This window comes from Medicago sativa, chromosome 1, assembly GCF_051527215.1.
Source record: "Medicago sativa cultivar Bolivia chromosome 1, Bolivia_mono, whole genome shotgun sequence".
Classification (NCBI taxonomy): Eukaryota; Viridiplantae; Streptophyta; class Magnoliopsida; order Fabales; family Fabaceae; genus Medicago; species Medicago sativa.
The window spans coordinates 16,404,118-16,476,206 of record NC_140749.1 but is presented as its reverse complement, the minus strand read 5'-3'; the positions used below and the strand labels follow the sequence as shown (position 1 = coordinate 16,476,206).

General features: G+C 32.3%; 1 protein-coding gene and 3 long non-coding RNA genes across 4 annotated transcripts; 2 read left to right on the top strand and 2 right to left on the bottom strand.

Annotated features, from left to right (window-relative positions):
• Window positions 1-7,030: 7,030 nt before the first annotated feature.
• LOC146953115 (uncharacterized) lies at window positions 7,031-8,142 on the bottom strand. The gene is made up of 3 exons (XR_015027011.1): window positions 8,058-8,142; window positions 7,735-7,939; window positions 7,031-7,531 (listed from the first exon to the last, which is right to left on the bottom strand). It is a non-coding gene; the product is annotated as an uncharacterized LOC146953115 (long non-coding RNA).
• Window positions 8,143-50,374: 42,232 nt separating this feature from the next.
• Window positions 50,375-51,070, bottom strand: LOC146953114 (uncharacterized). Its single transcript, XR_015008038.1, has 2 exons — window positions 50,749-51,070; window positions 50,375-50,609 (listed from the first exon to the last, which is right to left on the bottom strand). It is a non-coding gene; the product is annotated as an uncharacterized LOC146953114 (long non-coding RNA).
• An 88-nt stretch (window positions 51,071-51,158) lies between these two features.
• LOC146953113 (uncharacterized) lies at window positions 51,159-52,345 on the top strand. The gene is made up of 2 exons (XR_015008039.1): window positions 51,159-51,390; window positions 52,059-52,345. It is a non-coding gene; the product is annotated as an uncharacterized LOC146953113 (long non-coding RNA).
• A 2,419-nt stretch (window positions 52,346-54,764) lies between these two features.
• On the top strand, window positions 54,765-64,554 carry PIN6 (Auxin efflux carrier family protein). The gene is made up of 7 exons (XM_085707910.1): window positions 54,765-55,287; window positions 55,979-56,535; window positions 59,685-59,892; window positions 60,831-60,916; window positions 61,587-61,744; window positions 61,945-62,021; window positions 64,112-64,554. The coding sequence occupies exons 1-7, from the start codon at window positions 54,857-54,859 to the stop codon at window positions 64,176-64,178; spliced, it is 1,584 nt and encodes a 527-aa protein (XP_085564036.1). The 5' UTR covers window positions 54,765-54,856; the 3' UTR covers window positions 64,179-64,554.
• The last annotated feature ends 7,535 nt before the right edge of the window (window positions 64,555-72,089 follow it).

The following is a 72,089-nucleotide window of genomic DNA, read 5'->3' as shown; positions in this document are numbered from 1 at the left end:
TGAGTGCACCTATTCCGAAATATATCTTTATATTTATTATATGAAGTTTGTTTGTGTGTATAGACAATAAAAAAAGAAAAAAGCAAACTCTACAAATATAAGCTATTTCAATAAGGTACTTCGAACAACTTATGAAAATAAATTAAAACACATCATAGGCTATTATTTCAATTCTTTCATTCAAATGTTTGTGTAAGTGTTTAATCTCATAAAATAAGTTTTATGGTATTCAAAACATGACTTCAACATGTTTGTAATCCCTATAAAATTCACAATTTTTCAAGTTGATTCTACATGAATTTTAGTTAATTTTGTTCCCTATGACTAACTGGGGCTAAAAATACATACTACATAGAAACTAAAACGAAATAAAGTTGATTATACATGAATTTTATTTAATTGTAGTAGTATTTTTTATTCTTCATAGAAACTAAAACGAAACAAAGTTAATGTGAATAAAACTAAAAAGTCATAGTTTTATGATGCTTAAAATACATTTAAACCAAATAAATAATTAAAACCAATTCTATGAATGTATAGAAAGGTACAATACAATAACAATTTTTTTAATCATGAAATCATATTGTAATTTTTTTTTTTTTACAGATAACGAAAACTGTTAAAGACAATTATTACAGTTGATAAATTCTCCTTCTCATTTTCCTTTTCAACAAAATAAACAAACAAGGTCAAGTTTGGGAGCATATGTGAAAATGGTGCGGCATTTTTGTTCCTCCAGGAAGTTCAAATAGGAATTTGAAAGTTGTCGATTATTCCATTTATTTCTCCATATTCTGCTCGCTTGCTATGATTGTCTTAGTAGTATCATGGATTGCATCCTGATCACTCAAATATGTTTCTATGGTTGCATATGATCACTTTGAACGTGCATCTCAAAGTTCCATATACAAACTTTCACGTCACAGCAATTGCTATGATGCCTCCATTGCAAATTTGACAGATTATTGGTTTTTCCAATCATAGTATTGCATTTGGACCCCTTAAAGAATTGATGGCGTTGTTTCCATTGTTATGCTTGAAGTACTTCCCATAATCAAGAAAACAAAACAAAACAAATAAATAAATAAGACTAGAGATTTCAAAGTAACAATAAATTTATATACTTACAAACACTTTTAATATTTGTTATTGATGAAGGCAACAATGTTGCTTCTGGTAGGAATAACTCTATTATCAACAATGATTACAATACTTCCACTTATGATAAAAATAACTACTCTATGATACCTCCATCTTTTAATGAAGATGCTACTCAGTTTTCATGGTGGAAGAGCAAGATGTATTGGCATATCATAAGAGTTGATCATGAGATGTGGGACATCATTGAAGATGGTGTTCTTTTGTTGTTGATGCAGAAGGAATGGTGGTAGACAGGGAGAGTCTGACTGAGGCTCAAAAGAAAATCTACAGAAAGCATCACAGAGTACGTGCCCTTGAGCATTCTCTTGGTTGTGTCGTTGAGCATTTGTTATCAACGATGATTATAGTGAAAATCAGGGGATTGGACTACTCTTGGATTGTAGGAGGAACAATTAAATTGTTGTGTCTGCTCTCTCTCTCTCTCTCTCTCTCTCTCTCTCTCTCTCTCTCTCTCTCTGTGTGTGTGTGTTTGTTTTACTCGGCTGCTATCAGACTCTTACCAGTTCTAAAACACTTAGAAGAATTTGAAAAAAACCAACACAAATTAACTCGCCCTTCTTGTGTTTTTCTCACCTTCACTGTTGTCACATTGCTATAAATTTAAAACAATTCTAAACAGACAATTAAGATCATACTATATACATACTTTGAAGTCTTTAAGGGTTGTAACGTGGCTTATGGTAAGGTGGGATATATTTGGAAAATTCGATTAATTAAAGAATTAGGAGTTAGATTTTCAACCTAAGGATTCCTACTAAACCCTTAAGTATTACCAACCTTCCTTCCTTGAATTAAACAAGATTAGTATTAAATATAACTATTTATCTTTTCATTTTCAAGATAGATACATTTTTAGATACCAAATTTTTTGATTTTTTTGGCTCTTGATTTTTTTTTTTCTATTTTTCTTGTAGACTCACAAAGTCCGTCTATTTTCAAAAGTTCATCTATTTTCAAATATTTCACCAAAACCAAGTTACATGTTCACATACATCCTTACATGTTATTTCTATGTTTATAATCACAGTAGTACAAGCATAACAACATCATTTCACTTGGTAAAACCCCTACTTCATTCTAGTCCATTTTTATGCTTTAAGTTTCATTCAATTTCGTCTCAAAATCATCATAATCAGTCCATTCTCAAGTAAGCATTGCATATCATCCATTGATTCATCAAAACAACAATTAAACATCGTCAAAGCATCACATAGAATCTAGCCACACCATCCCCCAAGCAACCAGAACACAAAGCAAGGAATCCCTTGCTCTGAGCAGGGCTCCTGGCGCTAGACATAGCCATTCCAAGTGCTAGCTCTCTGTAACTGGGCTCCTATGGCCCCAGTTGCAGCGCCAGCGCTGCGAAAATTGCTTAAATGGTGTTTTTGGCCTCGGATTATCTTCAAAATCACCCCAAAAGTGCTTATTTGAAACCCTCATACACCCAAGGTTCTTAAAATTATTTCCCAAGGCTCAAATACACCATTTTGGCCCCTTTTACAACAACACAAAACAACTTATATTCAATTAATCATGGTTTTCACTTGATTCAACAAAACCTCAACAATAACAACTTAACTAAACCAAACATGCCTTAAACATATTCCAGCAGCATAATTTCACTACTTTCACTTACCCAATAACCTAGCAAGAGGATTAAACATAGTTTCCACATCATTCACCAACAACTTAATGAATTCTATAAAATTAAGCTAAAAATTCAAGCATATCAACTTATTAACATCAACCCTAGGTTCTCACGCAACAACCACAAATTTCTAACATTTTTCTCATACCCAAAATAAGCATAATTAATGGAGCACGAAAATTGACTTAATTAGTCAATATTTCATGAAATCACAATAATCACAACGACCAATATCGTACCCATATGATCACTCATTCCTATAGAATAGTAAATCTCACACCCATACCTTGTAATTCCAAAATCTAAGCTTTCCTAGCTCCATTCTTCCCCTCTACATTGATTCTCTTAAGCTTTCCTCCTGTTCTCCCCTTGAGCTCTTATTTGTTCTCTTTCTTTCTCTATTCTCTCTCTAGCCTCCAATTTGTAAACTTGACATATGATTTCATAACCCTAGTTTGTGATTACTACTAGTCTTATATACTCTGACAAATTGGGCTTAGTTCACTTATTCTTATTGGGCTTAGTCTTATTCTTACTAACAAATAATACTACTCAATCTAATTCACTTAATTCTCCCTTATTACCATATGAATTCTGCTATTCTCCCATCATGTTTTGCTCACTCCCAACCAAACTTCCCAAAATACCCCTGCGTAAGTTAACTCACGCTGCTTGAGTTAACTCACGCTGGGTATAACACCAGCTTGAGTTAACTCACGCAGGAGTTAAACATGAAAAACACTTGCTTGAGTTAACTCACGTAGGTGTTAAACATGAAAAAACACCCGCTTGAGGTAACTCACGCTACGTGAGTTAGCTCATGCTGAGTATAACACATTCGTGAGTTAACTCACGCAGGGGTATTTTAGGAAATTTGGTTGGGAGCGAGCAAAACGTGATGGGAGAAGAGCATAATTCTCACCATATACCTCTATACTAGTAATTCCACCAAGTTACTACTAACCTCAATAAATACTTCTTCAATTCCAAATTACTAAAATACCCTTAATTCGTCTATCTATAATAAAATCCAATTACCCAACATTCAAACACATCAAACAATTAAATACATAATAAAACAATTAAATACATAATAAAACAATTAAATAAATGATAAAACAATTAAATAAATGATATCCTGAAAATCTGGTCGTTACATTCACAACATGAGATACCTCATTTTCAACGGTTGGATCACTCAAATGAAGTCGCTAGAGCAGCTACAAATTTGACACTTAAGAGACAGTTTTTTAGAGGGATACGTCAAAGGTTAGGGTTTTTTCCCCATATATGTTCATACTAAGTACTAGGATCGTGTTATGAAATAGTGGTAGAAATTCTAATCGTTTGAAAAGAGAAGTAAAAATAATTAAAACTAGAACGCCGACCCGTGCGCCGCACAGGTCGTATGAGCCGGAATAATTTGATACACAATAAAACGAAATTGTATATATTCATAAAAAATAATATCTCATATTTTTTTTACTATCCGAAATGAATTAACTTAAAAATGGATCATTTTTAGAATTGATTTTTTCAATGACTTTGGGCCACTTTTTAGGAAAATGCTATTTATCTAGAAAAATAGCATCAAGAATTTTTCAAGACACATGTGGCAAGTTTTAATTGCATGATTTATTTGTCCACTTCCTATTTTTTAGCCACACCTCCTTGAATTGTGGCAAATAGTGCATTGTGATTGGCTACTCTTTATTCTTGAAGAATTCTTGATGTTTTTTTTCTTGATAAATAGCATTGCTCCACTTTTTAACGGCCACGACCACCAAATGTTGTAACTTCCCATCTATCTCTTCCTTGTTATTAATTGTTAAAGATGTATTTAGTTTTTTCTTGTTTGCTTACAAAATTAATTGGGTATGGAGATGACCCTAATAAAACAGAATAAAAATAAAATGAAATAGATGACTAAAAACGTATGTGCACCAATAATGAGCATCAACATAAACAATTTTTTTAACTGAAAATTAGAGTACAAAATTGATCCAACTTTCCCCCCCCCCCCCCCCCCCCCCCCCCTGTATTCTTGGCTTTTTACATTGCTTTCATTAGTTCCAACTTTCATCTCTATTGAGCATGCTGACATATATTCTAGGAATAAATTTTGAGTGAGATTGAAATTCAGAGAAGAGAAGCTATAGAACGAAAGAATCCAAAAGAATAATTTTTTTCTTTGAAAGGGCAAAAGAATAACTCATCAACTTACACTTTCACACACGCTCTTCCATTGATCCACATAACCGTTTATTTAAAATTTGTTACCGACTTACCTACTGTTTAAGCTGATTGTGTAACATTTAAATTTTTCCCTTCATTTTTTGTATATTAAAACTCTGCAAAATTATGAACAAAAAAAAAAACTATGCAAAACAACTTTTCGCCGCCTTCCTTAATTTACTTCGGTGAAGAGCGTCGGGAACCTGTGAACCTGTAAGTAGTCTTCCTTATAAATATCACCACCATGAATTTCAATTTCATTTGAACTCAAATACAATACCAATAGATTTCTAGATTTAATTAATTACAGAAATTATGAAACCAGTAAATGTTATGTACCCAATTGAGATCTTCTTTTTGATCGAGAAATTTTGATGCTATCTACTTTGTGGCATTATTCTTGTGCTTTGAAAATGAACCAATTTGGATAAGGAAAATGACCCTTACATTAATATAACGTTGTGGCATGAAAGATTAAATATGAAGATTGATGTGTGATAAATCACGTACGGGAAAATTTGGGGTTTTCAAAGAAAAAGAGTGAAATGAGTTTTATTGAACTGTAGTTGTGATTTAAACTATTTTTGAAGTTTATTATTTTTACTAGTCAATTAATTAGAAAAAGTAGATGTAGATTTCTTTGGTTATGAAATAATCAATTTTAAAGGATAATTGTCTATTAGTCTATTTTTAATAGTTTTCTTATAGATATAAAGAATGGATATTTTTATGTAATATTTTGGATTAAAAATCCGGGGCGTTACAGTTAACAACTTAACATGGGAAATACGTTGTTCTGAGAAGATTCTAATGGAGTTTAATCCCTTAGTTTCAACAAATCATTAGTAGACACCACATAACTGATTCTTTTTTAAGTTAATTCCAACAGTGTCGGAGAGGGAATCAAGGATTCCCAAATTGCCGTTAATAATTATAATCACAAATCTAATCTTGCATTGGGTAGGGCAATTAAACCCTGCTACTCTATTCAATTCTCTTTTAATTTTACCCTTTGAAATAAGTTTCACTAATTGCTAAGTTGAACGACAATCCCTGTGAAAAACGATAAATTTACTACTTTATTACCTGTTACAATTTGTGCACTTGCCAATTCGTCCATCACTATGTTTCGGGAAAAACTAAAATTACACGACTCAATTAGAAAATATTACAAATGCCTCGAAAAGCATAGACAATTGTTCTAATACTCCTCTAGTATGGATTAAAACTAACTGCAAATGATTGAAAAACATACTATGAATAACGTAAGATGACTTGTCATCACTATGTATGCTTTATCTTTATAACATGCATTGTGTACTTGCTCCATGATATGACCTCTACTATTGTGTACTCAGGTTTTAATAGATTAAAGTACATAGAAATCGAGATAAAGATTGAACCATAGAAGAGAAACGGGTTGGATTGATGACCAGATGCTTTTGTATTAAGTGTCATAGGGGTTTCTCTAGTACCCATCCAACGTTGTCTTTCGAGTTAAGGATAATCCTAAGGATCTTCGTGAAGTTATCACTTCTTCATTTATTTTGGGTATATGTTTATTTTAAAGAGAAGTTGTAGTGTATATAAGCTATTTCAATAAGGTACTTCGAACAACTTATGAAAATAAACTAAAAATGGACACATCATAGGCTATTATTTCAATTCTTTCATTCAAATGTTTGTGTAAGTATTTAATCTCATAAAATAAGTTTTATGGTATTCAAAACATGACTTAGTTCCTGTAAAATTCACAATTTTTCAAGTTGATTCTACATGAATTTTAGTTAATTTTGATCCCTATGGCTAACTGGGACTAAAAATGCATACTACATAGAAACTAAAACAAAATAAAGTTGATTCTGCATGAATTTTATTTTTTATTTTTTTGGTTACAGAATTTTATATAATTGTAGTAGTATTTGTTATTCTCCATAAAAACTAAAACGAAATAAAGTTAATGTGACTAAAACTAAAAAGTCATAGTTTTATGATGCTTAAAATACATTTAAACCAAATAAATAATTAAAACCAATTCTATGAATGTATAGAAAGTTACAATATGATAACAATTTTTTTAATCATAAAATCATATTGTAATTTTCTATTTTTGTACAGATAACGAAAACGGCTATATATGGAAGGACAATTATTACAGTTGATAAATTCTCTCATTTTCCTTTTCAACAAACTAAACAAACAACGTAAGTTTCGGAGCATATGTGAACATGGTGCGGCGTTTTTGTTCGTCCAAGCAGTTCAAATAGGAATTTGAAAGTTGTCGATTATTCCGTTTATTTCTCCATATTCTGCTCATTTGCTATGATTGGCATAGTAGTATCATGGGCTTCCTATGATGCCTCCATTGCAAAATCGATCGATTATTGGTTTTTCCAATCATAGTACTGCACTTGGTCCCCTTCAAGAATTGATGGTGTTGTTTTCATTTTTATGCTTGAAGTACTTCCCATCATCAAGAAAACAAAGCTTGCACAAAACAAAACAAAACAAAACAAATAAATAAATAAGACTAGAGATTTCAAAGTAACAATAAATCTATATACGTACAAACACTTTAATATTTTCTTGTTCAATAATAGAGTCCCAAAAACAACCATTAACTAATATTTGCAATTTCAATTAAATAAATAATATAAACAATGCCAAAGGAGATTCATATGCACACTTACAAAAGCGCATATCAGCTTCTCTTTGTACTTGAAAACGGTAGGGGTTAATATAACCAGTGCAATTTTGAGTTGTTAATCAAAGAAATTACATTTGTTAAAATATTAAAAAATATATAAGTTGTGATCGACCACATAAAACACGTAGTAGACGAAGACGAGGAAGAAATAAAAGCCATATTCAACACGCTGCCCATCAAAGTGTTCCCTGCAGGTGAAGAGATTATAGATCTAGAATCAATATAGATTAAAAGAAATAAAATCGATAAACGCAGCAAACAAATGAATGAATGAAAGTGTGGAATTATAATTGAAAAGATATATACCTGCAACATCCATTTGGCTGCATTGAAATTTTGCGAAAAAATTGTTAAGGAGCTGCTCCTGCCAACATATTTTGAAAAATTGGTGATGCTGAGGAGGAGCAGTGTGTGTGTGTATATATAGCAAAAATTGAGGACTGAATGAACAAAATTAGGGTCAAATTTTTTTTAATTAATTTTGGTCAAAAGGTTGCCTTTTAATTAATTTTGGTCAACTTTTTTTTCCGTCAAAAGGTCTCCATTTTTAATTAATTTTGGTCAAAAGGTTGCCATATTTTTTTGGTCAAAAGACCGTCATTTTTAATTGGCGCTTATTTTATTTATTTAATTTTGAAATTTATTAATTTTACATTATTTAATATATCTGAAAAATTATATTTTTGGAATCTAGAAAATTAAGTGAGTGGCCATTTTTAATTGGTTTTTTTTATGGGAATTAATTGGTGTTTTATTTTATTTATTTATTTCATGACATTTTTTAATTTCTATACTACTATATATATAAAAAATGGAGGTTGAACAATTCATAAACAAGACGACTTATAAACACATTACATTAATCTTTTTGGGTTAAACTGTGATGTCTCTCTTACATTTGTGGTTACTTTGAATTAAATCTGGACGATCTCAAGACATCCTTCGTGACCTATCAATTATAGACAAAATAAATAAATTACCACCAGCAACAATGAATTGGTACTGATAGTAAGATATTTGAACCTCTTAAACAAAGTTGAGTTCTATTTTATGGAGATTAATTATTAATAAGCTCTACCAAGAAAACTTTATATCTATAACGTGGTAACAAAAAATAAAAATAAAAATACTACCAAAATTAACTATCTATTTGAATTCAATTAATTTACTCGTTACATATTTATTTCATGAAATTTTTTAGTTTTTATACTAATATATTTAAAAAATGGAGGTCGAACAATTTATAAATGACACAACTTATAAACACATTATTACATTAAGGTTTGAATCAAATGTGGACGATCCTCAAGGCTTCCTTCGTGGCCTATCAATGAATTGGTACTAATAGTAATATATTTGAACCCTTTAAATAAAGTTGAGTTCCATTTTATTGAGATTAATCATTAATAAGCTCTACCATGAAAACTTTATATCTATAACATGGTAACAAAAAATAAATAACTAAATATACCAAGATTAAGTATCTATTTGAAGGCATATACAACTTCGTTTGTTTTTCTTTTCATCTCTTTTCTTATTTTCTTTGTTTGTAGGGTGTATTCAGTGAACTTCTTTTATTTTTGTGTTTTTTCAAGGTATCGCAAAACAAAGGAGATTATCCTCGATGATAGTACTTTATTTCTCATGATTTTTTTTGTTATCATTATCCTTTTTTACAAGCCATCATGGTATATTTTTTTGTACGAACGGTATTATTTTGTTTCTCTTTTCTTCTCTTTTGTGCAAAACACCCTTTGCATATTCTCACAAAAGATTTTGTCTCTCAAACCTATTTAATAAAAATGTGTCTAAACTAAAATCCGTTCATACATATTTACTACATTTCGTGTTAAATACCTATTTTGTTATCTTAAAAGATTTGTGTCTAAACTAGTTTTGATTTAATTTTTTTTTTATAACTAACATTCAATGATGTTATATGAAGATGTTGTTATGTATTTAGTCAATTTTGTCCTAGATACCTATTATGTGCAACTTCTTTTAGAATATGCTGTGTCTGAAACATATTTAATTTGTACTTTTTCTTTTCGAGCAATGCTATATCTCTAGAAAAATAACATCAAGAATTCTTCAAGAATAAAGAATAGCCAATCACAATGCACTATTTGCCACAATTCAAGGAGGTGTGGCTGAAAAATAGGAAGTTGACAAATAAATCATCTAATTAAAATTTGCCAACTGTGTCTTGAAAAATTCTTGAAGCTATTTTTCTTGAGAAGTAGCATTTTCCTTTTCTTTTAGCTTACATGCAATGAAGTTATGAAGTTCGTTTTATGAAGTTGATAACGATTTTATCCCATTATTTATTGCATTAATCAGATTTAATAACATCTACAATTTTCTCTTCGACGCTACCATGTTATTAAATCCATGATACTTCCCCTTTGTGAAGCTGGAAAACTAGGAATAGCAAGAATACACAATCATAAAGGAGAATGTTAGTCCAACTCTTGTGACCTACCATGCATTTTTTGAAGGGACATATTATTATGGAACCTTAGAATTTCTGAGTAAGATGAAAGGTTCTGGTTTGGGTCCAAATAAGGATTCCTTTCTTATAATTCAAGTAAAATTCTTAAAGTTGAAGCAACCTGTATTGCACCAAAAGTTTGGGGAGAAATGAAGAAATATGATGTGAAGAGCTTGAGAAGAGCTACTTATGCATCCATTTCTTATAAAGAGTTGAAATAAAAATTTTTGATTTTTGAAGAATCTTTTTGACTCATAAAACAATCATACTCACCAAACACACAAACAATTATTCTCTTGTTTCAATTCCTTATAATGTTAAAAAAATTAGGGATATAAGTCAAAACTGTGATCTACCAAAAGCAGAAAAAAGGTTCCAATTTACTGAGCACATGAAACAACACAATTAGAGTAGAAAAAGATTCGTAATCCATAATATGGCTGGTTTATACACTTACATTAAAAAACCCATAAACAATAACAAACCCACAATTCACATCTCAATGAGTGCACCTATTTTGAAATATATCTTTATATATATAAAGTTTGTTTGTGTGCTCAAACAATAAAAAAAAATAAAAAAAGCAAACTCTACATATAAGCTATTTCAATAAGGTACTTCGAACAACTTATGAAAATAAACTAAAAATGGAAAGATCATAGGCTATTATTTCAATTCTTTCATTCAAATGTTTATGTAAGTGTTTAATCTCATAAAATTCAAAACATGACTTCAACATGTTTGTAGTCCCTATAAAATTCACAATTTTTCAAGTTGATTCTACATGAATTTTAGTTAATTTTGATCCCTATGACTAACTGGGACTAAAAATACATACCACATTGAAACTAAAACGAAATAAAGTTGATTCTACATGAATTTTATTTCATTGAAGTAGTATTTTTTATTCTCCATAGAAACTAAAACGAAATAAAGTTAATGTGACTAAAACTAAAAAGTCATAGTTTTATGATGCTTAAAATACATTTAAACCAAATAAATAATTAAAACCAATTCTATGAATGTATAGAAAGGTACAATTATTACAGTTGATAAATTCTCTCATTTTCCTTTTCAACAAACTAAACAAACAACGTCAAGTTTGGGAGCATATGCGAACATGGTGCGGCGTTTTTGTTCCTCCAGGCAGTTCAAATAGGAATTTGAAAGTTGTCGATTATTCCATTTATTTATCCATATTCTGCTCACTTGCTATGATTGGCATAGTAGAATCATGGATTGCATCATAGGAACAGTATTAAAGCTATGAATATTTCTCCAACAATTATTACCTAGACACTGAAAACTTTAACCAAACTTTTCCATGAACCTTCTTCTTCATTCTTTTCAGCACGAATCGCTACAACCTTATAAGTTCTTGTTGAAGCATCATAACCAAATGTGAACTTAAAATGGAAAGGACCACCAGGAGGGACGTTAACACATAAAAACCCTAACTTTTTAGATCTTGTTCTGGTGGCAGGGTTCCAGAAACGGAGCCAATAATTTAGAGAAATTGTTGGTGTAGTTATTAGAGAATGGAAAAGTAAGCAGAGTAATCCGTTACAAGAACCAACAACAATGCAACGTATCTTCAATCGATGGAAATTGTCGCTGTAAGCGTTGATGGATGGATTTTTAAGTAAACAATGGACAGGGAAGGATAGCATATTACAACCAGAACCCTTTTTGCATTGGTTCCAAAATAACGTGAGCTGTGGGTTTTGAGACGACTTCTTAAGGTGCTTTTCGATGAAGGTTGGATCTGATATGAGTGCGTTCCATAACTTACTCACGCATTTGAGTTGCACGATGTTTTTAACGCTAAGCAAAGATAGGATTACTGTGATGAGTTCATTGGGCAAGAACAATGTTGGATTTGGTGCATTCTGATCACTTTGAACAAACTTCCTATGATCACTTTGAACACACTTCCTATGATGCCTCCGTTGCAAACTCGATCTATTATTGGATTTAAGCTGCAATTGGTCGTCCCCTTCATCAATGACCTTTTAAGCTGTCAACCATGATCACTTTGAACATACATCCCCTTCAAGAATAGTACTGCACATGGTCCCCTTCAAGAATTTATGGTGTTGTTCCCATTGTTATGCTTGAAGTACTTCCCATCATCAAGAAAACAAAGCTTGCACAAACCAAAACAAACAAATAAATAAACAAGACTAGAGATTTCGAAGTAACAATAAATCTAATATTTTGTTGTTCATTGATATAGAGTTCCAAAAACAACAATTAACTAATATTTGCAATTTCAATTAAATAAATAATATAAACAATGCCAAAGAAGATTCAGATGCACACTTACAAAAGCGCATATCAGCTTCTCTTTGTACTTGAAAACGGTCGGGGTAGATATAACCAGTGCAATTTTGAGTTTTTAATCAAAGAAATTACATTTGTTTAAATATTAAAAAAGATATAAGTTGTGATAGACCACGTAAAACACATAGTAGACGAAGACATGGAAGAAATAAAAGCCATATCCAACACGCTGCCCATCAAAGTATTCCCTGCAGGTGAAGAGATTATAGATCAATAGAGATTAAAAGAAATAAAATTGATAAATGCAACAAACAAATGAATGAATGAAAGTGTGGAATTATAATTGAAAAGATATATACCTGCAACATCCATTTGGCTGCATTGAAATTTTGCAAAAAAATTGTTAAGGAGCTACTCCTGCCAACATATTTTGAAAAATTGGTGATGCTGAGGAGGAGCAGTTGTGTGTGTATATATAGCAAATTGAGGACTGAATGTACAAAATTAGGGTTGGTTAGGTCAACTTTTTTTTGGTCAAAAGGTTGTAATTTTTATTTAATTTTGGTCAAAAGGTTGCCATATTTTTTTGGTCAAAAGACAGTCATTTTTAATTGGGGGTTTTTTTATGGGAATTAATTGGTGTTTTATTTTATTTATTTATTTCATGAATTTTTTTAATTTCTATATTACTATATATAAAAAAATGGAGCTTGAACAATTTATAAACGAGACGACTTATTCCTTCAATAAAAAAAATAATAACCGAGACGACTTATAAACACATTACATTAATCCTTTTGGGTTAAATTGTGATGTCTCTCTTACATGTGTGGTTACATTGAATCAAATCTGGACGATCTCAAGACATCCCTCGTGACCTATCAATTATAGACAAAATAAATAAATTACCACCAGCAACAATGAATTGGTACTGATAGTAAGATATTTGAACCCCTTAAACAAAGTTGAGTTCTATTTTATGGAGATTAATTAACTATTAATAAGCTCTACCAAGAAAACTTTATATCTATAACGTTTTAACAAAAAATAAAAAATATAAATACTACCAAAATTAATTGTCTATTTGAATTCAATTAATTTACTCCGTACATATTTATTTCATGAAATTTTTTAGTTTCTATACTAATATATTTATAAAATGGAGGTCGAACAATTTATAAATGACGCGACATATAAACACATTACATTAAGGTTTTGGGTTAAATTGTGATGTCTCTCTTACATGTGTGGTTGCTTTCAATCAAATGTGGACGATCCTCATGACTTACTTCGTGACCTATCAATTATAGACAAAAATAAATAAATTACTACCAGCAACAATGAATTGGTACTGATAGTAAGATATTTGAACCCCTTAAATAAAGTTGAGTTCCATTTTATTGAGATTAATCATTAATAAGCTCTACCATGAAAACTTTATATCTATAACATGGTAACAAAAAATAAATAACTAAATATACCAAAATTAAGTGTCTATTTGAATTAAATTAATTTACTCGGTACATGGAGTCAAACTCTCTTCTCTTCCGAAATCGGCTACATTGAAAATAAGTTATACTAAATACACCAATTCTGTTTTGATTTTTGAGTCAAATCAATTTTTTTTTCCAAACGTCATCTTTCAGGCATTACATATTATTGTATCCACTTTCGTATTTAACTTCAACTATTTTATCAAATATCTTCTTTCTATCTTAGTGTTCTTCTTCATCCTCAATTCGCCATTTTCTCTTCTCCTAAGGCATCTATAATTTCATCTGTTTCTCTTTCATCTCTCTTCTTGTTTTTCATTTGTAGGGTATTCAATTAGCTTTTTTTATTTGTATTATTTTAGGGTATCGCAAAACAAAGGAGATTTTCCTCAAAGATAATTATATATTTCTCATGATATTTGTTATCATTAGCCATTTTTATTTTACAAGCAGTCATGGTATAATTTTATTGTCAACTTCTTAATTATTTTATCATCCTATAAAGAAGGTATTACTATGTTTCTCTTTTCTTCTCTTTTGTGCAAAATATCGTTGCCTGTTTTAATAAAAGATTTTGTCTCTCAAACGTATTTAATAAAAATATGTCTAAACTAAAATCTTTTCGTACATATTTACTCCATTGTGTGTTAAATACCTACTATGTGCTAGTTATATTAAAATATTTGTGTCGAAACTGCTTTGATTTGAATTTTGTTTTATAACTTACATTTAACAAAGTTATTAAATGTTATGTATTTAGACCATTTTGTGCTAAATACCTATTATGTGCAACTTCTTTTAGAATATGTTGTGTCTGAAACGTATTTAATTTGTGTTAGAACAAGAATGGTTCATGCAAGTTCTCTTAGGTTTTGATGATAACAAAATATTGACGAATAATTGGAATACTAACATATGTTCAAGTGTGCAGGAACTCCTTATCATGAAGAAGGAACATATGAAGAGCATCAGAAATGGATTGGAAAGCTTAGAAGACTATGGTGGAAGGATAATTAGAAGTCAACATCCTAGTAGATGGATGTCTCAAAGAAGCTGGGGAGTGATCTCCATAGACTTTGTGAAGGACATCAAACACATAAATTGATTAGGCTACGTAGTTCTGAGGGGCCCAGAATCCACATAAGCTTTTGTCTTATTCTGTGAGATATCTGTATCACTGCATCTGGTAGAGTAGCTATTTTGTCTTCTTTCGTCTATGTGTAAAGGACATCAGGAATGAGGAAAACATTAGATAATTCCCCTTTCAGTAAAGGAGATTCAACGTACTTTCCAACAGGATTATCCATATCAGGCAAAAGGCCAACTTTCGTGATTGAAGCTTCTCAACGGCTCTATTTGCGCTAGCACTCTTCTCCAACGTCTCTTAAATCATTGCCTATAAAAGGAGCTGAATACCTGAAGAAGAAGTAACAAGACTCTTCTATTCAATTGTGCCATTACTCTGTCAAATTTAATAGCGCAAAAACACTTAGGATTTATTTCAATTTAAATCTTAGAAATCCTAAGGAGTCAGTTCATTTGTTCAGTTTACACTTACTGGTTAGAAAAAGTGTAAGAACAAATTAATGTGTTTGTAGTTGGGGCAAACACTTATGAAAGTCTCTCGCCTGCATGCTTGAGCATATAAGTCTCTTGATGAAACCTTGAGCACTTAGGAGTCTCAGTCAGTCGGGATTGAGTTGAGGGAAGTCTTAACCAGTGTGCTTACGCAAGGGAAGTATTTAGGTAGAGTCCTAGAGTAGAAGTCTTTAGGTGGAGTGTCCTGGAGTGTTAGAAGTATCTTGCAGTTGTGCTTGAGAAAATAGAAGTCTCTTGCAGTTGTGCTTGAGCATAGGGAAGTTTCTTGGAAGTGTCCTTGAGAAATTTGTAATCAGTTGTGATTATAGTGAAATCTGTTGGAAGTGCAAGAGGACTGGACGAATCCTGGATTGTAGGAGGAACCAGTATAAAATTGTTGTGTGTCTACTTTCTCTATCTCTACCTCTTTATCTTTGTGCTTTGTATTTATCTATTGCACTCAGACTCGGCATCAGAATCTGTATATCATAGATTCTGATCAGGCTGTTCAACCAGAGAAAAATAAGCCCAAGAAAAAGCTTACACAATTCAATCCCCCCTCCCTTCTTGTGTGTTTTTTTCACCTTCTGTTTGTACTTTTGCTTTTAGCTTACATGCAATGAAGTTATGAAGTTTGTTTTATGAAGTTGAGAGTGATTTTAGCCCACTATTCCTTCAGTTATTACTTTTGCTTTTACTTTGAAAATGGTGCTTATTGTTTCATTGATGTGCGGTTGGTTTAGGTATAGGGTTCAGTTAATTCGTGTTAGTAGTCATATCCTTAGCCTTATTAAGAACTTGTATTCGATTGCTAAAAGTTCAAATACCTTTTTTTTTTTTTTTTGAAGTTTGGTTTTGAGCTTGTACGCGAGCTCGCTGAATTGTGCTTGAGTGTATGGATTTTTACTCTAGACTAGGATTTGTGGTTCTTATATCTTCCAAGGTTTCTATGTATCGTTGTAATACCTGATGGATGTTTTTTTAGGTAATGCCTTCTGTCCCCACACTTTGTATCTTTGATTTTTTTTTTCTTTCTAATTTACATAGGTGTTGCAGATTCATTTGCAACCCTTTCTCTAAAAGAAATACCAACATTGCCCTCGCCTCTTCCACAATCAGCCACATTACCCGATTAATTCAAACTAACTCTCGTTGAAACTAAGTTATACTAACTTCACCAAATATGTTTTGATTTTCGAGTCAAATCAATTTTTTTTAAACCTCATCCTTCAGGCATTACATATACTACATCCACTCTCTTATCTGACTTCAACTATTTCATCATATATCTTATTTCTTTCCAAATGTTCCGCTTCTTCAACTAATCATTATCTCTTGTCTGAAGGCATGTACAACTTCGTTTGTTTCTCTTTTCATCTCTTTTCTTATTTTTTTTTTTGTAGGGTATTCAGTGAACTTTTTTTATTTTTGTGTTTTTTCAGGGTATCACAAAACAAAGGAGATTATCCTCAATGATAGTACTTTATTTCTCATGATTTTTCTGTTATCATTAGCCTTTTTTTTTTACAAGCCATCATGGTATATTTTTTTGTATGAAAGGTATTACTTTGTTTCTCTTTTCTTCTCTTTTGTGCAAAACACCCTTTGCATGTTCTCATAAAAGATTTCGTCTCTCAAACCTATTTTATAAAAATGTGTCTAAACTAAAATCCGTTCGTACATCTTTACTACATTTCGTGTTAAATACCTATTTTGTTATCTTAAAAGATTTGTGTCTAAACTAGTTTTGATTTGAATTTTTTTATAACTAACAGTCAATTATGTTATATGAAGATGTTGTTATGTATTTAGTCAATTTTGTTCTAGATACCTATTTTGTGCAACTTCTTTTAGAATATGTTGTGTCTGAAACGTATTTAATTTGTACTTTTGCTTTTAGCTTACATGCAATGAAGTTATGAAGTTCGTTTTATGAAGTTGAGACCAATTTTATCCCATTATTTATTTCATAAATCAGATTTTTGGTACCTTTTCTATAACCACTGCATGGCTAGATCTATTGATTCTGTTATTACCATACTTTATTATTTCTCTTTCTCTTCTTGCAACAATAATCATTGTAAAGGTGTACCTCTTATTTGCACACAATTGTTCGGATGATTTGGGAGGCTAGATATGGAATTACTTTCTCAACTAAGATATTGGTGGAGGAGGAAATTTTAGATGTTATTAAATCCACCTCTTGGAGGTTGTTTCTTGCTACAAGTGGTTGTACTACGGGTGGTTTTCGAATCATCTTCTCTTCCATAATTCATAGTTTGGGTGATTTTAGTTTGGCGGGTATAGTACCCCTTGTACTTATACCTAACCTCTAGGTTTATTACTATATGTACCTCTCTCATTTTGATCTCATATAATTCGTTTTGCTCTTAAAACAAAAATTTTATTATTAAAAATTTGTTGAAAATTTTATAGCGTAATGAAACATGCATAGATAGTATGATACCTAAGAAGCTAGCTTATTTAAATTTGTCATTGATGAGATACATAACTTTGATAGATGGATGTTCTTTTATAGTTACACAGAGATTATATAAGGTAGAAGATAACCTTTGAGTTAGAGAATAGAAAACAAGAAGGCACGATGTGGTAAAGAACAAATTCAAGATAGTAAAATTATATAAGGTAGAAGATAGTTAATTTAATCATTCAATATTTAACACATGGGTGGAGATTGGCTTATAACTGTATGCCTACTGATGATCAGCTTCGTCGCTAATCGACATGGTTGTATTGTTGTCGCGGTTTGTGTATTGTGTCTAAGTGGTTTTGTAAACACATATTATCTGTTCTTTGATTGCCCGTTTGCTAAATATATTTGGTTATAGCTCCCAACCAAATTTCGGATCAACCTTGACTTTACGACCCCTATTGACCGGATGCTCTCTTGCTGTTTATAAGTCTCTGATTGAATCTATTCTTTTGGCAGGGATGCTTCATACCATGCATACTATTTGGATTGGTCGAAATGTTTTCAGATTCAACAATGCCATAATTTCGGTTCAATTGGAGTATAAAAGTTTTTGGAAGAGTAATGTTTTCTATGTAAAACTTATTTATTTTGATTTTTGAAAAATCTTTTTTCTAGCAAGACTCATAAAACAATCATACTCACCAAACACACAAACAATTATTCTCTTGTTTCAATTCCTTATAATGTTCAAAAAATTAAGGATATAAGTCAAAACTGTGATCTACCAAAAGCAAAAAAAGGTTCCAAATTAAAAAAAAAACAATTAGACGGTTACATTAAAAAACCCATAAACAATAACAAACCCACAATTCACATCTCAATGAGTGCATCTATTTGGAAATATATATTTATTGTATGAAGTTTGTTTGTGTGTTCAGACGATTAAAAAAAAAAAAAAAGCAAACTCTACATATATAAGCTATTTCTTTTTGGTAGTGTATATAAGCTATTTCAATAAGGTACTTCGAACAACTTATGAAAATAAACTAAAAATGGACACATCATAGGCTATTATTTCAATTCTTTCATTCAAATGTTTGTGTAAGTGTTTAATCTCATAAAATAAGTTTTATGGTATTCAAAACATGACTTCAACATGTTGGTAGTCCCTATAAAATTCACAATTTTTCAAGTTGATTCTACATGAATTTTAGTTAATTTTGATCCCTATGGCTAACTGGGACTAAAAATGCATACTACATAGAAACTAAAACTAAAACTAAAAATGCATACTACAGAATTTTATATAATTGTAGTAGTATTTGTTATTCTCCATAAAAACTAAAACGAAATAAAGTTAATGTGACTAAAACTAAAAAGTCATAGTTTTATGATGCTTAAAATACATTTAAACCAAATAAATAATTAAAACCAATTCTATGAATGTATAGAAAGTTACAATACGATAACAATTTTTTTAATCATAAAATCATATTGTAATTTTCTATTTTTGTACAGATAGTAAGATATTAGAACCCCTTAAATAAAGTTGAGTTCCATTTTATTGAGATTAATCATTAATAAGCTCTACCATTTTTTTTTGACAAAATAAAAGATATTCATTCATTCAAATTGAAAGAGTACATCGATATAATGCAAATTCGCTAAAAACAAAAAGGATGAATCTGTGAACAGGCTCACAACATACATGTTAATAGCATAAAAAGGCAAAATACAAATGCCTACACATATGACTATATTTAAATCTAAGGAATAACCATGTTTCCGGATCTGCAACGTGGATGACGCCAAAGTCATTGATTGGATCTGCACTGGATCGAAGCTGATCTGCAATCTGAAGCGATCAAATACCTGAGAGAAACAAGAAAAACAAACAGTGTCGCACAAAGACGACGAACAACCAACGTCGCACGAAGACGACGAAATCACAAAATAAAACGAAATAGATGTGAAAATCACTTATTTCAATAAAAGGGAAATAGAAAAATGAGTTAGAGGGGTGATTTTGGGTTAAAAATTGACCCTAAATCACCCCTCTTTGGTAGATGAAGGAGAAGAAACTAGGGTTTTTTGTGACGGCTCACAAGAGAGAAAGGAAAACGAGATTAATAAGCTCTACCGTGAAAACTTTATATCTATAATATGGTAACAAAAAATAAATAACTAAATATACCAAAATTAAGTGTCTATTTGAATCAAATTAATTTACTCGGTACATGGAGTAAATCTCTATTCTCTTCCACAATCAATCGGCCACATTACCCCATTAATTCAAGCTAACTCTCGTTGAAACTAAGTTATACTACCTACACCAATTCTGTTTTGATTTTTGTGTTAAATCAATTTTTTTTCCAAACCTCATCTTTCAGGCATTACATATTATTGCGTCCAGTTTCGTATTTAACTTCAACTATTTCATCAAATATCTTCTTTCTTTCTTAATGTTCTTCTTCTTCTTCAATTCGCCATTTTCTCTTCTCCTAAGGTATCTATAATTTCATATGCTTCTCTTTCATCTTTCTTCTTGTTTTTCATTTGTAGGGTATTCGATTAACTTTTTTTTATTTGTGTTATTTAATGGTATAGCAAAACAAAGAAGATTTTCCTCAAAGATAATTATATATTTATCATGATATTTGTTATCATTACCCATTTTTATTTTTCAAGCTGTCATGGTATAATTTTATTCTTAATTATTTTATCATCCTATAAGGAAGGTATTACTATGTTTCTCTTTTCTTCTATTTTGTGCAAAATACCCTTGCATGTTCTAATAAAAGATTTTGTCTCTCAAACGTATTTAATAAAAATATGTCTAAACTAAAATCTGTTCATACATATTTACTCCATTTTGTGTTAAATACCTATTATGTGCTAGTTATCTTAAAATATTTGTGTCGAAACTGCTTTGATTTGAACTTTGTTTTATAACTTACATTTAGTAAAGTTATATGAAAATGTTATGTATTTAGACCTTTTATGCTAAATTCCTATTATGTGCAACTTCTTTTAGAATATGTTCTGTCTGAAATGTATTTAATTTATGTTAGAACACGAATGGTTCATACAAGTTCTCTTGGGTTTTGATGATAACAAATTATTGAAGAACAATTGGAATACTAACATATGTTCAACTGTGCAGGAACTCCTTATCATGAAGAAGGAACATATGAAGAGCACCAGAAATGGATTGGGAAGCTTAGAAGACTATGGTGGAAGGATATTAGAAGTCAACATCCTAGTAGATGGATGTCTCAAAGAAGTTGGGGAATGATCTCCACAGACTTTGTGAAGGACATCAAACACATAAACTATTAGCTACGTGGTTCTGAGGGACCTAGAATCCACGTAAGCTTTTGTCTTATTCCGTCTACGTGTAAAGGACATCAGGAACAAGGAAAGCATTAGATAATTCCCCTTTTAGTAAAGGAGATTCAACATACTTTCCAACGGAATTATCCATATCAGGCAAAGGGTCAACGTTCGTGATTGAAGCTTCTCAAGGACTCTATTTGCGCTAGAACTCTACTCCAACGCCTCTCAAATCACAGCTTATAAAAGGAGTTGAAGACCTGAAGAAGAAGTAACAAGACTCTGCTATTCAACTGTGTCATTACTCTATCAAATTTAATAGCGCAAAAACATTTATGATTTATTTCAATTTGAATCTTAGAAATCTTAGGGAGTCAGTTCATTTGTTTAGTTTACACTTACTGGTTAGAAAAAGTGTAAGAACAAATTAATGTGTTTGCAGTTGGGGCAAACACTTTAGAAAGTCTCTCGCCTGAGTGCTTGAGCATATAAGTCTCTTGATGAAAACTTGAGCACTTAGGAGTCTCAGTTAGTGGGGATTGAGCAAACGGAAGTCTTAACTAGTGTGCTTAAGCAAGGTAAGTCTTTAGGTAGAGTCCTAGAGCATAAATCTTTAGGGGGAATGTCCTGGAGTGTTAGAAGTATCTTGCAGTTGTGCTTGAGCAAATAGAAGTCTCTTGCAGTTATGCATGAGCATAGGGAATTTTCTTGGAAGTGTCCTTGAGCAATTTGTAATCAGTTGTGATTATAGTGAAATCCCTTGGAAGTGCAAGAAGACAGGACTACTCCTGGATTGTAGGAGGAACCAGTATAAAATTGTTGTGTGTCTACTTTCTCTATCTCTACCTCTTTATCTTTGTGTTTTGTATTTATCTGTTGCACTCAGATTCAGCATCAGAATCTGTATATCATAGAAAAATAAGCCCATGAAAAAGCTTACACAATTCAATCTTCCCTTCTTGTGTGTTTTTCTCAGCTTTAGTTTTTTTCTTTTGCTTTTAGCTTACATGCAATGAAGTTATGAAGTTTGTTTTATGAAATTAAGAACGATTTTAGCGCACTATTCCTTTAGTTATTACTTTTGCTTTTACTTTGAAAATGGTGCTTATTGTTTCATTGATGTGAGGTTTGTTGTATGTACAAGGTTTAGTTAATTCGTGTTAGCAATCATATCCTTATCCTTATTAAGAACTTGTATTCGATTGCTAAAAGTACAAATACCTTTTTTTTATGTAGTTTGGTTTTGAGCTTGTACACGAGCTCGTTGAATTGTGCACGGGTGTATGGATTTTTACTCTGGATTAGGATTTGTGGTTCTTATATCCTCCAGGGTTTCTATGTATCGTTATATTCCCATATGGATTTTTTTTAGGTAATGCCTTCTGTTCCCACACTCTTTTGTACCTTTTTTTTTTCTTTCTAATTTAGATAGGTGTTGCAGATCCATTTGCAACCCTTTCTCTAAAAAAATACCGACATTGCCCCCGCCTCTTCCACAATCAGCCACATTACCCGATTAATTCAAATTAACTCTCGTTGAAACTAAGTTATACTAACTACACCAATTATGTTGTATTTTCGAGTCAAATCAATTTTTTTTAAACCTCATCCTTCATGCATTACATATATACTACATCCACTCTCTTATCTAACTTCAACTATTTCATCATATATCTTATTTCTTTCCTAATGTTCCGCTTCTTCAACTCATCATTTTCTCTTCTCCGAGGCATGTACAACTTCGTTTGTTTCTCTTTTCATCTCTCTTTTTTTTTTTTTTTTTTTTTTTTTTTTTTTTTTTTCTGTTCGTAGGGTATTCAGTGAACTCTTTATTTTTGTGTTTTTAGGGTATCGCAAAACAAAGGAGATTATCCTATATGACAATACTTTATTTCTCAAAAGGACCTAACTTGGAAATTATGTCAAACTAAAAGGACCAAAAGTGATAATTGGCCGCAAACATTATATTATGGGTTAAATATGTTTTTGGTCCCTATAAATATACCAACTTTTCGTTTTAGTCCCTCTAAAATTTTCCTTCAACTTTTAGTCCCTATAAAATTTTCAATCACTACTTTTGGTCCCTATTTTAAAGTTAATTTTTGTATTTTTTTAATGAAATTGTGCAGAAATGTGTAGAATATTATAAAAATCTTTCCCAAAAAAAATTAGAATTTTTTAAGAAAACATAAATTTAATATGAATTTTTAACCATAAAAAATATAAAAATTCATATTAAATTCATGTTTTGTTAAAAAATTCTAAATTTTTTTGGGAGAGTTCTTATAATATTATGATTTTTTCTGCAAAATTCTATTCAAAAATATGAATTCTACATATGAGTTTACTTTAAAATAGGGACCAAAAAGAGGGACTAAAATGAAAAGTTAGTATATTTATAGGGACCAAAAACATATTTAACTCTTATATTATTTTCTAAAAAAAAATATTATAAACTTTTTGCCTTTGTACTAACTAAGGAAAATAACAACCTAAAATATTGATAAATATATTTGTTTGAAGTTGTATTTTTATATTTTTGATTAGAATATGAATATTTCTTGTGTAGTTGCATGATTATTTCACATGTTTACGAATGTTATTTTCAATTAAATAAGAGATTATTCTTTGAAAAAAAAATTAATTTTATTTTATTAGGGGCCAATATTTTTATGAGAACTGAGCCTCAAGTTTTATAGGAACGACCCTAACATTATGGGTGTTTGGATATGCGATGCATTTTCCAAAATCGCGGCAGAAATTCACGTTGATGTGTACACATATTGCAACTTCTCTGTTTAGATGGTGAAAGGACATTAGGACGTTGACATGAAAACATGTTATTTATTTTGTATATTAGCTATGCTTTATTTTACAAAAATTAATTAATAATTTTGCTAAAAAATTATTTAATAAAATGATATATTATAACAAAAAAAAGTAAAATGATATATAAATCAATGAGCAAAGTTTGTTTTTGGCTTTTCACATATTTTCTCTAATGCATCCAACTTCATTCGAAGTAGTGTTGAGCATTAGATGTGGATACATTGTATTGTGGGACTTTTTTTTTAATCAAATGCATACTTTATTTATTTATTAAGGAAAATACAAAGCAGTTGATGTATCGTTATTTTTAAATTAAAAAATAACTTTTGAATATCAAATAAATCACACACAATTAATTTTTATCTCATTCTCATGAATTAAACATGACACTTGGAGTCAATCATGTACTTCAATCACAAATAACACCAACAACTACATGCATGAACAGAAAATATATTTTGTAAAGAATACATATATCTCTCATTGTTCATGTTAAGTATGACTATTTGAGTCATCTGTGTATTATGAGAATGAATATTATATATGTTAAAAAAAACAATTGTAAATTTTAACCCTTATTTTATTATATATTATGTATCTATGATCAATCAAATAATCACATAAAATTTTCAATTGTTGTATTATTTTATGGATAAATTATAAATTACACTAGTTACCACTCTAAAGTTTGATGAGGAGTATCAACAACACTCGTTTTTTTTTTTCTACTCGTTTATCTTAGTATATTATTTTGTGTTTTCTTATGTTCATTTGTTTCTTCTTTTTGCACAAATACGTAAAATGAACGATACTTTTACGATGCACGAGTATCTTAAACCATCACTCTCTAACTATTAATGTATATTATTATTAAAAAACTTGTGTCCCTCTAAATATATAAATATTTCCCTATACATTCCTTATCTTTAATAAAATACTTTTTTTTTGACAAGTTTAATAAAATACTTATTAATATTAGATTTTTTTTCCATTTGATTTTTAATAAATATTATTAATTGTGTTAGTTAATTATGAATTTATTATATCCTCTATACTTATCAAGTATACTTAATATATAAGATCTATATTTATATACAAGAGGTGGGGCCAAAACATTTAAACAATGAGGGCCAACGGCAAACTAAAATCTTACCCGATTAGAATAGATATATTAAAAATTATATGAAATAATTTTCATATGATTTTTCTCAAAAGGAAATAATTTTCATATGAATGAAAACTGATAAAATACCAATTACGTAGAAACAGTGATCAACACTATTTTTAATACTACTATATAAATTTAGGATAGATTGATGTTGTAAATAAAATAAAGTGGGATGGGATAAAATACGTTAGTTATATTTAAAAAAAAAAATTATCAGCGAAATATTTTGTGTATAATTTAAGGGTAAAGTTAAAACAAAAGATATTGCAATAAAACGCAATAAAACACAATTTATTTTTTATACAAGGTTTTTCATACCGAGAAAGGGTGGAACAATTTTTTTTTTCATACCGAGAAAGGGTGGAACAATTTTTGTATGCTAGAAGAAAATAGGTAAAAGAGTACGTCATTTGAAGGACTAATTAGGTGGGAATAACAAGTTATTTTAACATATTATTTTCCCTTAATATATTAAGGATCCCTCTCCTTCATTTTGAGTTATATGTATTATTATTTCTAAAGCAAATGGTGTTATGGTGTTTTTGTGCATGTGGTAGTGAAAAGTCGTCTATACTAACATGTTCAAGGCTAACCGTGTTTATTACCTGCAACCTATGTTAATCAAGATTTTGTTTTTAAGGACAATGGAGCATTGAAGGCATGCAAAGATCCTGTAAATTAGTTAAAACAAAAAACATTAACATGATATATAGCAAATTGATCTTTCAAAAAGATGATGTAATACTATAAAACAATGACTTTTTTTGTCATTTTTTTAAATGATATTCTCAACATTTTATCTCAATTTTGTATTATTTTTGTTTTGACGTGGGTCCCACCAAAGTCAGGTTTTTCACAAATCACCCTGGCTATAGAAGCTCATTTTTCAACGAACTTTCTTTTGTTTAAGCTCTATCCATTCACCTTTTTTAGGACCACATCGTGTGTAAGTCTTTTTAGTCATCTAGTATGTGTGTGTTTGGCCACACGTTTTTTCACCCAAACGTGTGTTTGCTTTCCCAAACGCGGTTTCCCCATATTTTTGTCTTGTTTGGATGAATGAAAACTGATTCCAAGAAACGCAGTTTAGGGCTCAAAATGTCAGTTCTGCCGAAGCTGGTATTCCTAGCTCCAGCGGCAGAGAAAACGTGGTTTTGACTTTAATTACCGAAGTGGCAGGTACATTACAAAAATAACCATAATATCTTTCCCATTTTCTTATATAAACATGTTTCTTAGCGAATAAAACATCTTTCTTCTTCTTCTTCTTCTTCTTCTTCTTCTTCTTCTTCTTCTTCTTCTTCTTCTTCTTCTTCTTCTTCTTCTTCTTCTTCTTCTTCTTCTTCTTCTTCTTCTTCTTCTTCTTCTTCTTCTTCTTCTTCTTCTTCTTCTTCTTCTTCTTCTTCTTCTTCTTCTTCTTCTTCTTCTTCTTCTTCTTCTTCTTCTTCTTCTTCTTCTTCTTCTTCTTCTTCTTCTTCTTCTTCTTCTTCTTCTTCTTCTTCTTCTTCTTCTTCTTCTTCTTCTTCTTCTTCTTCTTCTTCTTCTTCTTCTTCTTCTTCTTCTTCTTCTTCTTCTTCTTCTTCTTCTTCTTCTTCTTCTTCTTCTTCTTCTTCTTCTTCTTCTTCTTCTTCTTCTTCTTCTTCTTCTTCTTCTTCTTCTTCTTCTTCTTCTTCTTCTTCTTCTTCTTCTTCTTCTTCTTCTTCTTCTTCTTCTTCTTCTTCTTCTTCTTCTTCTTCTTCTTCTTCTTCTTCTTCTTCTTCTTCTTCTTCTTCTTCCTCTTCTTCCTCTTCTTCCTCTTCTTCTTCTTCTTCTTCCTCTTCTTCTTCTTCTTCTTCTTCTTCTTCTTCTTCTTCTTCTTCCTCCTCCTCCTCCTCCTCCTCCAAATTACCCATAATTTACCCATAATGCTAGGATTGCTGATCATACAGTTACATAATTAAAAAACCCATAAAAAAATAACAAACCCACAATTCACATCTCAATGAGTGCAGCTATTTCGAAATATATCTTTATATTTATTATATGAAGTTTGTTTGTGTGTATAGACAATAAAAAAAGAAAAAAGCAAACTCTACAAATATAATCTATTTCAATAAGGTACTTCGAACAACTTATGAAAATAAATTAAAACACATCATAGACTATTATTTCAATTCTTTCATTCAAATGTTTGTGTAAGTGTTTAATCTCATAAAATAAGTTTTATAGTATTCAAAACATGACTTCAACATAAGTTTTATATTATTCAAAACATGACTTCAACATGTTTGTAATCCCTATAAAGTTCACAATTTTTCAAGTTGATTCTACATGAATTTTAGTTAATTTTGCCCCTATGACTAACTGGGGCTAAAAATACATACTACATAGAAACTAAAACGAAATAAAGTTGATTCTACATGAATTTTATTTAATTGTAGTAGTATTTTTTATTCTTCATAGAAACTAAAACGAAACAAAGTTAATGTGAATAAAACTAAAAAGTCATAGTTTTATGATGTTTAAAATACATTTAAACCAAATAAATAATTAAAACCAATTCTATGAATGTATAGAAAGGTACAATACAATAACAATTTTTTTAATCATGAAATCATATTGTAATTTTTTTTTTTTTTACAGATAACGAAAACTGTTAAAGACATTACAGTTGATAAATTCTCCTTCTCATTTTCCTTTTCAACATAATAAACAAACAAGGTCAAGTTTGGGAGCATATGTGAACATGGTGCGGCGTTTTTGTTCCTCCAGGAAGTTCAAATAGGAATTTGAAAGTTGTCGATTATTCCATTTATTTCTCCATATTCTGCTCGCTTGCTATGATTGTCTTAGTAGTATCATGGATTGCATCCTGATCACTCAAATATGTTTCTATGTTGCATATGATCACTTTGAACGTGCATCTCAAAGTTCCATATACAAACTTTCACGTCACAGCAATTGCTATGATGCCTCCATTGCAAATTTGACAGATTATTGGTTTTTCCAATCATAGTATTGCATTTGGACCCCTTAAAGAATTGATGGCGTTGTTTCCATTGTTATGCTTGAAGTACTTCCCATAATCAAGAAAACAAAACAAAACAAATAAATAAATAAGACTAGAGATTTCAAAGTAACAATAAATTTATATACTTACAAACACTTTTAATATTTGTTATTCATTGATATAGGGTCCCAAAAACAAATTAACTAATATTTGCAATTTCAATTAAAAAAATAATATAAACAATGGCAAAGGAGATTCAGATGCACACTTACAAAAGCGCATATCAGCTTCTCTCTGCACTTGAAAACAGTAGGGGTTGATATAACCAGTGCAATCTTGAGTTTTTAATCAAAGAAATCACACTTGTTATAATATTATAAAAGATATAAGTTGTGATCGACCACATAAAACACATGGTAGACGAACACGACAAAGAAATAAAAGCCATATGCAACATGCTGCCCATCAAAGTGTTCCCTGCAGGTGAAGATATTGTAGATCTAGTTTTAATAGAGATTAAAAGAAATAAAATTGATACACGCAACAAACAAATGAATGAATGAAAGTGTAGAATTATAATTGAAAAGATATATACCTGCAACATCCATTTTTCTGCATTGAATTTTTGCGAAAAAATAATTAAGGAGCTGCTCATGCCAACATATTTTGAAAAATAGGCGATGCTGAGGAGGAGCAGTTGTGTGTGTATATATAGCAAATTGAGGACCGAATGAACAAAATTAGGGTTGGTTATATAGGTCAACATTTTTTTTGGTCAAAAAGTTGCCATTTTTATTTAATTTTGGTCAAAAGGTTGCCTTTTTTTGTTCAAAAGGCAGTCATTTTTAGTTGGTGTTTATTTTATTTATTTAATTATGAAATTTATTATTTTTTACATTAATTAATTTATCTACAAAATTATATTTTCAGAATGAGTAAATGGTCACTTTTGTCCCTGATTCTGCACCTCGCTAACACAAAGGTCTTTGACTCAGGATTAAATACATAGTAGTTCCTAAATGTGCACTTTCGTTATCACTTTATTCCCTGACGTTAAATAATTCCGTTAACTAATGATGTGGCAAATGTTTTATGCTAATGACGATTATGAGGTGTTAGAGGGACTAAAGTGAAAGTAGGAAATGGTCACTTTGGTTCCTGAACAAAAATCAATATCCCCAAAAAATCAACATCCCTGAACCAAAAATCATTATTCCCCAAACTCGTCTCAACGAAGTGTTGTTCTTCGTTAAGAACTGAGCCATCTTCCTCAATGAAGTTGTTATGTGGTTGCGGGTGACTTGTTGTTAGGTCTGTGACTGTAAATACTTTCTATTAGTTAAATCATTGACAGTAAACACTTACTGTCACTAAGGTCCTTGATAAATTATACTATTTTTGTCTCTGATAGTAAACACTTACTGTCACTAATTTTTTGTTTTAGCAACAATAATCACATTATTACTCTACTTTTAGGTACCTTTTTTATAACGTCTTCATGGCTAAATCTATTGATTCCTTTATTGCTCTACTTTATTATTTTTCCTTCTCTTCTTGCAACAATAATCATTATAAAGGCGTAACTCTTATTTGACACACAACCGTTTGGAAGATTTGAGAGGTTAGATATGGAATTATTTTTTCAACTACGATATTGGTGCTGGAAGAAATTGAATATGCTATTAAATCCACCTCTTGGAGGTTGTATATTCTAGCTACAAGTGGTTGTACTACGAGTGATTTTTGAATCCTCTTATTTTCTATAATTCATAGTTTGGATGATTTTACTTTGGCGGATAAATCCCCTTGTACTTATACCCAACCTTTAGGTTTATTACTATTTATACCTCTCTCATTTTGAACTAATCAAATTCGTTTTGCATTTCAAATACAGAACATTCTTAAAAATTTGTTGAAAATTTTATAGCATATTGAAACATGCATAGATAGTATGATATCTAAGAAGCTAGTTTATTTAACTTTGTCATTGATGAAATACATAACTTTGGTAAATGAATTGTATTTTATAGTAGCGTGGAGAAATCATTGAAACTGAGTTAGAAAATAGAAAACAAGAAGGCGCAATGTGGTAAAGAACAAATCCATGTCAAAGATAGTAAATTAAATTACACTAAGGTAGAAGATATTAGAATTTATCATTCAATATGTACTTATCTTAAAAGATTTGTGTCTGATCTGCTTTGGATTTTATTATTTTATAACTTACATTTAATGAAGTTATATGAAGATGTTATCTATTTAGTCGATTTTGTGCTAAATACCAATTATCTGCAACTTCGTTCAAAATATGTTGTGTCTGAAACGTTTTTAATTTGTACTTTTGCTTTTAGCTTACATGCACTGAAGTTATGAAGTTCATTTTATGAAGTTGAGACCGATTTTAGTCCAATATTCTTTTCATTAATCACATTTTAGGTACCTTTTCCATAACCTCTTCATGGCTAGATCTATTGATTTTGTTTCCACTTTATTATTTCTCCATCTCTTCATGCAACAATAATCATTATAAAAGTGTAACTCTTATTTGACACACAACCGTTTGGAAGATTTAGGAGGTTAGATATGGTATTATTTACCCAACTTAGATATGGTATTATTTAGGAGGCTTAATTTGTATTTTGTTTCAACTAAGAGAGAAAAACATGTCTAGTGATGAAGGCAACAATGTTGCTTCTGGTAGGAATAACTCTATTATCAACAATGATTACAATACTTCCACTTATGATAAAAACAACTACTCTATGAGACCTCCATCTTTTAATGAAGATGCTACTCAGTTTTCATGGTGGAAGAGCAAGATGTATTGGCATATCATAAGAGTTGATCATGAGATGTGGGACATCATTGAAGATGGTGTTCTTTTGTTGTTGATGCAGAAGGAATGGTGGTAGACAGGGAGAGTCTGACTGAGGCTCAAAAGAAAATCTACATAAAGCATCACAGAGTACGTGCCCTTGAGCATTCTCTTGGTTGTGTCGTTGAGCATTTGTAATCAACTATGATTATAGTGAAAATCAGGGGATTGGACTACTCTTGGATTGTAGGAGGAACAATTTAATTGTTGTGTCTGCTCTCTCTCTCTCTCTCTCTCTCTCTCTCTCTCTCTCTCTCTCTCTCTCTCTCTCTTTGTGTGTGTGTGTGTGTTTGTTTTACTCGGCTGCTATCAGACTCTTACCAGTTCTAAAACACTTAGAAGAATTTGAAAAAACCAACACAAATTAACTCGCCCTTCTTGTGTTTTTCTCACCTTCACTGTTGTCACATTGCTGTAAATTTAAAACAATTCTAAACAGACAATTAAGATCATACTATATACATACTTTGAAGTCTTTAAGGGTTGTAACGTGGCTTATGGTAAGGTGGGATATATTTGGAAAATTCGATTAATTAAAGAATTAGGAGTTAGATTTTCAACCTAAGGATTCCTACTAAACCCTTAAGTATTACCAACCTTCCTTCCTTGAATTAAACAAGATTAGTATTAAATATAACTATTTATCTTTTCATTTTCAAGATAGATACATTTTTTTTAAGATACCAAATTTTTTGATTTTTTTGGCTCTTGATTTTTTTTTTCTATTTTTCTTGTAGACTCACAAAGTCCGTCTATTTTCCAAAGTTCGTCTATTTTCAAATATGTCACCAAAACCAAGTTACATGTTCACATACATCCTTACATGTTATTTATATGTTTATAATCACAGTAGTACAAGCATAACAACATCATTTCACTTGGTAAAACCCCTACTTCATTCTAGTCCATTTTTATGCTTTAAGTTTCATTCAATTCCGTCTCAAAATCATCATAATCAATCCATTCTCAAGTAGGCATTGCATATCATCCATTGATTCATCAAAACAACAATTAAACATCGTCAAAGCATCGCATTGAATCTAGCCACACCATCCCCCAAGAAACCAGAACACAAAGCAAGGAATCCCTTGCTCTGAGCAGGGCTCCTGGCGCTAGACATAGCCACTCCAAGTGCTGGCTCTCTGTAACTGGGCTCCTAGGGCCCCAGTTGCAGCGCCAGCGCTGCGAAAATTGCTTAAATGGTGCTTATTTGAAACCCTCATACACCCAAGGTTCTTAAAATTATTTCCCAAGGCTCAAATACACCATTTAGGCCCCTTTTACAACAACACAAAACAACTTATATTCAATTAATCATGGTTTTCATTTGATTCAAGAAAACCTCAACAATAACAACTTAACTAAACCAAACATGCCTTAAACAAATTCCAGCAGCATAATTTCACTACTTTCACTTACCCAATAGCCTAGCAAGAGGATTAAACATAGTTTCCACATCATTCACCAACAACTTAATGAATTCTATAAAATTAAGCTAAAAATTCAAGCATATCAACTTATTAACATCAACCCTAGGTTCTCACGCAACAACCACAAATTTCTAACACTTTTCTCATACCCAAAATAAGCATAATTAATGGAGCACGAAAATTGACTTAATTAATCAATATTTCATGAAATCACAATAATCACAACGACCAAGATCGTACCCATATGATCACTCATTCCTATAGAATAGTAAATCTCACACCCATACCTTGTAATTCCAAAATCTAAGCTTTCCTAGCTCCATTCTTCCCCTCTACATTGATTCTCTTAAGCTTTCCTCCTGTTCTCCCCTTGAGCTCTTATTTGTTCTCTTTCTTTCTCTATTCTCTCTCTAGCCTCCAATTTGTAAACTTGACATATGATTTCATAACCCTAGTTTGTGATTACTACTAGTCTTATATACTCTGACAAATTGGGCTTAGTTCACTTATTCTTATTGGGCTTAGTCTTATTCTTACTAACAAATAATACTACTCAATCTAATTCACTTAATTCTCTCTTATTACCATATGAATTCTGCTATTCTCCCATCATGTTTTGCTCACTCCCAACCAAACTTCCCAAAATACCCCTGCGTAAGTTAAGTCACGCTGCTTGAGTTAACTCACGCTGGGTATAACACCAGCTTGAGTTAACTCACGCAGGAGTTAAACATGAAAAAACACTTGCTTGAGTTAACTCACGTAGGTGTTAAACATGAAAAAACACCCGCTTGAGTTAACTCACGCAGGGGTATTTTGGGAAATTTGATTGGGAGCGAGCAAAACGTGATGGGAGAAGAGCATAATTCTCACCATATACCTCTATACTAGTAATTCCACCAAGTTACTACTAACCTCAATAAAAATAAATACTTCTTCAATTCCAAATTACTAAAATACCCTTCACATAAAAATTGCCAAAATACCCTTAATTCGTCTATCTATAATAAAATCCAATTACCCAACAATTCAAACATATCAAACAATTAAATACATAATAAAACAATTAAATAAATGATAAAACAATTAAATAAATGATATCCTGAAAATCTGGTCGTTACATTCACAACATGAGATACCTCATTTTCAACGGTTGGATCACTCAAATGAAGTCGCTAGAGCAGCTACAAATTTGACGCTTAAGAGACATTTTTTTAGAGGGATACGTCAAACGTTAGGGTTTTTTCCCCATATATGTTCATACTAAGTACTAGGATCGTGTTATGAAATAGTGGTAGAAATTCTAATCGTTTGAAAAGAGAAGTAAAAATAATTAAAACTAGAACGCCGACCCGTGCGCCGCACGGGTCGTATGAGCCGGAATAATTTGATACACAATAAAACGAAATTGTATATATTCATAAAAAATAATATCTCATATTTTTTTTACTATCCGAAATGAATTAACTTAAAAATGGATCATTTTTAGAATTGATTTTTTCAATGACTTTGGGCCACTTTTTAACGGCCACGACCACCAAATGTTGTAACTTCCCATCTATCTCTTCCTTGTTATTAAATGTTAAAGATGTATTTAGTTTTTTCTTGTTTGCTTACAAAATTAATTGGGTATGGAGATGACCCTAATAAAACAGAATAAAAATAAAATGAAATAGATGACTAAAAACGTATGTGTACCAATAATGAGTATCAACATAAACAATTTTTTTAACTGAAAATGAGAGTACAAAATTGATCCAACTTTCATCCCCCCTCTTGTATTCTTGGCTTTTTACATTGCTTTCATTAGTTCCAACTTTCATCTCTATTGAGCATGCTGACATATATTCTAGGAACAAATTTTGAGTGAGATTGAAATTCAGAGAAGAGAAGTTATAAAACGAAAGAATCCAAAAGAATAATTTTTTTCTTTGAAAGGGCAAAAGAATAACTTATCAACTTACGCTTTCACACACGCTCTTCCATTGATCCACATCACCGTTTATTTAAAATTTGTTACCGACTTACCTACTGTTTAAGCTGATTGTGTAACATTTAAATTTTTCCCTTCATTTTTTGCATATTAAAACTCTGCAAAATTATGAACAATTGAGATCTTAAAACTACTAAACAACACCATTTAGCTGTCCACTTAGCACCTCACATCTTCCTTACTTTTATAACCATCAATGTATGAACAAAATAATAGGGGAAGGAGAACCAAGCCATGGGGACGGACCCTCTGCACTTTGCATAGAGTAATATGGGTGCAATGGGGGAGGCAATTGTGAATTTCTGGAATGACACTTGTTTGTGGGAGAAAGGATAACATTTTGAAATATAGGTAAATTGTAATGTTGAAGAAACATTGTTGGGTTGCTCTGTCTAGTTTGTTTAAGGTGATAGAGCCCTCCACAATATTACAAAAATAAAAAGAAAAATAATTTGAACTTGAATAGGACAGTAGCTGAGAAAATAAAGATGAATGGATACTCTCTACTTTATATGCTTCAATTAATGAACTGGAAGAATTTTAACAACCAGCAAGGGAATTTTGAATTTCAAATCTAACCTGCATTAGGAGGGAAGTTTTAGGGTTATTGGATTAGCATTAATGAGATACAATTAGAGGGAAAATTTAGGTTTAAGTGTTGCAAGACCTAATAAGCTTTAGAAATAAGTGAAGTGATATATATTTAAGTTGTAAAGATTGGATTTTTATACATGATATGAATTTATGTGTGTATTGAATGTGTGGTTCCTACCATCTATGTACATGATGATATGAATTTTGTGTTCTTTTTATTAAGGTTTGAATCTTTTATATGTTTGAAAACAATTATGTGGTTGTTGAAAAGACAAGATTTGTTTCTAATCGTGAGATATATGAAATTTCTTTTTGTGGCTGCCTAAGTGGCCGGTGATATGTGATTAATCATTTTCTCTTCGTGGTTGTCTAATTGGTCGGTGATATGCATTTGAACATCATTTTCATGGCATAGCATAAGCATTTCTGTGTGGTGCCTAAGTGAAGGAAGGGATTGTGGTCTCTAGGTTTGAAGCAGAAAAGGAATGGTTCTTGATATGTTCTGGAAGAAAGGGTTCGATGCAGGGAAGAAAGGGTTCACGGAGAAGAAAAGGGTTCTTCTATGGGTTTGTTCAGGAAGAAAATAAATAAAGCATAGTAAACAAAAAAGAAAGAATTAATTGAAAAAGGATGGAGGGATAATAAAAGTTAAGTGCGCCAATTTTTTTAGTCATTTGGAAAACAAAATTGTGAATACCAGCGGGTTAAAATGAGATAATATACAATGTGTATTGGTTGCATTAGAAATTGTATATACCGGCGGCAAAAACTGTCGTAATATACCGTGTATACTGGCGTCTCTAAAAACTGCTTGAATGTACTGTTTATAGTGGCGGTTTATAGAACCGCCGTAACAAAACTGCCGCAATTCTCAATATTTTTTGTAGTGGATCTTTATTTCTATGTGGTGCCTTAGTGGTCGGTGATCTTTTCTTCTTTGTGGTGCCTTAGTGGCCAGTGATATTATATCCGGATCATGTAGTAATTAAGAGCATGCATCTTATGCATAATTTCATTTGTGATTTAATAATTGACTAAACTCTATTATTGAAAAATAAATTTGTATGGAATTTTCTTAAAATATATGACTTGGTTGTATTTTTTTAATTTCTTTTTGATCGAGAAATTTTGATGCTATCTACTTTGTGGCATTATTCTTGTGCTTTGAAAATGAACCAATTTGGATAAGGAAAATGACCCTTACATTAATATAACGTTGTGGCATGAAAGATTAAATATGAAGATTGATGTGTGATAAATCACGTACGGGAAAATTTGGGGTTTTCAAAGAAAAAGAGTGAAATGAGTTTTATTGAACTGTAGTTGTGATTTAAACTATTTTTGAAGTTTATTATTTTTACTAGTCATTTAATTAGAAAAAGTAGATGTAGATTGAAGGTGAGAAAAACACAAGAAGGGGGGTTGAATTGTGTTTTGAAAAATTCTTCGTTTCTCCTAAAAACTGAACACACTGATCAGAAGCTAAGTGAGACAGCTTCTGAAGTGATGGTCAGAATCTAAATGCAGCGGAATAAAACAGAGAGAGGGAAGAAGAACGACACAAAGCAATTATACTGGTTCCTTCCACAATCCGGAAGTAGTCCAGTCCCCCTTGCACTTCCAAGGAGATTTCACTAAGAGTAATATCTAATTACAATTGCTCAAGCACACAAGCAAGAGACTTCCTTTGCTCAAGCACACAAGCTAGAGACTTCCTTTGCTCAAGAACACAATCAAGAGACTTCCTGCTCAAGCACAACTGCAAGAGACTTCCTAACTAAACAAATTTACACAGAAAATTGTTTAAGGTTGAACACTTGATATACAATCAGAGGTGCTCACAATATAAATCAGATACAGACTCAATGGACTTAAGAATTTCTAAGATATGACTTTGAGACACAGAAATTCTAAGTGAATGCAGAACAATTTCAGCAGAGGTTTGGCACTTGTAAAAATGTTGTGAGTCTTTCGTTCAGCGTTCTTGCATTACCAAATCTCTAGGTCTTTACTCCTTTATATAGAGGTGTGAAAGAGACGTTGTGAAATTGCCAGCACACCAAAGAGTCGTTGTTGAAGCTTGATCTTTCACCAATGATCTTTTGCCTGATTTGGTTGTTGTCCCATGAAGAACCAATTTGAAATCCATTCCTTATCCAAAGGAACATATATGCAGGCGAGACCGTATTTTGGAGCTGTTTTCTTGTCTTGTAGCGTGGACACAAAACAGAGTAGTGGAGAACGTGGTTGTACAATTCGTACAAAGTACAATGTCAACGCTTTCGTCCAAATTGCAAGCACATGCCTTCAAACACCTTTGAAATGACCGTTGCAATGTTCCACTAATTTTCTGCTGTGTTTTCGAATCCAATAGACAGCTTTTGCAATGTAGATTCTTCAATTCTTTGAATCTTCTGCAAATCCAGTTGATCTTCAGCTTCTGGTGAAATGACTTCTGATGAGGCAGCTTCTGATGATGCAGCTTCTGATGAAGCAACTTCTGCAGCTTCTGATGGTGCAGCTTCTTCTGCTTCTGATGATGCAGCTTCTGATAATGTGGCTTCTGGACTTCTTGTCTTCAGGAGCACTATCCTTCAGGAGCGCGTTTTACTCTCTTCAGGAGCAGCTTGACTTCAGGAGCGCTTTCCACTTTCAGGAGCGTATTGCCTTCAAAATCGTCTAAGCTTCATTTCCATTTGCTCTTTATTTGCTCATTCAGAACCAATTAATGATGTAACTTTAACTATGGTCCTGTACACTTGAACAAATATTAGCTAGTCCAATTTACAATTTTTAATACCTTGTTATCATCAAAACTCTTTGAGGTTCATTGTTAAACACATTTTGTTCCAACAATCTCCCCCTTTTTGATGATGACAAACAATAGTATTTAAAAATTGATCAATTGTTGTTAATCTAATTAACAAGTTGACCTTGGGGTTCTGAGGTTTGTACTCAGAGTCTGAGGTTTGTAAGCTCTAACTCCCCCTGAGTCTGATAGTCTTTAAGGTGAGGTTTGTAAGCTCCCCCTAAGTTCTATCCAGGTTAATTAAATTCATTTTTCGCACAATAATATCAAAGCTAAAAAAATGAAAGAATTGACTTATAGATAAGAAGAATGGTTCAATTAATTGTTATTTGAAATTTGATACTCCCCCTTTTTGATACACCGATAAAAAGGATAGAAATTTTCAAACATTAATTAATGGGGCTCAGAGCCTTTAAATACTATCACATATACTCCCCCTTTTGTCATTAGCAAAAAGACATAAACAAAAAGAAGAGATGAGAAAAACATAAGATTAAAGGTTCAGAGCATAATTCAAATAATTTTAAAGCATATTAACCATCTTCAAGGATTAAATAAACAAGCATAGCAAGCATTATTATCAAAGCAAATAATAACATACAAGGTATAAACAGTTAAAGATTTTCAGAAGCAGGAAGAATTCAGAAGCTTATAATATCAGAAGCAAAAGGAACTAATTCAGAAGCAGAAATGAACAAAGAATATCAAAAGCCTAAAAAGACAGAAAAATAAGCTAAAAGTGTGCAACTATGGGTTTGGCTTATTTCTCTAGAATCTTCTTCAGAAGCTCTTGAACATCAGCATACTTCTTGTCCATAACTTTTCTGTAGTTGTCTTCTCTGATCTTGGCTTCTTGCATATCAGCTTCCAATTTTGATATCTTCAGCTTCTGCTTTAGTAGCTCTGTTTCAAGCCTGTCATTTTCTTCTTTGAGCACCTTGTTCTCTTGAGCTAGAGCCAGGTTAGGTGCATCAATTTTCTCCAGGATCTCAGAAGGAATAATCAGATGCAGCTCCTTAGGCAGGAATTCATCAGGTTCTTTGCCTCTGATACTGAGTGGATTCTTCACCCAAGTACCAAGAACTTCAACATCTTCAGTATTCTCTTCTATGCCATTCAACCAATCTTCCAGCTTCTGCTTGGCTTGCTCTTGAGCCTCAATGCAGGAATCATGCAGTGCTGAAATAAGGTTGACGACCCTTTCTTTGATCCTTCTCCATTGCTTCTGATAGCTTATTGTATGACCCAGATCATTTCTACTTGCTATCAGTCTGAGAACTTCAGAAGCAATATCTTCCCACACATCTTTTAGTACTTGAGAATCCAGGTAAATGGTGGGAGGTGAAGGTTGTTTAGAGGGTTTTGGAGGGGCTAGGGGAACAATTGGTAGGTTTGGTGATGATTGTTCATTTGTAGTGAAGGATTGGCTAGTTGATGGTTGGTCAGGAGTGGGGTCAACTACCATATCAGAGGCATGATCATATTGATCATCCTCAGAGTCTGTGTCCATATCACATACACCAGTATGGTGGATGATCTTGATGAGTTGAACTGGTGAAGAAGATATGGAAGCAGAGGTTAGCTCAGGAACAATGTGTTCAGGAGCGGCAGTTTCAGGTTCAGGTTCAGGAGTGGGTTTAGTAACTGGTTGTTCAGGAACAGAATGTTCAGGAACGGTCTTTTGAGGGGTGACTTGTTCAGGAACAGATAGTTCAGGAACAATTGGGGGTGATGAAGTTGTAAGGGGTGAAAAGGCTTTTTCTGGTGAGGGTTTTTGTTGAGGGGGGTCTTCTGAAACAACTTTATCAGAAGCAGCTGCTTCTGGAGTTGTCTCAGAGGCTTTCTCTGAGGTTGACTCAACATTTTCTGGTACAATCATGTTGAGGGGTTGAATGTTAAGAGGTTGAGGGTTAAGACGAAAGATATTATTAATGACTCTATCTCTCTGCACAGCCAATTCAGTCAACTTCTCATTGATTATATGACCAACTGGTTCATAAATGCTTGACTGAGATGGCTTTGTGTTGGTATAGGTTGATGTTGACTGGCGTTTTACTGGTTTTTGAAAAAGTTGAGCTATGGGTATATCATCATCAGAATCTGAAGATGATGATGAGGATTTTGAAGAAGGTGAAGGAGAGTCACTGGATATCTCATGTACTACTGGTTCTGAGTGTGTGAAGATATTACCTGTTGTAGAAGGTTCTGAACAATCAGCTGACTTCATTTGATCGTCTTCAGCAATGTCAGAAATTTTAAGAAGTTGTGATGCTTCTGTCATTACCCTATCTTGAAGTTCAGAAGCGATCTCCATAGCTTTTCCAATAGCTTCTGACACATTAGTAGGAGCTTCACCCTTCTCAGACACATGAGGAAAGTCCTTGGATCTCCTTACTGCTGGCTTCCTCTTCTTCTTTGGTACTACAGGTTGATTACCAGAAATGCCAACATCCATGATCAACCTCGAATCCATGCCTTCAATAGCTTCTTCAATTGATGGTACAGATGAACCACCAATCTTGAGCTTGTCAGCAGCAACTCTTGCCTTCTTAACGGTCTTTTCAACCTCCAGATAATCTTCTGCAGTCATTTTCCTTTTAGATCTTCTGCCTTTTGCTAGAGGCACTGCACCACCAAACATTTCTTCAGGAACTTCATCCAATCTGATGACCTTGTTGGTTGTCTCATAGTGATCCTTGATGTACCTCATCTGCACTTCAATAGGATCCCGTTTGCAAATGGGTGGAAAATCTCTCATAAGATCAGACAACACATAGGATTCACTTAAATCAGTTTGAAGTTGGGTGACTTTACTGATTAGCTTCATATTTAAGAGAGTATGAGCATTAATGAACTTTCCAGTCTTAGTGTCAAGTAGCTGATCTGTGTAACCTTGAGATCTACTGAGACTGTCCAAGACACCTCCTTGATAGAATATCTCCGATAAGAGTCTTCCATAAGGAACCCAGGGTTTATCCAGTAGCTGACTCTGTTTCAGACACTCTATGAGGTACTTGAACATATATTTGGGCACGTTCACTTTTTCCTTTTTGATGAAGTGCTGGAGAAGGACCTTCTGAGCTAAATTTGGTTTCACACTGTCACCACATGGAAACAGGTTCTCATTCTGAATCTTCAGAAGCATCTTAGTTTCCATGCTTAGTTCATCATATTTCTTCTCCTTCTCAGAATTGTATATTACCAAATTAGCTTGCTTTTTCCAAATGCGTTTTTCAGCAGCATCTGAAAGATCAATTCCAGAATAGTATCCAGACGCTTCAACCTTAAGAACAACTTCTATCTGCCATTGAGTAATTCTTACTGGAATACCGCAGATACTTGATCTGATTTCGTCTTCAACAAACGGCGCAAGACCCATTTCTTCTCTTGTCTTCCCTTCTAATTCAGGATACATTAACACCATCTGACTTTCCTCAGCTAGGGATGCCGCTCTGTTGTAAAATTTTGCTCTTACCCAGAAGTGTCTAACCAGAGCTTCATATGTTGGTCCATTCGACATTTTGAAGTAATGCATGAGTCCTTGCTTTTCATAGTAGCTTCTGATCCAACACTTGTGAAAGGCCAGAGAATCAAAATCCACTGGATTCTCTATCTGAACTTGTAAATCCCATTCTTCCAATTTAATGCTTCTTCCTCTGTAGTCATATTCAGGGACAATTCGTGAAGTAGATACTGAACCTTCTCGTTGCGAACTTGATGATGCCATTTTGATGATGATTGAAGAAGATTTAGAGAATATAGGGTTCTAAGGTTTTTGCGCTTACTTCGCAAGAGGTTTGAGAGCAAAATGTGTTTGTTGTGAGTGAGTAGTGTGTGAATTGAAAAAGTGTTTAAGAGTAAAAACGTTTGCAATTCAAAAGAGACAAACAAACATAACATTAATGACAAATTGGGGGCGTGTGAAAAGTACTTTCAAAGCTATTAAATCATCATTGCCCTTTTTGTTATACACCAACACATACAGGCCACGTAAGAAGTTCACAGAGTAACTACCAAGTTAGTGGGCCAGAAGTTACTTTTAAAAAGTAACTCCCAACGTTTCCACTAATTCAACTATTTGAAAGCAATAAATCCAGCTTCTGGACTTCAGATGCTGACGTCATTAGTATCAGAAGCGAGTTTTCCTCAGAACCTCAATAAAGAGCTTCTGATGGACTACTGCTTCTGAACTAACTTCAGAACCTAAAATCCTATTCAGGAGCAAGCAAACTTTAATCAGACACGTAGTGCATGTTCAAATTTTTCTTTATAAAATCAAATCTTTCAACAGTTAAAGGCTTAGTAAATATATCAGCCCATTGATTTTCAGTATCAATGAATTGTATATCTAAAATTCCTTTTTGAACATAATCTCTGATAAAATGGTGTTTGATTTCAATGTGCTTAGCTCTTGAATGCAAAATTGGATTTTTAGACAAACAAATAGCAGCAGTATTATCACAATAAATGGGAATACTGTTAGCAATTATCTGATAGTCTTCCAACTGATGTTTCATCCAAAGTAGTTGTGTACAACAACTTGCAGCTGAAATGTATTCTGCTTCTGCTGTAGACATAGCAATAGTTGTTTGTCTTTTGCTAGCCCAGGATATAAGATTATCACCCAGAAATTGACAATTGCCACTGGTTGACTTTCTTTCAATCCTATCACCAGCATAATCAGCATCACAGAATCCAATTAGCTTATAATCTAAGGATTTCCTATAAAGGAGTCCAAGATTAGTTGTTCCTTTCAAATACCTGAAGATTCTCTTGACAGCAGTCATATGAGATTCTCTAGGATCTGATTGGAATCTTGCACACAAGCATACACTGAATAAAATATCTGGCCTAGATGCAGTAAGGTATAACAAAGAACCAATCATACCTCTATACAGCTTCTGATCTACTTTAGCTCCTTCATCTTCTTTGCTTAAGGTGCACGTAGGGTGCATTGGAGTGTTCATCACTTTACAATCTTCAAGTTTGAACTTCTTCAGAAGCTCCTTTGTGTACTTTGATTGATGAACATAGACTCCATCTTTGCATTGATTGATTTGAATGCCAAGGAAGAACTTCAACTCTCCCATCATGCTCATTTCAAATTCATCCTGCATTAACTCAGAAAATTCCTTGCAAAGAGATGCATTAGTAGAACCAAATATTATATCATCAACATATATTTGCACAACAAGAATATCTTTCCCAAGGGTCCTTCTGAAGAGTGTAGTATCAACCTGTCCTCTTTTAAAATCATTCTTGATTAAGAAATTACTTAGTCTATCATACCAAGCTCTGGGAGCTTATTTCAAGCCATATAGTGATTTCTTCAGTTTAAAAACATGGTCAGAATATTTAATATCCTCAAATCCAGGAGGTTGCTTGACATACACTTCTTCTTCTATGACACCATTTAGAAATGCACTCTTGACATCCATTTGATATAATATTATGCCATGATTAACTGCATAGGAAAGAAGTAACCTGATTGCTTCCAATCTTGCAACTGGAGCAAACGTTTCAGTGTAATCAATGCCTTCTTGTTGACTATACCCTTGTGCAACAAGCCTGGCTTTGTTTCTTGTTACTTCACCTTGCTCATTCAGCTTGTTTCTGAATACCCATTTTGTTCCAATAATGTTCTTGTGTTGAGGTTTGGGTACCAGATCCCACACATCATTTCTTTGAAATTGGTTCAACTCTTCTTGCATAGCTAGGATCCATCCATCATCTGAAAGTGCTTCATCAACTGTTGTAGGTTCAATCATTGAGATTAGTCCAATCATTGACTCTACTTGTCTGAAATGTGATCTTGTTCTTCTTGGACTATCTTTGTTTCCAATGATTAGCTCCTCAGGATGTGAAGACTTGTGTTTGAATGTGTTTCTGGGAGGATCTTCTTGATGTGAGCCATCTTGTGCTTCATCAGAAGCAGCTTCATCCTGCGCTTCTGATGTGGGTTCAGCTTCTGGACTATCTTCAGATTCAGCTATCTGATCAGGTTCTGGAGTAACTTCAGGAACCTGTATCTCTGCAAAACTTTTATCTTGCTTTGAAGTTTTATCTTCAAGCTCCTTGTCATCAAATTTAACGTGCATAGATTCTTCAACACAGAGTGTTTCTGAATTATACACTCTGTATGCCTTTGACCTTTCAGAGTAACCTAAGAAGATTCCTCTTTGGGCCTTGGCATCAAATTTCTTTAGGTAGAGCTTGTTGTTCAGAATGTAACATGTACATCCAAATTGATGAAAGTAAGAGATATTGGGTTTTCTTCCTTTAAAGAGTTCATATGCTGTTTTCTCCAAAATAGGTCTGATATAGATCCTGTTTTGAACATAGCATGCCGTATTCACTGCTTCTGCCCAAAAATGTTTTGGTAAATTGTTTTCATGAATCATGGTTCTGGCCATTTCTTGTAAAGTTCTATTATTTCTCTCTACAACCCCATTTTGTTGTGGTGTTCTAGGAGAAGAGAATTCATGGAAAATTCCATGTTTTTCACAAAAAGCTTCAAATGGCTCATTTTCAAATTCTCCACCATGATCACTTCTGACTTTCAAAATTTTTGATTCTTTTTCAGATTGAATTTGAGTGCAGAAGCTACTGAATACATCACACGCAACATCTTTACTCTTTATGAATTTTACCCAAGTCTATCTGCTGTAATCATCAACAATGACTAATCCATATTTACTTCCATATAAGGATGCAGTACTCACTGGTCCAAATAAATCAATATGGAGTAATTCTAAAGGTCTTGAGGTTGAAACAATGTCTTTGATTTTAAAAGATGATTTCACAATTTTCCCTCTCTGACATGCACCACAGAGTGCATCTGAATGATAGTCAATGTCTGGTAGCCCTTTCACAAGTTGTAACTTACTAAGCTTAGAGATTAAACTCCAGTTAGGATGTCCCAACCTTCTGTGCCACATCCATTTCTTATCATTCACTGATAGTAGGCAAATCACCTTCTGATCAGCCAGTTCAGAAAAATTGCTTTTATAGACATTGTCAACTCTCTTTCCTCTGAACACAATGGATTTGTCTTCCTTGTTGATTACTGTACAGTTGGGTTTTTCAAAAAGCACATCATAACCATTATCACAAAATTGACTAATGCTCAAAAGGTTATGTTCAAGACCATCTACCAACCATACATTATTAATTGAGGTAGAGGAATTACCAATAGTTCCTGTACCTATGATCTTGCCTGTCTGGTTGCCTCCAAATTTCACATTTCCTCCCTCTTTCATTGTTAGGCTGAGGAACATGGACTTGTCTCCTGTCATGTGTCTTGAGCAACCGCTGTCTAGGTACCATGATCTTTGCTTTGGCACTGCTCTTAGACATACCTGCATCATTGACATTTTTAGATTTAGGTACCCATTGTTCTATGGGTCCTGGAAGGTTAGTACTTAAGGCTTTACTCTTCACTTCTTGTACCTTGTGCTGTAAGTTGGGTTGCTTCTGATTAACCATCACCTTAGGTTTTGGTACTTCAGAAGCAGTAACTGTCTTCTTCTGAAACTTAGACTTCAGAACCCCAGATTTTGGTTTCACCAGACTCTGAGGAATAGGTTCTGATCTTTTCAGGATCCTAACCTTTGAAGTCTTGGAATCAGATTTGATCATAGCCTTTGACTTAGAGTTCTTTGGCTTTGAAGTTATCTTAGCCTTAGAACTAGAAGCTTCAGGTTCTGATTAAACAACAGTTTCCAACTCAGCCCCTTCTGGTACAAAGAAGGTTTTCAGGCATTCCTTGATGCATTCACAACAAGATTTTAGATTGGTTTTCTCAAGTTTCACTTCTGGAAAACCAATTCCTCTGCCATTGTTCTTGTAAATGCTATAAATCATAGAAGCTACTCTGCTTCTGTCAATGCCAGATATAATAAAATCTTCAAGAGCAATTTCATGGTTACTTAAAGGTTTTTCATTACACTTTTCTTGTAGCTTCTGACATAAGAACCTGAGCTGATCTTCATATGTTTTACACATGAAGTCAAAGCCCCTAAGTCCTTGTTCAGAAGCTTTCAGATCCAATAGAGTTGATTTTTGCTGTTGTACCAACTCAGCATATTTTTCTTTTAAATCCTTCAACTCATTGGTTCTTACTTCAAAATGTGTAAGAAGTTCTTTAAGTGACTCAACAAGTTCATCTCTGGGAATTTTGGAATATACCTCGTTTTCATCTTCTGAGTCTGAATCTGATTCAGCTTCTGAAGTTGCTGTTGCTACCAACCCAACAGCTACCTTTGCATCTTCATCAGCTTCCTCTTTATCAGATCCAGATTCACTACCCAAATCATCCCAGGTTGCCATTAAACTCTGCTTAATCTGCTTCTTGAATTTGCTTGGTTTGAATGTAGATCTCTTTGACTTGTCCTTTGACTTTTCTCTTTGAAGATCAGGGCATTCAGCAATGAAGTGTCCCGGCTTCTTGCAGTTGAAGCATCCCTTCTGATCTTCTTTCTTTGAGCTTCTGGAGTTACCCCTTCTGGAAAGAAACTTTCTGTTCTTCTTGGCCAGATATTGAAGTCTGTTTGAGAGCATGGCCATTTCAGCAGCATCTGGTTCAGAATCTGAACTTGACTGTTCTTCCTCTTCAGATTCAACCACTTTGAGAGCTTTTGATGACTTGCCTTTGGATGGAAGAGCTATTGATTTACTCTTCTTAGTAGACTCATGTTCATTAAGACTTAACTCATGAACTTTGAGAGAACTAACAAGATCTTCGACACTTAAAGTGTTTAAATCTTTAGCTTCCTCAATGGCAGTCACCTTTGGTCTCCATCTGGCAGGTAAGCTTCTGAGTATCTTGCTTACATGATCAGAAGCAACATAGCTTTTCTTTAGAATCTGTAGCCCAGAAACTAAGGTTTGAAACCTTGAGTACATCTCCTCAATTGTTTCATCATCCTTCATCTTGAATAACTCGTACTGATGTACAAGCAGGAGAGCCTTTGCTTCTTTCACCTTCTTGCTCCCTTCATAATTTGAACAGAGAGAAGCAAACATAGCTTTAGCAGTGGATTTGTCACTCATCTTCATGTATTCTGCTTTGGGTATGGCAGTGACACCTCAGTTCTGGAGTATGTTTCTTTCTATCCACAGCAGCTCCTTCTTCATCAAGGACTAAATCACCAACACCATCTTCCAGAATATCCCATAATTCTTCATCTAGGCTCATGATGTAACTGTAAAAGTTGGTCTTCCACCAAGAGAACTCTTCAGCATCTCCATTGAACTTTGGAACTTTTCCAACACTGGATTTCTTACTATCACTATAATCATGTGAGACATGTTTATAGCTACTATCACCAGAACCAGCAGGAGGAGGAGTAGACATGTTTTTCTCAGATCTTTGACTGTTGCACGGTTAAGTGTTACACAACAAACCAAGGCTCTAGATACCAATTGAAGGTGAGAAAAACACAAGAAGGGGGGTTGAATTGTGTTTTGAAAAATTCTTCGTTTCTCCTAAAAACTGAACACACTAATCAGAAGCTAAGTGAGACAGCTTCTGAAGTGATGGTCAGAATCTAAATGCAGCGGAATAAAACAGAGAGAGGGAAGAAGAACGACACAAAGCAATTATACTGGTTCCTTCCACAATCCGGAAGTAGTCCAGTCCCCCTTGCACTTCCAAGGAGATTTCACTAAGAGTAATATCTGATTACAATTGCTCAAGCACACAAGCAAGAGACTTCCTTTGCTCAAGCACACAAGCTAGAGACTTCCTTTGCTCAAGAACACAATCAAGAGACTTCCTGCTCAAGCACAACTGCAAGAGACTTCCTAACTAAACAAATTTACACAGAAAATTGTTTAAGGTTGAACACTTGATATACAATCAGAGGTGCTCACAATATAAATCAGATACAGACTCAATGGACTTAAGAATTTCTAAGATATGACTTTGAGACACAGAAATTCTAAGTGAATGCAGAACAATTTCAGCAGAGGTTTGGCACTTGTAAAAATGTTGTGAGTCTTTCGTTCAGCGTTCTTGCATTACCAAATCTCTAGGTCTTTACTCCTTTATATAGAGGTGTGAAAGAGACGTTGTGAAATTGCCAGCACACCAAAGAGTCGTTGTTGAAGCTTGATCTTTCACCAATGATCTTTTGCCTGATTTGGTTGTTGTCCCATGAAGAACCAATTTGAAATCCATTCCTTATCCAAAGGAACATATATGCAGGCGAGACCGTATTCTGGAGCTGTTTTCTTGTCTTGTAGCGTGGACACAAAACAGAGTAGTGGAGAACGTGGTTGTACAATTCGTACAAAGTACAATGTCAACGCTTTCGTCCAAATTGCAAGCACATGCCTTCAAACACCTTTGAAATGACCGTTGCAATGTTCCACTAATTTTCTGCTGTGTTTTCGAATCCAATAGACAGCTTTTGCAATGTAGATTCTTCAATTCTTTGAATCTTCTGCAAATCCAGTTGATCTTCAGCTTCTGGTGAAATGACTTCTGATGAGGCAGCTTCTGATGATGCAGCTTCTGATGAAGCAACTTCTGCAGCTTCTGATGGTGCAGCTTCTTCTGCTTCTGATGATGCAGCTTCTGATAATGTGGCTTCTGGACTTCTTGTCTTCAGGAGCACTATCTTTCAGGAGCGTGTTTTACTCTCTTCAGGAGCAGCTTGACTTCAGGAGCGCTTTCCACTTTCAGGAGCGTATTGCCTTCAAAATCGTCTAAGCTTCATTTCCATTTGCTCTTTATTTGCTCATTCAGAACCAATTAATGATGTAACTTTAACTATGGTCCTGTACACTTGAACAAATATTAGCTAGTCCAATTTACAATTTTTAATACCTTGTTATCATCAAAACTCTTTGAGGTTCATTGTTAAACACATTTTGTTCCAACATAGATTTCTTTGGTTATGAAATAATCAATTTTAAAGGATAATTTTCTATTAGTCTATTTTTAATAGTTTTCTTATAGATATAAAGAATGGATATTTTTATGTAATATTTTGGATTAAAAATCCGGGGCATTACAGTTAACAACTTAACATGGGAAATACGTTGTTCTGAGAAGATTCTAATGGAGTTTAATCCCTTAGTTTCAACAAATCATTAGTAGACACCACATAACTGATTGTTTTTTAAGTTAATTCCAACAGTGTCGGAGAGGGAATCAAGGATTCCCAAATTGCCGTTAATAATTATAATCACAAATCTAATCTTGCGTTGGGTAGGGCAATTAAACCCTGCTACTCTATTCAATTCTCTTTTAATTTTACCCTTTGAAATAAGTTTCACTAATTGCTAAGTTGAACGACAATCCCTGTGAAAAACGATAAATTTACTGCTTTATTACCTGTTACAATTTGTGCACTTGCCAATTCGTCCATCACTATGCTTCGGGAAAAACTAAAATTACACGACTCAATTAGAAAATATTACAAATGCCTCGAAAAGCATAGACAATTGTTCTAATACTCCTCTAGTATGGATTAAAACTAACTGCAAATGATTGAAAAACATACTATGAATAACGTAAGATGACTTGTCATCACTATGTATGCTTTATCTTTATAACATGCATTGTGTACTTGCTCCACGATATGACCTCTACTATTGTGTACTCAGGTTTTAATAGATTAAAGTACATAGAAATCGAGATAAAGATTGAACCATAGAAGAGAAACAGGTTGGATTGATGACCAGATGCTTTTGTATTAAGTGTCATAGGGGTTTCTCTAGTACCCATCCAACGTTGTCTTTCGAGTTAAGGATAATCCTAAGGATCTTCGTGAAGTTATCACTTCTTCATTTATTTTGGGTATATGTTTATTTTAAAGAGAAGTTGTAGTGCGCCTTGAAGTTGTTCCTTTCCAAAAATCATATTCAATCTTATCGTCATTTTAGAAGAGGAGTTGAAACAAAAAATTACTCTAACTATGAAAGTATGATCATGCCTAAAGTTTTAAATTGTTTTCAGATGTTGATTAAAAAAATATATACAATCTCGCTGTTAAAAGTTACGGTGTAACATAAATAGAATTTCTATTATCATATCTTTTAAAAGAGAACAAACCATATATTGATATTGAAAAAGTTAAATGTAAGAAAAATATAAAGTTAAGTGTGAGAAAAATTACAAAAGTAGGAAAATTATGATATAATGTATAAAATAAAAGGCTTAGAAAAAATTTTAAAAATCTAATTTTTCAACTTAAAGATTAAAGATTGTTTGAGAGGAAATATTACAATATTATTATGTAAATATATAATATTTAAATATAAAAATTAGATGCCTGAATTGAATGTCATTAAAAAAAATTAAAAAGGAAGAGGCAATAAGACAATCAAATATTATTATTTTCTGACTTTTTTCTTTTACCATAATCTTAGAGTACAATGTCATAACTACACATTCTTCAAATTAGAAAAAAAAAAAAAACAGAAAATTTAAACTATTTTAGGGTGAACAATAGTCTGCATTTACATATGGATTTGGAAATACACTTTGCTCTCATAGGACCTCGACACCTTTTGTGTACACAATCTAAATCGTCCTTGCATCTAATAAATGCTGATGTAATGAAGAAAGAGAATAAGATAAGGTAACAAAAATTTTTTTTTTTTTTTGAAGAAAGATAAGGTAACAAAAATACAATAGAATATCTTGTCCGGAGTAAAAAAGGAAATTTGAAAACAATTAAACGGTTTACCTTCAATATTGGTTGCAACAAGAAATAGAGAAAAAAAGATAATAATAACATAAATATACTTGACAATTTCAGCCATATTCACTCCCTTTTATATAACAAATAGTTTTATGACTACATAATTTATAAAATTGATGCTTTTCATACCTTAATCAAGTATATTTTAGCCATTAAGGAGATTTAAAAGTCATCCTAGTATTATAATATTTATTAGATGGCTCTTAAGTATATTAAATTTTTCTTTTTCTTAAGCTATCACACTTAGTAAAATGGTCAAATAATAATTGACCAACGACATGAAATAATTTATTTTTTTTACTAAATTTCCATTATTTTATAACTTTTGTTATACGAAAGGGCAAAATCTCAAAAGATTACTAATATTGTTGTAAAACATATATCATACTTATTTCTGATCATAATTAACATTGCACCCACACCTACAAACCCTACACCTAATAACTTTTAGCACCAATGAACGTTAGCCGTTGGATGGATCAAAACTTAATCTCAGCCCTTGATCTCAAACCTAAAATTTCTCTCCTTAAACTCTTTTACAATCTCTAATGACTTATTTACCCCCTAAACCAATCTCTTCATTACTTTGTATTCAATGGTTATGTGATGTTTTTGTTGCATCATGAGGTGACGACCTGTTGTTGTTGGTGATGGTACCATGCCCATATAGGAGTCGTGTCTAGGTGCATTGCATAATTTGTTATGACTCATAATTGCTTATGTGTTTGGTGAATTGTGAATGGTGAATTATGTGAGTTAGTTGAATATGTGCATGAATGTTTATGTGCATTGGTGAACTTGGTGAATTGTGTACTTGATGATGTTTTGTTATACTTGTACACTTGGTGATTTTAAATGGTGACGTTTATTTTGGTGAAATGATGAAGCGTGAATTATATGTTTGCGATTGGGTGATCCTTTGGTGATGATAATATCTTGCTTATACTTTGAAATGATGAATTGTATTTGTTGAGTTGGTTAGGTTAAATGAAGAATAAGGTGAGTAATCATTTCATTGATTGATGTTGATAAATGATGAGCTTATGTCGATGATTTGATTAGATATTGAATATGCTTGCTATGCTATGTTAGAATTGTGATAGCATGATATGTATGGAATGGGAGACAATGCTCATGTGATGTTAGTATTCTAGGAGGGATGGTTATATATATATATATGTGTTATGCATGAAATCCTTGAATGCTTATGTTTACTTATTCTTGATTATGATTGATGTGAAGCTAACCCCCAGTGGCCTGTGGTGGACTGCCTACCTATTTGTATAAATGGGTAGACGGCGTGCAGGATTGATCTTTTAGCTTGCTTGGTGAGTTGCTTGAGGACAGCAGAAGCTTCTTCTGTTTATCTGTTTAGAGTCTTAGTATAGGCTCTGATGTAGGTTGTCGGTCTGTACTTTATTTTGGATTGATTTATGCTATTGAGACTTTATCCATGTGTGGATATTTGGAGTTTATTTGATGTTGTATCTGGTATTTGTACTAGGGCTACTTGGTGATGTATGCTAATTATCGGCTGTGAAGTTTTTGAGAAATTTTTATATATGCATGTTGTTTTGAAATCTATTGAAGACGTAGCGTCTATTTCTTGAATATTTGTATTATTCGCGTGTTTTATCGCATTAATAGAAGTAGGGCGATACAGTTGGCACCTTTACAACGTTTCCTTCATACCTCTATATAAATGAATGAAGACTTAAAGATTAGTAGAGACTCTACAACATTTAAACAGTGCCAGAACTCTGCTGAAAGTATTGTGCATCAAACATTTAGAAATTCTAGAGTCTTAGAGTCTGGAGTGTTTTGTATTGTGAACACCACTGATTGTATATCAAGTGTTCAAACCAAACTTCTTTCTTTGAAATTTGTTTGTTTAGAAGTCTCTTGCTTTTGTGCTTGAGCATAGGAAATCTCTTGCATGTGTGCTTGAGTATTTAAAGTCTTCTGCTTGTGTGCTTGAACATTTGTAATCAGATTGGATTATAGTGAAAATTCCTTGGAAGTGCAAGGGGGACTGGACTACTTCCGGATTATGAAAGGAACCAGGATAATTGCTTTCTCTCTCACTCACTCTCTCTCTCTCTCTCTCTCTCTCTCTCTCTCTCTCTCTCACTCTCTCTTATCTTTTTATATACGTTGAATTAAACTCTGAACATTGTTCCAGACTCTGGACTCTGGACTTATTTAAAAAAGAAGAAAAAACTAACACAATTGAACCCCCCCCCCCCCTTGTGTTTTTCTCTCACGTTCAGACCCTAGTAGTAAATATTTAGGAGGTGACATTACTAATATTCAGTAAAATCTGCTGAACTTAGGATATAAGTAGTTATTAATTAAAGAAACAAGTGACTATAGGGAGTGAATCAAACCTAGTAGAACCATTCTCCTCGAACCTTGGTAAGGTAGACACTGATAGGGCAACCTATTTGTAGAACTATCGAGAGGGAGAATGTTCTATGAGATACCTAAGATTCATAGATGGGAAAACCCTTTAGGAACACTGGCCTTCATTGCCTTTGGAAATTTAGGAATGCCAAGTTAAGTTTATTCAATTACCTTTAAGGGAGTAAGACCCCACATGTAACCGTGTGACTAATAGATGCAACTCAACATTGAAGGGATAAACCTAAATCAACTGAGAGTAAGGCCCCGCAAGTAAGGATCATCGTGCGGTCAGCAGGTGCAACTTGAGGAACCAATTAGGTTAGAACGTCCCAATGATCTCATCACTTAGATAATCTACTTAAGATAACTAAACGTGGCATTGATGTTATTTAATTCCAACAAATAAATAGGGGGGATTCAAAGAATCTAACCGCTGCTTACTTTTCTGCAACCAAAACAGGTAACTTGCTATGTTGCAAACAAATAAAAATTGCAACCTCCTATCCCTCAACTCTTTATTTATATTTTGTTAAACCAAATAAGTAACGGGAATTGTTTGGATGAAACGACAATCTATGTGGATACGATACTCTACTTACACTTTATTACTTGATAAATGATTTTGTACATTTATCTAATCCGACCATCACGTGTTAAAACTACGTGGATCATTCCTTTTCTTTTGGTAGTTTATTCTTAACAATGGAACTGTAACTTTCGGTTAATATAACTACCTGTTTGGTTTTCAATGCATGCAAATGTCTCTAAGTGTGGTTACTTATAATTTCATGATTTTTAAATTGAAAAGACTTCAGATTATTTAGCACGTAAATTAATAGTTACTAACAAGCTGTAAATTCTTTCAAAAAAAACAAGTTATAAATAAACATTTCTTTCAAACAAACAAAAAAAAACAGTAAATAAACATTGTAAACCGGTCTTTGATATACAAGTTTTGTAACCTAATACTCCCTCCGTTTCAAAATGAGTGTCGTTTTAGATGTTTACACACATATTAAGAAATGCAATGATTAAAAGAAAGAGAATGATTATTTTACCAAATTATCCTTATTAACTATTGGTTAGTTTTAAAAGTAGTACTTTGGAAGTAGTGTGCAAAGTATTAATTGGAGGGTACAATTGAAAAGAAAAAGTTATTATTGCATTGGAAACTGAAAGCAACATTCATTTTGAAACAATTTTTTTTTGCTAAAGCGACACTCATTTTGAAACGGAGGGAGTATTAATCTTGGCCATAATCAAGACTGACAAAAATTCAAGTAAAATATTGAAATTGTTTAAAATTATAATCTTTCAAGAATTTCCAATTAACTTTTTTTATGATAAAGAAATTAAATTACAAAATGAAATGTATCAAACTAATACTGAGCACTAGTGAAAGTGTGAATAGAATTTTTAGTATTTTCAGCTGACTTTTGCCACATCGAAACGTGTTATAAATTACAATCATTAACACAAACAACCACAAATACCACTAACACTAAGCACTTTACCTCAAAAGTAAATTTAATATTTTTTTAAGGGCAAACAAGTCCAAGATTGTCCTACAAAAATATACTATACCCTTTATATATCCTTTCTCCCCCACCCCTTTCATTCCCAACCATATCAAAACATTACAATAAAAACTAAAACATTTATACATACACAAATCTCCATCAATCAAAACATGGTGACAAGAGAAGATTTATACAACGTGATGTGTGCAATGGTGCCTCTATATTTTGCAATGCTAGTTGCTTATGGTTCAGTAAAGTGTTGCAAAATGTTCACCCCAGATCAATGTTCCGGCATAAACCGATTCGTCGCAGTTTTTGCTGTTCCAGTTCTATCTTTTCACTTCATTTCTCTCAACAATCCTTATCAAATGGACACAAAATTCATCTTAGCAGACACAATTTCTAAGCTACTTGTTCTCTTTTTTCTTACCATTTGGGCCATTTTCTTTACTAGAGGTTCATTGGGTTGGGTCATTACTTTGTTCTCAGTTGCTACTTTGCCTAATACCCTTGTTATGGGTATCCCTCTTCTTCAAGCTATGTATGGTGATTTTACACAAAGTCTCATGGTGCAACTAGTTGTTCTTCAATGCATTATATGGTATGTACGTAATGTTAGATAGCAATAATTGATTTCTTCGATTTATTTCACAAACTTCCATTTTCCTAAATAATATATGTTTGTACAAAATCATATAGAGGACAGACAAGTTTATTGAAATTACTTCTGTCTTTTTCTTTCTCAATTTTTGTGATGAAACATAGTTTCTTTTTGATAAAATTCTATTAACAAACAGACACATTTTCTCTTAATTTATAACAAGAAATAACAATAACCTAAATTTGAAACGATTAGTGAAAAGTAAAAAACTAGTTTTTCAATAATTTTTTTTTTGAGATGTATGCTATGTGACATATGATAAATAGAGAAATGTAAAATGTCCATAAAAATGAGAGTAAGAAAAATAGAACTGCTCATAAAAATGGCATAAAATATTTTTTCAAAGAGTCTAGCGGCGGCGAACTCAATGAGGAAAAGAGGTACATTCCGGGGTTCGAGTCTACAACCCCAACACTCTAATATAATAAGTGTAGAAATATTCTCTTAAATTTTTAGTGCATTGAATTCTTTAAAAGTTTAAAAATTTTCTTTTCAGACACAATTTCTTTTTTTTATATATTACTTAACATGTACCCTAAGACCCAAAATAATTGTATTATAATACTTCAATTTTTTTGTTTCAATATTATATTTTCACTTTTTATTAACTGATAATTAATTTTGTGTTCAGGTATACTCTGCTTCTATTCCTACTAGAATACAGAGCAGCCAAACTCTTGATCAAAAGCCAGTTTCCAGGAACAACAGCAGCCTCCATAACAAAAATCTCCCTCGACGACGATGTAATTTCCCTCTACAGCCACGACGGACCGCTCACAACGCAATCAGAAACCGACGAAAATGGCCGAATCAAAGTCCGAATCCGACGCTCCATCTCCTCAGCACCACCAGAATCACCCTCATCATTTGGTAAAAGCTTTACTCCTACAAGACTCTCTAATCTCTCCAACGCCGACATCTTTTCCATCAACACGCCGGGGAATTTTCTCGATAATGTGACAAGTCCACAGCTGTCCGGTTATGCTTCGACAGACGCTTATTCCTTGCAGCCAACGCCTAGGGCGTCGAATTTTAATGAAATGGAGATAGTTGGCGGTGGTACGCCTGTTTGGGGGAGGTCTCCGGCGGCCGGAGGTAGGGTTTTGGATGGAGGGAGAGTGGTGTGGGAATCACCTGAGAAATGGCGGCAAGAAGGGGGACAAGGATGCAAGGACATTACTATGTCAGGTACGTATGTTTTGGGTTATGTTTCTTACAATAGTAAAATGGTGTCGTCAACGTCAAGCATGCTAACAAAAATACAAAAGAGAAAATAGACATTTTTGTCATCGAAATCTTAGGGAAGCATGCTAACAAAATTACAAAAGAGTAAATAGACATTTTTGTCATTTAAATCTAAGAGTGAATCAGCTTTGTCCATCAAATTGAAGGATGTTGTCTATAATGCCTAATTCAGCCGACAAATGTCGATATTGTTAGGATTGACACTTTCACTCATTAATTTAAGATCTTGCTGTTGATAATTTTTTGTAGTGTTTGCCACTTTATTTACATATACTCGTAAAAATTAAACTACGTTTGTCAATTTAGTCTTTTTTTTTTTTTTTATAATACGGCAACTTTAAAGGATTTATGTTTGTCTTGATTCAACAAGAGACTACTCAATTCAATATTTGGATCTTAAAGTTGTTTTGATGGATGTTTACAAAAGCATTTTTTTTATAGAATGACTAAATTAATTGATATTCTTTAATTTAAGAGACTAATATATTGTTTTGAACACATGAGGGACTAAATTGACTGTTATAATTTCAAGGACTCAAATGCTTATTTAATCAATAAAAAATAAGACTCCAATCCTTGCATTTTATTTGTCTTGTTTTTTTTAGAAAAATTGTGTTTCTATTTATAGGTTGCTTTCAAAACTCAATGCAAAATTCACTATTGTTTTATCAATAATATTATTAAATCTTTATTCTACAGAGAGAAATAGACAAAATGAGATAATAATAAATAATTAAATGTATTAAAAGAAATAGAAAAATAATCCCTCAAAACAAATAAAGTTTAGTCTTTTCCTAACATGTATACATATATAACCTTAAAACAACAACTAATTTATAAAGTTTTTGGGATTATTTACAAATAGGTTTATAGATCTGTATAATAATTTTGAAAAAGTTAAGAAAGGAATAAAACCTACCAAATAAAGTTGAAAATATAGATCCATTAAATTATTTCAATTCTCACGTGAATAAATGTTGTCATGTAGCAAGAATGGCATGAAGAAAACATTTACTCTTCGTTTTGTTATAAGTGTCATTTCAAAATAATGTGCAATTTTTTAAAAAATAAAAATGATTAGTGATTGTTCTTGTCTGAGAACAAAATCGACTTGGGAAGAGGGTGATGGTGGTGAATCTTCAGCTAAGGTGGTTGGTTCTTTTGTCGATCACGGTGATGATGGTGGTATCGGTCTATAGATGAATGTATCTACCAAAGTTAGCATAAACATAATATAGTAGAAGAGTATAAAGGATGAGAAATACTTGCGAATTATGGCGAATTATGTTCTTTATATGAAAATTTTATGTTTTTGGGCAATAAGACAACAATATCACATATTCATTCGATCATCCCAATGTCATAATAAATCAGCCCTTACATCAACTGTTTAGCCAAATACAAATGTAGTTGGTCTCTCCGGTTTATACTCACTCAACTATTCATACGTAGAATGAACTCGTCTAACGGACTAAAGTACTTGGCATCGAGCGTTGAGCCGAAAAGGCAACGGTGCTCTAATTGATGAAAAGACATAAATATTTGGTGTCAAATATTTATAAAAAACAATGAATAATGCTAACAAGTGTCAAAACAAAAATAGTTTTGCATTTGAAACATCCATTTTTAAACTTTTAGGAAGTTAAACTTACCACTTCTCAACACAATATTTTTATAATTGTTTCCTTTAACAATGTTCCAAGACATTCGTTAACATTTTCTTGAAAATTAAGGATCATAGGACAGGCAATTTCTTGGCAATTATACAGTAAATATCAGAAAACGTAGGTATATGTTTGTTCTTTAGGGCATGCCCATGCGACCTTGCAGGTATTGGTTGTACGTTTTGTCCCCGACCATCGTTGTGTTTTTTGTCGTACTCTTATAGGCATTCATTGCAAGATAATTTGTTGAGCATCGTTTATTTGGTATAAATTGAGTATCTATGTTTACACATGCAAGCCTTCAAAAAAAAATGTTCACATGCAAGCCTTCAAAAAAAATGTTCACATGCAAGATCAATTTCGCAAGAGCTATAATTAACAAAGCTCTTTTCACAAGATCGTTTTAATGTCACACTGCATTCTTTAGATTATGCATTATCTTGTCCAAGGCGTTGTTTTTATTTTTTCTTAATTTATATACCTCTTATCAAATATGATTAATTACTTCATCATATGAATTGTAGCGTGGCCCTTAATGTAGGAAATAATAATTATAATTTCAGTAACTCTTGGTAAATTGTCATGTCTAATTTATATGTGTATCATCATAACACAATTGCACGTGAGAAATGATGAATATCCAAAGTAAACACTACAAAAGGATTTAACAAGATAGCTTTATAATATATTTCAAAAAAGATGGCTTTATAAATGATTTTCGAATCTATAGATACAGTAGAACATTAGACATGTGGTCCCTCCCACCCCACGCCATCTTTTTAGAGTATAAACATTCACCCAATTTAGAAGTTAAAAAAATAGGAAGTGGTCAAAGCAATATAGAAATAGTAGGCATAATTCTTTATACTATAGTTTATAGTATAAATTTGTTACTTTACTTAGTCTGAGGCTTAATTGATAGTAGGCATCATTTGGCTGAGAGCACGTGTGTAATGATGATCAAGGTACCATATGATTTCCTAATTTGTGATGGAAATAGGGATGATGTGGATTTTCTAGAAGTTTTTACATTTATATCTACTAAATAATCTCGACCGTTAATTTGAGATTGACCATCTTAAATTATTTAATATTGCACAAAAGCAATTTTAAATGATCTCTTCTATTACTTTAAACTTGACGGTAAGATTGAAAACTTTGGGACGCAGTTACAGCAGAAAATTGTTTTAGTGAAAATAGTGCACATAACTTGACTTCTAAATCATACTAACACCCAATTATAATTACCAAAACCTTTCCAATAATTGTTACTTAAGTTTCCTTTCATCATTAATTGACAGTCAATTATGTAAGTGGCAGGGAAAATTTGAGCTTAGATTTATTAGCATTATCTTTTGTCTAGCATTTTTGTTTTTTTAACACAAATTGATTAATAATTTTATAATTTTTTTGGCTAATATATGACAGATAAAGAAATTAGCTTCAGAGACAGCCTCAAAGTCTCAGTGGCAGGGGAAGCTGTGGACCCAAAAGACCAAACTGCCAGTAGCCAGAAAATGCCATATACCTTTGTAATGCTAAGGCTTATACTTATTGTAGTTGGAAGAAAACTTTCTAGAAATCCGAATACATATTCTAGTCTATTAGGACTTCTATGGTCTCTAATCTCTTTCAAGTAAGTGATATTCTTAAACATTATCAAAAGTGAATATGTGATCCTCATATATTATCTAACATAGACATGAACATCAAACTCGACTCTGACACGTAGAAATTAATAATAATTTAAAAAATGAAAGTGATTAAATGTAGCTACGTATGTCAGTGTCGTGTTCGACACCAAACACGTCTTTAACATGAAGTGTTAATGTTTAAAAACAAGAATTAAATATGTTTTTCGTCGTTGTAAATATATCAATTTTTCATTTTAGTCTCTCTAAAATTTTCCTTCAACACTAGTCTCTATAAAATTTTCAATCACTCTTTTGGTCTCTATTTAAGTAAATTTTTGTATTTTTTAATGAAATTGTGCAGAAATGTGTAGAATATTGTAAAACTCACTTCCAAAAAAAATTATTATTTTTTAACAAAACATAAATTAAGTATGAATTTTTAACCGTCAAAAATAAATAAATTCATATTTAATTCATATTTTGTTAAAAAATTCTTTTTTGAGAGATTCTTATAATAGTATAAATTTTTCTACAAAATTTTATTCAAAAATATGAATTCTACGTATGAGTTTATTTTAAAGAAGGGATCAAAAGTCAAGATGAAAAACTTTTGGAAGGCTAAAAATTGAAGAAAAATTTAAGAATGACTAAAACTAAAAATTGACATATTTATAGAGACCAAAAAGATATTTAAGCCTAAAAACAATTTAGAATTTGATCCATTGATCTTCAACCAACGGTTTTGACTGTATGATAGCACTGGTGATAACTAATTTGTCATATTCTAAATTTTTATGCATAAAAGACTTTTTCATGTATAGTTTTATGCTATATTTCTTTTTTGAGGGAAGTTTTTATGCTATATTTTGTAGTATGCACTTTTTCATATATATTTTTTTTAGTAGAACATTTTCACATATCTTATGATGTGTATTTGCAGATGGAATATAGAAATGCCCAGTTTGATCAAATCATCTATCAAGATCATATCTGATGCAGGTCTTGGGATGGCAATGTTTAGCTTAGGTGCATAACTACAAATATGTAGACATATATATGATCATTTAATACCATGAATGTTTATATATAAGACAGACACACACCCACTTTTACACATGGTGCTATTTCTTCTATATATATATGAATGTTGTACATTACAAATTCACAAACCTAATATCACAATGTGAAGGAATAGAAAGGAACAAGAGATAAAGAAAGAACATGCATTGTCTTGTACCAAGGTGTTTGTGACAACCAAAGAAAATAAATGTCATGTCTTTAGATTTTTTTTTTTTAAGAACCTAAATTAGACCACCCAAATTAGCACCTGAGAGAATCGAACCCTAGACCTTGATGAGGAACACAATCCCAAATCTCAAGTCAATACCATCAGGCTAACCTAAGTGGGTTTCATGTCTTTAGATATTATTCTTTCAAAAAGTAATATATTACAAATTCTAATATATTGAATACACAAATTTACATGAAAATTTACTATTGAAGGTCCTTAAAGAATGTCTCAGGGGCACTCGTTAGCATATCCCTGATGATATATTATTGATTCAAAATGGGAAAATGTGAAATGAAAGTGATTAATTTTGCTATACCTTGTTCAGATATGAGTACCAAAATGGTTACTATATCTATATAAATTATATACAAAGATAGATACTCATTTGAAATTGAATATATGCAGGTCTTTTCATGGCTCTTCAGCCTCGTATCATTGCTTGTGGTACCAAAAGAGCAGCCATGGGAATGGCCATTAGATTTCTCTTTGGGCCTCTTGTAATGTCATTATCCTCCATTGCTGTTGGATTGAGAGGAAAAAAATTGCATACTGCAATTGTACAGGTACTTTTGTTATGCATATTTGTGGAATGAATTCATATCTGTATAGTCTATAGACACATGTAACACATGGAAATTATGTATGTTATATCAAAAATGTGTGTATGCTTCTTCTATAATAGAGGGAATATTAAATATAGCTAAAATAGTTGTATATATATTTGTACTTAATTAGGTTTGACTTCAATTCATTTGCTTCTCAGGCTGCTCTTCCACAAGGAATAGTTCCATTTGTATTTGCAAGGGAATATGGGCTGCATCCTGATATTTTGAGCACAGGGTAAGTTTCTAAAATTTATTTATGTGATAATCTTTTAATAACAAATTAAACTCTAAAAATTAACTCTTGCAAAACAAATTATGGGACAATCTTATTTGCTTTTGATTTATGTATAAAATTGATTGTGCATTGAAAGTTTTACTAACATGTGTAAAAAAACAACTAAGAGTCAGGTACAATGGAAATGGTTAGACTTTTACAATGTGACGAATTAAAATTCGAATCTCTTTTAAAAGAGATGTTCATATTTAGTTCTCAATAATGCGCCAAAAGAAATAAGTATAAATTCTAATGCTTCATGCCATAACTTATTACCTAATATGTTACCTAATATAAAATACCTAACAAGGAATGAGTTCCTACAATGATACGACTTTAAGTTTGTTGTTAGCTCTTTATATGGGCAGTGCTATTTCATTTTAGAAGATTGTTTGGAGGATATAGTGCTCAGAATTTGGAGGATATAGTGCTCAGAAGAAGGGGCAGCACTTTCGTGCCATAATGGCACGGTGCCATTGATTTCTGTCCACACAAACCACAAAAGGTGAAGGGAATCTTAAAAGATTTGGATATGTGGCAGAATGTGATTGGTTCTATGGCACAATGGCACCATTTGTTATGGCACTGAAGTATTTCCCAGAAGAAGAAATGATGGGAAGAAAAAAAAAGGAAAGCGTGTTAACATCACACGCATCTATTGAACTTTTAATCACCCCACTTAATAAGTTGATTAATTATTATGCAAGCCATAACTAGGATACCGAATCTATCAAACCTATTAGTATTGTCTACAACACAACAACCGAGCATTTATAATTTGGACAAACATAATTATGCATATAATGATGTTTAAAAATGGCCATTATAAACGATCTTCTAGCAAAATTCTAACCCTTATGCCTTATTAACATGTAATCATTACTAGTAGACTAGTTTTGATGCTATAAACATTAACTAATTATATGGGTGCACAATTAAATTTATGTTAAAGCAGGTACACTTTTTGTTTCAACTTAAATTAAGAAAAATGTTACTAACAAATATCTTTAAAGCATTGTTTCAACTTGTGCTCCTGAAGCATATGTTAAAAAATCAAATTTAGAAGTTCTTTTATTTTTGGAAATTGTTGATTCAATATCTTAAAAGTTTCAAAAATTATATTTTCAATATAAAACTTACTGTAATTTTTTATCTCCATTTAAGCTCCTTAACTTGTGCCCTTAGAGCATAAGTTAGCACGACCCTTGTTTAAATAAACAAAAGTAACAACATTTGTATAGAAAAATGTGCATTTATTAGTTTTATATATATTTGACTTGTGTTTTTTTAGGAGAATATTAATTTTTTATAGTTTTCTTAAACAATGTGTTTATAACATTTGGTAGCATAACTCTTAAATCAATAAATTTCACAATATCTCCTTTAATTTAGTGGCGGGACTTATTGATCTAGTTGTGGAAACAAACTTTTATATGGTAGAACATGACACCTATACATCAGTTGTTAACGAGTCTTACATCGGATAAGAGATGGTTTGACAATGTGTTTAGAAGCGGGGCACTCCTCACCGTACAAGCCGATTTTGTGGGATTGTCTTAGGCCCAACCACGATTTCTAAGATGGTATCAAGGCCTCCTCCAACATCTGTTGGGCTATCTGCTATCAAGTTTCCGTTATCGGATCAACCACCATTTATGTCCACGCTCCAGATGTCCAGTCTTGGACGTGAAGGGGTGTGTTAAAGAGTCTCACATCGGATAAGAGATGGTCTGACAATGTGTTTATAAATGGAGGATATCCTCACATCACAAGCCGGTTTTGTGAAGTTGTCTTAGACCAACCACGATTTCAAACATCAGTTATGCACCATAGAACTAATAACCATAAACATATATAAGTCTCTTTGCAAAACTTGATTTGATCCACCATTTGGAACCTACATACATAGAGGCCACATTTCTAATGATTCATGAAGTTAAGCTAGTGTTAATTTGCGATTATTTATGATCAGAAATATTAATTAAGCATATTTAATTTACATGTATGATACATAAATAGATTAAACAAAATCTTTTTATTTTCGCTTGCAGGGTAATCTTTGGCATGTTAATTTCCTTGCCAATAACTCTCATATACTACATATTTCTTGGCTTGTGAAGACTGCGAAAAAAATTACAACTTGAAAGAAGAATCAATGAATTGAAAAAAAGAAAAAGAAAGTAAGTATTATCCAAGTTCCAAACTATGATAGCATGTACACTAAACCATGTTGGTATTCATCATAGTAGCACGTACATTGGCAAAGATTCTAAGTTCTCCCATAATTGTGCCAGCACCGACCACCATTATATAAGATGGCTTTCCACACTATTTGCAGAGAAGATTGACTTGTGTAAAGCCAACATTTCAAAAGCCAAAACCAAAAGGGTTGTAACTTTGTGTGTAATACAAGCGTGTGACTATATGACACAAAAAGTAGTAGTTGAGGTTTATTCTTCTCCACATTCCTTAATAATATTCCATATGTTCTTTAGTACGTATCTTTAAATATTGTTTTGCACAAATGAAAAAAATAATTTTGATTAATGATCAAATTTTAAATATTATCATTATTTTTTATTGGTTTACTCACCCATTAAATGTAAATGTAAAATTCTGATATGCCGTAAATTTTGCACTTGGTGAATTATGTTTAAATAATGAATAAAGATTGGTAGACACATTTAATGTGTATACCCCTTTGTACCACTCTGAAAAATTTCAGTTAACCAAACATATGGTCTGTGTGACCACATTTTTTCAGTTGTGTGACCACTGTTTAGAAGCTGAAAAATGTGGTCACGCAACTAAAATGTGCGTGACCACTAATTTATCACTTAGTTAACCAAATAAATTCTGGAAAACTAGTGGCCACGCAACATAAAAAATGTAATCACACAGACCATATATTTGGTTAACTGAAACTTTTTAGAGTGGTACAAAGAAGTGTACACATTAAAGGTGCCTACCTGTCATTGCTCGTATATAATTTGCAAGTGTATAGTTGATTCAAGAAATTGGTAATGTAAGCTTTAAAATTTGTAAATATCAGTTAAAGAGAACTTTTTTTTAATAAAAACTAGGAAGATACCAACACAGTGTGGCACAAGTGGTAGATACTTGGATCCCTTAACCATTTGATTTAGGGTTCGATTCATGGCTCATGTGTATAGAAAAATATTTGTTGGATGAGGTCAGCCCCTTAAAAGGATCTCATTTACCTCGACGAGATTAATCCTCGGTGACTTGCAGTTGTGCATGCAAATGATATCTTTGGTTTAAAAAAAAAAATGGGCAGCTAAAAAAGTACTGAGGGGTTACATGAACTAGTGCTAGCCGAAAGGGAAATAAGTATTATCACGACCAATTATTAAGGTTGGACACTTGCTTTCTTGTTGGAGCTTAGAAGGAAAACTTTGTTGGACAAAATGTTGATCCTGTCACCTCAGATAAAAGAAAAAATTGTATGAAAGCAACAATTAAACAACGGCATCGTTATTACAGAATTAAGCCATCGAAAAGAAGATTGTTTTTCTATGTTATTAAATGAAACTAATTAAGGTGGGGAATGGCATGTTTTTTTTACAGAATAAGGTATGCTTCAAAACTAGTGCTTTCCAACAACTTACTATAGATAGACATAATATTGGATTATACGAATCTTGGAAGGGGGCTTCTATGGTGAAGTTACTTTTGTGACTTTTTTGAAAAAGTTGCTTATGTGGCTTAATGGGAGAGTGCCACGTGGATGTCTTTTTCAATCGGTTATTTGGAAAAACGATTTTAAAAAGCTTTTGTTTTATATAAAAAATATTTTTTAATTTCTTTTTTATTTTTATTTTCATGTTTATCCCTTAGGATTGTGTTTCCTGCTCTGATACCAGGTTTGAAGTGGGGTTTTCAGCGGAATTTTCACGAACTTCTTTTAACATTTGTTCGATTTTAAATAACCCTTGAAAAGGTTTTAAGAGTGTTTTAGCTCTTTGTTTTTGTATCTGAGTAAGATTTTCTAAATCTTCTGTATCTCTTAATAGATCTTCAATATATTCTATATGATATATAACAAATTCTCTAGAATTGTAAAGAGTTTGTTTAAAAACAATTCTTTCATAATACAATTCTATTTCAGAGACTATGTCTTCTAGCCTTTTCTTGAAGAGTCTTAATTCTGTTATAAGACCTAGTCCAGGCATTATAGATTTTCGGCAGAATTGCCAGCGGAATTTTCTCGAGCTTTATCTTTTTCTCGAGCTTCGTTTATAAGTTGTTCAATTCCTTCTAATCCCCAAAAAGGTTCTAAAAGAATTTTTGCTCTTTTTATTTGAATCTCTGTGAGATTTTCTTGCATTTCTTCTACCAAATTTTCAATTAAATCTATATGAGATCTCATTAAAGTTTGGGCTCTATAAACTATTTGTTTGAATGTTATTAAATCATAATACCATTCTATATCACTTACTAAGTGTTGCAACCTAGTTTTAAACAGTATTAATTCCGATTTAAGAGTTAAACCAGGCATATTTAATTATAGTTTTTGATTTATGTTATTAACCTGTATTGATAAGGTTTTAATAGAATCTTGTAGCTTTTTCAGCTCACTTTCTTTATTGATTTCGAAATCCTTTCTAGGAGGTTCGAATGAGGATGAAGCATCATCTTCAAATATAGTTCGAGAACTTAATGATTTACTAAAATCCTTTTGATCTCTGTTTGGTGATGTTATTCGAAGACTTTGGCTTCTAAACAATGGTTTTTTTGTTTCTTCAAACATATTCTTTTCTGCTTCTATTAAAGAAAAACTATTTCTTGTGATATCTTTAAATATTGGTGTTTCCAAAGTAATTAATGGTGTAAATAATTCATCAATATGAATTGTTTCTTTTCCTATGAATTCTATGCTATGATGTGAATTACTCAAAGCATAATTAATTCTGTAGTAAACTGTAAAAGGATGATTACCCTCTTTCATAAATGTTGAATCTTTTAGTTTATAATGAAAAACTATAGATTTATTCAAATCTATATCTTTTAGGGATAATCCCATCTGTAAATTTATATCAAATTTTATCTTTCCATATTTTAGATTGCATTTTCCTTTTGCAATTACCGCTTGTTTCTTATTTCTAATTCTAGAATCTTCTAGAGCTATTTCTAGAGGTGAATCAATACCTTTCATGAAGGTACTTTTGATTAGAATTTGAATGGTTGATATATGAATATAACCAATCTTTTTTCTCTCGTTCTCAGAAAATTTTCCAAGTCTTTTATCGATTTGTTGTTTATCTATAGTTGATATAACTATTTTTCCATTAGTTGTTTCAATTGGAATTGCTTCCTCTCCTACCATTATTCCGAATTTTAGAATATTTTTTCTTGACAGAAATTCCTTAAGTTTACTAAACTTTCTTTTAAAATTTTTTTCAGCAGTTAAAGATAAATCTGCTTCTTCAATTTTATTATCTATTATGCTATCAGCATGATAACTAGATGTTCCTTCAAAATATGAAACTTCAGACATATTTTATAATAATTCTTGATAAATTCATACCTGATTTTTCTTCAGAAATATGGGTTGTTTTGCTTCAGCAATCTGATCTTCTTCAGCAGTTTTTTCTGCTTGTATTGAGTTTATCCCAACTCAGGGCGAATTCCTCCAGAGTATTACCTCAAGAATTCTCAGCTATAGCGTTTTACCACTATAGGACCATTAGTTTTAAAGAAAACTAAGAGGCAAAGTTTATGAAAAACTTATATTGTCTCAAAACATGGTGCTTACAAATGAGCTTCGAGGCTCTTATTTATAGGAATAGAGACTTACAGATAGGTACTACGTCTCCATCCTTACAGCTGGCTACAGCTTACTATGTGACAAAAGAAATAAAGAAAATACAGAAAAGTAGATTACATAATTGCCTTAGAGATAAGGCTTATCTCTAAATGGGTCCCATGCCCACTAATTTTCTACATTTTCTACGTTGTTTGGTGAAACGTCACTGTCATACAATGATTCTTTGTCTGCCACGTTATTTATGTCTTTTGCACACCACTTGCATTGGTGTCCTTTGTATTTTTGAAAGTGTCGGCAGCACTCCTGTTGGATTGGGTCGGGTAGACGGCCCAAGTCTGCTTCAAGCCCACTAAAGTTTTCTTCAAACTTTAGGATTTGCTGAAGATGCTCTTCTTTTGCTTGTTTCCTTGAATCACTATAGACTAGAAAACTTTCTTTTGCAGTAATTACCCTGAAGTTTGGTAATTTTACTCCAAATCTGATGAGAGCTTCATAGAATTTTTCCATTTGATGCAGAAAACATTCTGGTCTTGGATCTACATCTCTTCCATCATTTGTTGGATATGAATGATTTGAAATGCCAATCTTGATTAAGTGTCTAGCTTTAATAACTTCATCGTCTTCAAACCATGGATAAGTTGAAGTAAAAGATAAAAAGAACTCTTTACCTTTTGCGAAGCTATTATTGAATTTATAAGCGATTTCGCCTATATCTTTTGGAAGAAGTTCTAGTTCATGAATTGGATATCTTGTTTCGGTATCTGTAAATGATCCTGAAACATATTTACAAAGTAAAAGATCTTCATCTTTTATCTTATTTTTAATATTTTCATAAGAATAATCAATCTTAGTATCTTTTGATACTAATCTTTCAGATAATTTGTCCAATTTCTCTTTCGAGCTACTAGACTTAGCGTACTGGGTTGCTCCAGTATCTTTCATTCCTTGTTGATGGGTTACATCACCAACATAGTTTCCCGAATCATCAAGATTCAGTATCGCTTTACCATTAGGTAGAGCTCTCATACATCCTGCCCAGGTTGTTTTATCAGCATCAATCTCAACAATTAAAAAATCGTTTTCTGTTGGATTGTATAAGCTGGGTAAAATTTTAATTTTTCTTTTAATAGTTTTTACAGTTAGAGTATCTTGTTCAGTCCATGACCATGGAACTTTCTCAGATATCTTTTTCTGTAAAATCTTTCTTTCAGTTGCCAAATTTTTGAAAAATCCTTCATTGGCAATATAATTCAAACATCCTAAAAATCTTTGAATTTGTTTTCGATCTTTCAATTCATCAGGGAAAGCTTGGATCTTTTCCTGAACATATGGAGATAAATCGAGGGTGCCATTTTCTTTAAAAATAAGGCCTAAATACTCGATTTCTTTTTTGGCTAATTGTGATTTCTTTTTTGAAATAACAATTCCTTTTTCTGAAATTCTGTTTAAAACAATTTCTACATCTTTAAGATGTTGTTCTTTAGTTCCTTTTGTAAAAACTAAAATGTCATCAATATATGCCAAACATATATGTTCTAATCCTCTAAGAGCATTATCCATAAATCTTTGGTATATAGATGGTGCTTGTTTTAGCCCAAATGGAAGAACATTCCATTGGTAGTGTCCTTGTGGACATGAAAAAGCTGTTAAAGGCTTAGTTTCTTCTGAAAGTCTGATTTGATAGTATCCTGATTTTGCATCAAAAGATGAAAACCAATCACATCCTTTTATTTTTTGCAAAATATAATCCTTTCGTGGTAATTTATAAGAATCTCCGATTGTAGCATCATTGAGTTTCTTATAATTTATCACCATTCTAGCTTTTCCTCTTTTTATTTCATTGTGATTTGTCACATAAAAAGCGGGTGCTGAATGTGGGCTTGCAGATGGAGTAACTAACTTCTTTTCTTGAAGTTCTTTTATATCCTTTTGAAATTCTAATTTATCTTGTACTGAATAAGGCATTTTATATTTTACATTAATCTCCTTATTAGGATCTCGTAATTTGATGGTAACAAGTTCATGATTTGTATTTTTCAGATTATCCAAAGGATCTTTTGAACATACAGTATCAAGTTTTTGTTCTATTTCTTCAAGATTTAAAAAGAATTTTCTATCCTCCCAAATACTCTTTAGATTTATAAGGTTTTCAGAAATTAATTGAATAATCTCATTTCTAGTTATAATTTTTGTTGTTATAACTTTTGTCTTTTCTTTGGGGTTTGCTAAATTTTTCCAAAGTAAAGAAATAGTTTTAACATTTTGCACAAACGGTGCATATAACTTTAAAAAGTTATTTCCAATGATTAAATCTAATCCTGAATCATGGAGATAAATTGTTGGTATGAAGAATTCATGGCCTTCTATAGTAATTGAGATGTTGTTCAAAACAAACCATATTCGATGTTTTGACTTATCTGCAACAATTATTTCTTTGGGTTTTTCTAATCTTTCCCAATTTCTTGATATGTTTCGTTTTCCAAAACATAATGTTGCGCCTGTATCTAAATAGCTAAAATCTCCTTCTTACGAAGTTTTATTTTGATAAAGGTAGCACTAGGGTTTCCTTTACTCAAAATCTTGGTTTTGCTCATCTTCGGAATCTGTACAAAGTTCATAGAAACTTTGTTGCTCCCAATCAGAATCTGAATCTGATTCTACTGGTTCATAACCTATTCTATAGATCATGTTTAAAACTTGTTTCTTTTCTTTAGAAACTTTCTTTGGACATTCATTAGCATAATGTCCTGTTTCATGGCATAACCAACATGTACATGATTTTTTACCTTTAGGACAGGTTTTATTTTTCCTAGGGTATTCTCTTTTTCTTCTATAGAATTTTTTCTTCCTATGTTTCTTTTTATCATAGGAAAATCTTTTAAATTTCTTTCTTCTAGGATATTTTCTTTTTCTCCTAGTTTTTTCACAACCATATGCTCCAATTTTTCCTTGGATTCTATCGCAGCACAATCCTATTCGTGCTTCTCGTTTTGATTGTTTCTTTAGGCATTGTTCTTGCATCCAATTTCTAAGAATAGAAATTCTAGCTCCTAAAGTATTTTTAACTTTTCCTGAGGAAACTGCATCATTAAATTCGTTTTGAACTATTTGGGACATTGCCATAGGTAGTTTTTGGTAGAATAATTCGACGACCTTTTGGCTTTCTCTAGTGTCTTTATTTAGATCATAATATAATTGTGAAAATTCACAAATATAATTTTCTATGTAACAAGGATTACATATGGATAAATTCATTATTCTCCATAATTTTTCAGTGTTAAAGGCGATATTTGAGTCTACCGTATCTTGCCATCCTTTGAATTCATTTAAAAGCCATTCAAAGATTTTATTAATCATTCCCATACTGTTTTCTGCAGTTTGTTCTTCTTCAGGTTTTTCGGCCAGAAATTTATATGCATTACCTTCTGTTCTACACAAAAGATAATTAAAAATTTGTTTTGGGCTTAGACCTTTTAAGTCACTATCTAACTGTATCTGGATAGTATTTTTATTATACCAACTTCTTATGGCTTGAACAAGATTGTCAACACAATCAATATTTAAAATTCCACTTCCATCGTTTACACTATGTTTGGGAATATAATTCATAGGAATTTTTTGGTATTTAGCTTGAGAAAATTCCCTATGGAACTCTGTATTCCAATTATAAGAGGGTCCTCTTTTTGTTCCTGAGCTTTCGCCCATTTCTAATTGTTCTATTTTAACGAAATTTCCGTCGTCTTTTGAATCATCATCGGAACTAAAGTCGTAGACAAAATCTTCTAGATCTTTAGGTTCAGGTTCTTCCTTAATGGAATCTTTTTCATTTATGTCTAAAGTAGCCATAAGTTGATCTAATTTTTCGAGTTGATACTCTATATTTTCTTCTATACTCATTTCTTATAGTTAGAAAATAGAGTTTTTTCAATTTCTTCAATCTTTTCCTTATTCTTCCCCCCTTTTTGAAGAGAAAGATGTTGATTACAACAATTTTTTATTAGATAATTTATCATATCAGTAATATTGTTTAACTGAGGATTAAAAGAATGATATATATGAGGATATTTATGATTCTCATTTTTATCGTAACACGGAAAATCTTTTTCCATATTTACCCAAGTTTCATGGGGTCTTTCTAATCCTTGCTCATAATCTTTCGTAAACAAATTATTTTGTTTATAGATTTGAGGTAAGGTTTCAAGAAAAGAAATTTGTCTTTCAAATCTCTCATTTAATTTCTT

What these genes read in the sequence shown, in the direction of transcription:
- PIN6 (XM_085707910.1), top strand. Translation starts at nt 54,857, where the DNA reads ATGGTGACAAGAGAAGATTTATACAACGTGATGTGTGCAATGGTGCCT. An exon ending in GTTCTTCAATGCATTATATG is followed by an intron (nt 55,288 to 55,978) that starts GTATGTACGTAA and finishes TTTTGTGTTCAG; the next exon opens with GTATACTCTGCTTCTATTCC. An exon ending in CCTGATATTTTGAGCACAGG is followed by an intron (nt 62,022 to 64,111) that starts GTAAGTTTCTAA and finishes TTTCGCTTGCAG; the next exon opens with GGTAATCTTTGGCATGTTAA.